The sequence below is a fragment of the Pinus tabuliformis genome, chromosome Q, assembly GCF_031772625.1.
Source record: "Pinus tabuliformis cultivar Carrire ecotype Pingquan chromosome Q, CPIR1, whole genome shotgun sequence".
NCBI classification, from domain to species: domain Eukaryota; kingdom Viridiplantae; phylum Streptophyta; class Pinopsida; order Pinales; family Pinaceae; genus Pinus; species Pinus tabuliformis.
The window spans coordinates 9,126,127-9,198,215 of record NC_142296.1 but is presented as its reverse complement, the minus strand read 5'-3'; the positions used below and the strand labels follow the sequence as shown (position 1 = coordinate 9,198,215).

The following is a 72,089-nucleotide window of genomic DNA, read 5'->3' as shown; positions in this document are numbered from 1 at the left end:
TAATTTGACGGTGTTAGAAAGGGGCCATGTTTATAGTTGTTTGACATGATTTTGCGCCACAAATTCAATGGTGTAGTCCATTTTTTCAACATAGCTTTTCATTTTCAGGCCATCCCCAGAAATGGAGGTATATGATGCAGTAATGCCATGGATTTATTTTGATTTGTTGAGATGATGATTTTGTTGTTCATGTCCTTATTACCATTATGTTGAAGGACACTTGTATGCCACATCATGTGATAATTTATTAGCTTGTCATGCTGAAGAAGGGTCCCTTTGAGTGAGATTTCATATAGGAGAATGTATCGTGGAGAGACATGCCACTCAAGTTGAGGGAATTTATCCTTGTAATGACAAATCATGTACTATGTACTAATCATCATCTTGCAGCATTTAATGAAGCGACCTCCCCACTCTTGACACCAGGCCCGGAGACGTAACCCATACTAGGTGAACTTCGTTATCAGTGTGTGTGTGTTCTTTGATTTGATGAATGTCATAATGTTTCCTCTTCCTTAAAACATGCACACCTTGTTTTTCATAATCTTTCACATGCAATTTTGCTAACGTCACAAAGTAAAAGATCTTGGTTAAATTTGGTAGCTGAAGAGATCTAGATCAGAAGTCTACACCCAAATTTCCTAGTTTCGCATGGAAAAGAGATGCTCAATACGTTCTAGGGAGGCTAGGTAAGTAGGGCCTATAAATTCCCCTATAGAAGCACCCAAATTCTTAGTACGTAGCCCGACACCCTCCCACAAAAATGTGGCAATTTTCCAACACCAAAGTAGAGGTAATTCAAAAAAACACATTTGCAGGGAAGCTACCATAATTTGCCTTATATCAAACACCATCAATGGACAATTAAGCCAACAATAAAAATTTTCTAAAGTCAATGTACTGGCTACTATCTTGTTGAATAAATCTCATGTCATTGTATTTAATGATCCTAATTTGTGTCATGTGGGGGAGGGTGGTCACCATGGCTCTGTCATTATTTTCTTAGGGTGATGATTACGTGACATCCTCTCCCATTTCTCTTCCATGTATCATCATCCCGAGTAGGGTGAATTTCTTATTGGTTGATTGAAGAGCAAAGATAACCTTGGTTTTGATGGATTATAGGGAAATCAAGGGAAGGTGAGCATATTTTAAAAGTGAGATATTTAAAAAAATAATAAAATCAACATAGATCCATCTTAACTATGGATCTACCAAGAATGAAGAGGGATCAAATCAATCAAAAATGCAAATCTCACTTTGAGTGCAAAATTTGAGGAAATGTTTGTACCTCGAGAAATTTCATTCCTCTTAGTGCTTGGTAGATCCGAAGTTAAGATGGATCTATGCTAGTTCTTAATAGTATTATTTATATTATATAAATTTCACATTTCTTCGTATATATATAACCTTGATGATACATATAGCTAGATTTTTATAATTTATTTTTTTAATGTGATGTGTGTGAGTGTGTTCTGAAATATGAATGATTATTACTAGTCCCTCCCAAGGAGGATTTCTAGCAAATGATTTGTGTGTTGACCACTCTTAGTTTAACTTTGACCAACGCAACTTATAATGTTTAACTTTGAAAAAAATATTATTTTTCAGTATTATTAAAAAAATTAATTTTCAAACATTTGATTAGAGGGAGCATTTACAACAATATAATTCCATGTGGATAATTGTATCATATATTTTATGCCATAATTTATGGATATGGTTGCAATATTCAAGCATGATTTTTAGATATTTGTGTAGTGATTTCTTATTCTTAAGAAAAAACCATCCAAAAGTAAAATCATTGAAAATAGCTCATACTTAGGTAAATAATATATTTATCATCGATTACATTCCACCATAATTTAAGCAAGTCTTTGCGTAAAAATGGAGGAATAAGATGTAAATAAATATACTTACCAGGAGTTACTTCCCACCTTTATTTATATTTTTCTTATGTAGGAGTAAAATTGTAAATGTGTAGACTTACAAGTGGTTAATACCCACCAAAATTTACGCAAGTCCTTGTGCCTGAATAAGCAATTAATTTATCCGCTTCAAATCCCAATTTATCAATTCCTACCAAAGCAATACTATAGGATTTGATTTTCTTATTGACCACTATTTATTTAGCATTGGCCAATGGAGGTTATAATTGTTTAAGCAATTTTTCCCAAAGCATAATTTCTAACTTTAGTGGCAGGGACTAAGCTGCCCTGCAACACTTGTTTCTCTGTTTAATTATATTTTATTGTGATATGTATATTATGATTTTTCTTTGTAAACATTTGTTTGTAATTTTTTATAGTCCCTAGTATTGCAACAATAAAGGGTCTCAAATTTAATTATCAAGCCGGGGTTCATACAAAATTAAGAAGGGCTGACACTATATGTGCAACATGCACTATCTCTTTCTCTCATTGATTTTTATTTAGGTGGAAACACTGAAATGAAAGCTAGATGTACATAGACCAAGTTAACTAATCTATGCTATAGGAAAAATGTAATTGTAGGAAATGACTTGCTGAAAGGAAAATGGCATGAAAACTTAAGCTACTTGCAATGGAAGAAAGCACACTTTTAGACTTTGATACTATCCACAATGAAATGAAAGCACACTTGCACACTTCTATGCTATCTACAAGGAAAGGAAAAGCGCACCACTGAAATGAAAGATTGTGAATTGAAAACCCTAATTTGTAGAAAAAAGCAATTTTCCAAAGTAAATAAATCAAAAGCATCTACAAGGTATATATACCTCCAAGTTACATTATCAAGGGTTATATGAGTGTTTTAATATACCAAAGAAGTCAAATCATGAATTTATTTTAAAGTCAAGTGAGATTGAAGGGTTAGTTATGGGCTGCTATAGGAGACAATCTAACGAGCATGTAGCCAAATAAAATGTGAGTACGAGAAGCAAGGAATTCATGGAAAAGTTTAAAAATGATAAAATAAACCTATTCAAAGCTTCAAGAAAACTTGTTACAAATTTAAGCTAACAAAACTAAGCTATGTGTGTTTCTTGCAGCTACAAAATTGGTTACACAACAAAAGAAAACAATGAATGGTAAATGTGTGGTAGCAAAAGAAATGAAGTAAATGAAGATTGGAAATGAAATTAACTAATGTAACTATTACAACCAAATGATTAGATAACGTGCACGAGAGAATTTTTCATAAAAATATTTTAATTAACCATGCATGAATGCTATAAAAAGGTACCTTTCAGAAACACTGAAAAAGTAAATAAATGCATAATAATAACAAAAAATAGTACAATAGGGATTTGGAGCTCATGGGATGGGCCCAACCCAAGGATGGTCAGAGTACCTTAGAGAAAATCCAAACTAGGAGCTGAAATAAAACATTGCTTTCATTAATTGAGAAACTATTTGTACATTAAAAAATTACAAAACTTGCTTGGAAATGCAAATATAGTCTTCCCTCCTATTCTTCATACTTTTCTCTAAATTTCCACCAAGGTACTTGAGCCTCTTATTTATACAATGAATGGGGAGAAACCTCCTTGAGGGTAGGACTACATTTTCCTCCAAAAGTCACTAGAAAAGTGGATATTTCTCCTAGTCGACGTCGCTGCAGTAGGAAGGGGCATTAAATGCCCTTGGCTAGTCTTGTTGAGACTCTCCTGTAGCAGGGAAGAAATACCGCAAATATTTTTAGTGCTGCATCTTCTTCAAATATGTGCAATATCTATTCAAATCCTGCACAATACATATGTTAATACACATAAAATATGAAAAACCTCATTGACTCTCCTAAGAACCCATTAAGCTAGGAAAGTGTGTCACTAAGTGCAAAAGGTGGGTTTAATATAGTTTTTATGTGATTAATAGTGGATTGATGGGCCTTATGATTTACCTATTTTAGAGGCCCATAATTTTTTTCTATATATAAAAAGTTACAATAGAACAATTTGAATTCAATCAATTTGTTATTTTTATTACTTTTTATTAAGTCGACATTATGATTTTTTATTATTATTTTTTGATCTAATTCTTTATTTTATGAACATTATAACATCTCTCCATATTAAGTCAACATTTAAATGTTTACACTCATTTACAACCTGTTAACGGTGTTGGAAGCCACCAATAGGGAAGGGGGTCTCCCTGTTGTGAAATGCCAATTAGACCCCACATTGTTTGAAGTAGGAGCACTAACCATAATATGGTCGATTTCCAAAGTGGTGGTTTCAAAGATGTGCATTGGCTTCGATAAAAACATAGAATGATATATACTTGAATTTGGTGACAACAAGTGTATGAGTTTTGTTGAGTATCAAATGTAATGCATGAAAGGTTCCATCGCATCATAGGGAAATAAGTGAGCCCCTTAGAAGAAAGTAAAAGTACTAACTTAGAAGAGATGCATGAGAAATATAAAAGAATCGTTAGTTAACTTACAAAATTATAGTTCTCAAGATAACAACGATCGTAATAACATAAACAACACGCATTCAACAAGATTCATATTAAAACAAACAAATTATTCCATAAGCATTAGCGTAAATGAAGAAACATACATAAAAATATATACAAAGAATAGTCTTACTACATACACAACATATGCATGAAGATCTGATAGCTATGATCTTCTTATTAGAAAGTGAAAGTTCTAAGAATACAATTACATTGATAAGACACTAGCCCCAATAGTGGAACATGAAGCCAACACTTGCTTCTCCAAAGAATGATATTCCTCCCATGCTAGACTAGAGAATCCAAGGCTACAAATCTAAGCTTCCAATCCTTTGGTTCCAATCCCTTTGCTTAAGTTATGAGGGTTTATTTGTAACAAACGAGATGACCCTTCATCTCCCTTTGTGACCTTTGAGCTTCCCTTATGACTCTTTGACTTCTTTTGTCTTTTCCTAACTAATGACTCTTCATATTCCACAACTAATTCTTGGACTTCCATTTACATTTTATTTCAAATATAATAATAACAAAAAACAATATAGGACAAAGATGGGTAGAGCCTAATAAGAAAAACTAAATACATTAAGCTTGAGTTTGAGGAAACTGTAGCTCAACAACTTTAATTTGTAATTCTTCATGTACATAGTGATGCTAGGATTTGTATTGTGCAATGATCTTCTCAAACTTTGAAAGAAGGTTAGGCTGATAGCAGACTTTGGCTTCCATATTGTCTGGGTAGATGGTTTTGAAACTAGTCGGTGTTTCCTTCTTAACAAGAACACCATAGTATTGATCTTAGCAGGGCCACCAATATACTTATGCATGGTGTGTCTATTAATCTCCAAGTTTTCCTTGGTAGAAATCTTCTTGTGATGTTCCAAGTATTTTGAAACTTCCTGCCTGACCCTTTTTCTTCCCTTTTCCTTTGTAAATGACCGAATTGAAGGGATCTATGATATTTCACCAGGGAGTCTACACCATTTTACAATTGTGCATAAGAAGATAGGATATTGGCTATGAAATTGTCGATTTGTTTGTAGCTTTGGATGAGCATTTTGAATTCAGATTTCTCCAAATTTACTTGTTGTTTTGTTTTCCTAACCAATTCTGGTGGTGAGCCTCTCTACTTCATTCCCCATTCATGAATCATGGTGATAGCTACATGAATAACTTTCAGAGCTTTTGCATTCTCTCGCGATTTATTTTGCATATCATGCGAGGGAACCACTACTTTATGCACGGTGACTAACTCCTCATAAAGATTCATAATAGTTTCTCCCAATGCTTGAACCTCACCATATATAGCTTCCCAAAGCTCCTTCAAGCGTGCATGTGTGGAATATAACTTTTGGTTCTCTGCTTGGAGTCGTTCTACTTGTTGTCTCACAACTTCTAAATCCTTTGCCATTTGTTTGTTCTCTGCCAATAGATAATTTGTATTTGCCTTCAAATCTCTCGCAAAGGATAAGTTATCTATGACAATGGTTTGAGGATTATTTCTGGTTTCCATGATAGTCAACCTTTCTATATTAATGAAAGAAATGTGTGTGAGGTATTTTGGGATGTTTCTTCCTTTCCTGCACAATTATTATCTGAAGCTCATTGAAACTCAGGCTAGAAATATTTGTGACCGGGTCATCATCCAAAGGGTAGATATCTTCTTCATCACCTATGGCTTTCCCATCAGTAGGAGGGGGCAAAGGCTAAGTGATAATGTGTTATGTTCTAGGCATAAGATCAACATCTTGATTTTTATTTCCTTGTTCCATCTCCATGTCTTGGACCACTATTATCAATTCAAACTCTTGGGAAATTTCTTGATCCTACTATTATATATTTTTCTCTTCCTGTAGAATCTTTGGTCATTCTTCTTCTACTTTCTTCAACATTTTCTTTCTTCTTCCTCCTTTTTCCTTAATTCTTCTTGCATTTTCATGTCTTCCTGTTGTCTCTTTTCCTATTCCTCCTTTTGCATTTGTTCCTCTTCATGCCTCTTTAGTTCTTCCTCTTCTTTACTCTTATTTTCTTCCCATTGTTGCTTTCTCTTTCTTTCTACTACCATAGTGTAGGTTTTAACCCCACACAGAAATTACCTTCATATGAATTCTAAAACACAGGAAATAAATAATGTGAGAGCATAACACATAAAACACATATACACAGAGATTTTCCCCTGGATCCCAAAACCGAGACTACCAACTTGATTTTTCATTATGTTCCTTTCAATGTTACAATACATATTTATACACACCAAAGCATCCAATACCATGGACCAAAAACCATTGCGTCCAAAACCATGTGTGAAAATCATGCAAAAAACCATAGGTAGGTCCGCCCAACCTAACATAGGGTCTAGAAAACAAAATTTTCTGGGGCGCTGGCCCGGACCCCATAGAGGGGGGTTACCTGCACCCCTCAAACCCCTTGTGACCCCCCTGCTACACAATAGGCACAACGAAGGGGGCACGCTGCCCCCCCTCTAACCCCCTCGTTAACTATGTGGGCTAGTCATGGAAAGAATATAACAGAACCCAACATTCTCCCACTTGTTGTTTTCTTTCCACAGGGGGCCACAAGAGAGCTTAGTCATTTATCCAGCCCTGCAACTCCCATTGTTTCTCTACACCAAGAGAACTTCTCAGGCTCACAGATTTTGTCAATGCATCTGTAGTATTCTTCAAAGTGTCCACCTTTACCAGCAACACCTTTTTGTCTTCTATCATATCCCTCACAAAGTGATACTGAACATCAATGTGCTTTGTCTTTGAATGATATGCAGGGTTCTTTGCCAAGAAAATTGCACTTTGGCTGTCACAGTCTATCCTTGTAGCTCCCTGTACTAAGCCCATACTTGAACACAATCTCTGCAACCAAACTGCTTCCTTGCTTGCATGAGTGGCTACCATGTATTTACCTCTGTAATTGATAGTGCCACTACAGATTGTTTCTTACTCATCCAATTGACTGCACCTCCAAATAGGTTAAACACATACCCACTTGTAGATCTTCTCTGATCCAGATCTCCAGCCCAGTCTGCATCAACAAAGCCACGAATATCCAACACTCTACCCAATCCCGGTCTTCCTTGATAGCACAAACCATAATCACTAGTGTGACGCAAATACCTGAAAACCCACTTAACTGTTGTCCAGTGCTCCTTCCCTGGTTTTGACATAAACTTGTTCAATACTCCCACTACATGTGCAATGTCTGGTTTAGTATAGACCATTGCATACATCAGGCTACTGACTGCACTTACATATGGAACACAGGACATGTCCTCTTCCTCTTCTTGTGTCTTGGGACACTGTTCAACAGATAACCTCACACCTATAGGAATAGGAACCTTCACCGGTTTACTATCCCACATATTAAACCTCTGCAGTATTGTCTCGACATACTTTGGTTTAACCAAAGCTTTGTCCTTTCCTGGTCTCTTTTAATTTCCATGCCTAGAATATAGTTTGCAGCACCAAGATCTTTCATGTCGAATTTGGAGGACAATTGGGTCTTCAAATCCTGGATAATTTCTTTGCCATTTCCAACCAGCAACATATCATCCACATACAAGACCAGATAAATAACACAGTCACCAATTAATTTAAAATACACACAATGATCTGCTTTGCTTCTGGTGAAGCCAAGTCCCTGTATAAATGTATCAAAATTTTGATACCTCTTCCTTGGTGACTGTTTTAACCCATACAAAGAATTCTTTAACTTGCATACCATTTCTTTCTTACCCTTATCTGCAAAAACTTCAAATTGCTTCACGTAGATCTCCTCTTCTAGATCCCCGTGAAGAAATGTTGTATTCACATCCATCTGTTCTACCTCAAAATCAAAAGTAAAAGCAACAGATAAAAGTAATCTAATAGAAGTTACCTTGGCAATAGGAGAAAAAATATCACCAAAATCAATTCCTGGCACCTGGGAATAACCTTTTTCTACCAACCGAGCTTTGTATTTCTCCACCTTTCCTTCTGCATTTGTCTTCTTCTTGAACACCCATTTGCTGCCAATGGGTTTCCTTCCAGCCGACAACTCCACCAAATCCCAAGCCTCATTTTTGTGCAAAGATGCCATTTCATCAACCATGGCCTCTTTCCAGAGTTTGCCATCCTCTGAATCTACTGCTTCCTTCACAGTTCTAGGATCATCATTAGTAACAGTAAAGAAAAATTTGAATAGAAAGCAGATGGACTATACCTTTCCCGCTGCCTTCTTTCTCGAACTGATCTTCTCACACCCGGAGTTTGTGGCTCTTCATCTTCTGATTCCTCCTTTGCTGTAGAGTTTGATTCTTCCTCCTTAAGCTCAAACTCTATCTTCTCAGGTTCCTTTGGTTGGACTTCATGTTTAATAACATCTTTTACCTCTCTAAACACCACATCTCGGCTGTACACAACCTTCCTTGTTACTGGGTTCCAAAACTTATAATCCTTTAAACCATCCTTATACCCAATAAAGATGCACTTTTTAGATTTACTATCCAACTTGGTTCGTTTCTCCTTTGGAACATGTACATATGCATCACATCCAAATACCCTCAGATGTGAAAGAGAGGGTTTCTTACAAGTCCATACCTCTTGTGGAGTCTTATCCTCCAACACTGATGAAGGTGATCTGTTGACCAGGTAACATGTTATCTCCACCACCTTTGCCCAGAATTCCTGTCCTAACCTGACACCATTGAGCATGCTTCTTAACCTTTCCATCAACGTCTTGTTCTTTCTTTATGCAACTCCATTTTTCTCAGGTGTGTATGGAGTAGTATTCTGCCGTGCTATACCACACTTATTACAGAATTCTTCAAATTCCTTGTTGAAAAACTCTCCACCGTTATCTGTCCTCAACAACTTTATCTTCTTCTCTGTCTGGTTTTCCGCCAGAGCCTTAAATTCTTTAAACTTGTCAAAGACTTCAGATTTCTTCTTAAGGAAATATATCCATGTATTCCTTGAGAAGTCATCTATAAATTATACATAGTACACAGACTTACCCGGTGATGGAACCTTCACAGGTCCAAACACATCATTGTGTACAAGTTCTAATATTTGTTTCACCCTCTTACCACCAGAGGGGAAACTCACCCGATTCTGCTTCCCATATACACAATTTTCACAGAGATCAAAATCCTTAGAGCTATTACTCATACCTTCTACCATACCTTTACCATGAAGTATTCAAAGGTCCTTCTCTCCAATATGTCCATGCCTTTGATGCCACAACATGGTCTTCTCTCGAGAGACCACTAGATTTTCTGCTCCACTTTCAGGAACCACAGAGCTGTTACACACATCAACAAACCTTGTCGCTTGTACAGAGTTCCAATCCAAACTCCTCGCATCAATACTAGTGCTCCCCAAACCATCTTGTAGGTATCCTTCTCGAACACTATTTTTACACCTGCATCATCCAGCTTGCTTACAGAAATCAGATTTCTGGCCAATGTAGGAATATGCAGAACACTTGGAAGTGTTCTAACCCTTACACCTTGCAACTTCAACTTTACTTTTCCATGACCAACGATTCTAACCTTCCTATCATCCCCTAAGAAGACATCACCACCATCGTATTTCTCATACTTGCAAAACCACTCTCTATGGGGAGTGAAGTGAAAGGATGCACCTGAGTCAATCAACCATGCCTTATGATCTACATGTGTACTTGAAGAAGCCAAGTACACATCCCCACCTTCATCTAAGGTGGTTTTCGTCTCTGCAGAAGTAGCATCATCAGATCCCTTTCCTTTATCAGGAGCTTTAGATTTACAGTCCCTTTTGTAGTGCCCTTCCTTTCTGCATTTCCAGCACACCACCTTTACAGGTTTTCCTGGAGATTTGGATCTCCCACTCGATGACTTATTTTTGTTTTTGTTCTGGGACCGTCCTCGTACAGACAAGGCATCACCATTTTGGATCTCCATATTTTTCCATCTCATCTACTCCGTCAGCAAGGATGAGACTATTTCATCAAACTACAAGGCATCTGTATTGCTACCTATTGCAATAACCAGAATATCCCACGAATCTGGTAGAGAACACAACAAACTGATGCACTTATCTTCATCTGAAATTTTAATATCAACAGATAATAACTGACTTACCATAGTATTAAATGTGTTCAGATGCTCTGTCATCAAGTCTCCATCTTTCATCCTCGGGTTATACAACTTTTTCTGCAGGAACAATTTATTCATTAGAGATGTAGATTGGTACAAAGTCCCTAACTTGTCCCACAAAGCCTTTGTCATAGCTTCCCCTGATACATTCATCAATACTAAATCTGAGACACACAATTTTATTGTGTTCTTTGCCTTCCGATCCACCTTCTTCCATTCTTCATCGGACACTCTCGTTGGTTTAGTACCTGGATCTACTGCGACCCACTGATCTTTATCCTCCAACAGATCCTCCATCTTGAGTTTCCACAACTCAAAACTCTGACCATTAAATTTCTTGATCTTTATCTTTCCACTGCTCGCCATCTTCTTTCACCACCAGAATTGATCTCGTAGATCTCCCACTGAACAGGGTCTACCACAGGCCCAACCAAAACCCTTCAGCAACAAAGACGTCCCCTTGAAGCCAAAACAGCTCTGATACCAAATGTGGGTTTTAACCCCGTACAAAAATTACCTGCATACGAATTCTAAAACACATAAAATAAACAATGCGAGAGCATAACACATAAAACACATACACACAAAGATTTTCCCCTGGATCCCAAAACCGGGACTACCAGCTTTATTTTTCATTATGTTCCTTTCAATGTTACAATACATATTTATACATGTCGAAGCGTCCAATACCATGGACCGAAAACCATTGCATCCAAAACCATGTGTGAAAATCATGCACAAAACCATAGGTAGGTCCGCCTAATCTAAGCTAGGGTCCATAAAACAAAATTTCTGGGGTGCTGCCTCGGACCCCATAGAGGGGGGTTACCTGCACCCCTCAAACCCCCTGTGACCCCCCCGCTATGTAATAGGCACAACGAAGGGGGGGCTCCACCCCACCTCTAACCCCCTGGTTAACTATGTGGGCTAGTCATGGAAAGAATATAACACAACCAAAACATAGACACTTTCAAAATATATGGATCCGCATTGAACTTGCGACTTTTCTACTCTGCTGGATTGTGAGAAACCTTCCTCTTATATTTGATACTCATTGGGTTGTGCTCTTCTAGTTGTCTTGATTCCAGAGTAGTGTCCTGTTCTGGAGCCACATGGGAAGGGCCTTCTTGGTTGCTTTGTGTGTGGGTACTAGTAGCATTGTAGCAGTTCTTGACCTTTTCCTCTAGCCTGGAGAAAGTCCCACATGACAAAGAAAAATGCAGCTTGGAACAATGTTTCTTGCAGATTCCTCTAGGATCATACTAATGATATTATATGATACCAAACTTGAAGATCTCCAGTTATTTTCCTCTAGCTTATGAAAAATTCAAGTTCTTAATCTCGTAGGATCCCACCTGCAAAGGAAAAATAGGTTAGGGTGCTTTCTACCTCCTTTGCAAAACTGTGGATAAACTTGTGGCAAGATGATATGCGTCCTCTTGCATGACTAGCTTATTTTTGGCATACCTTGGTAATAAATGGAATGGTTCCTAGAAGCCAAACACTCTGAGTCACATTCCATATATTCCTCGGGATTAGGCAATTTGTGCAGTAAGTGAATGTCATGGAATAAGTAAGAGGCAAGTTGTTACCCACTAACATTGTTGAGGGCCATGATTTTAGTATCCAAGTGCTGTAAAATCCATTTGATGAGTTCTGCACCAGGTAGGGCTGGGAACCTAGAAGCAACCTTGTGAAAACCTAATCATTGGGTGTTAATGTAAACATGCTTATCCTCCAGATATGCCTTGAATTTTGTAGTTGTGAATGCATATTTAACAATGTGCCATGTAATATCAGAGTCCTTCTCAATGAACAACTGAGTATCAGATAGAATAGGGATAGTGACTTAAGGAATTTCAACCACTTCATTGGTACTGCTCTTTGTAGTTTCTTTTGAGGTTGATCCCTTAAAAGACATGTTGTTGCCTGCTAATGAAAGAGAGATGGGCTCAAGACCTGTAATACCTATAACAAGAGATGCACTCATGGTGAAATAAGTTATCTTAAGTAGATCAGTTCAACAATCAAACATAAAGCAGCAACACACTGACTCAGTTGGGATATTGCACAATTTCTAGGTTATGGGAGGCAGGTTGGGACCTGGAATTGCGCATAATGTAGTAAGAGAAGGGGTTTTTTTAGTCTCAAATAATATAGGGTTGGATTGAGGCTTGATACTATGCAAGGCACAGTCCCAGCTAGGCACGAGAGAGAGAGAGATAGAGAGCACAATCTCAGAGACCAAGCTTGGGCACTGAGGTATGGACTTGCAAAATGCACAACTGGGAAATCCAATGATTGCACACTAAGCAGTCACAAGTGGCAAGGAATGCGATTGATTCTTGAGGTTGTGAAATGTAAGGTAAGGGAGACAACAACTGTTGAATGATTGCGTAGTTTTTCCCGAGAGAGAGACAAACTTCCAGATCTGAAGCTAGAGCAGGAGAAAGGGTAGAGAAGCCTTAGGATAATTTAGATCAATTAGAAACATGGGCTAAAAAATATCATGCAAAAGGAAAAACATGCATGCACAAAAGGACCTAGCAGTGACAACTCTTGATAGGCAAAAAATTAAGAAGGAGATGTGACACTTATAAAAACTAAATAACAGACTGAAACAACACTTGTAAAAGTTAATAATAATAGAAATTTTAGCTACTATGAAAAGAAAATGGAAAAATAACACTCATAGAGATAAAAGTGATAAAATCGACAAAAAAAGCAACAAAAAGTGACACGTGAGAAACTTACCCAAAAAAGCGTTGCAAACTAGATCTAAAGCTCCTTGATCTCGTGAGGATGGCTAGAGATCCAAAATTGAGTCTGAAAATGAGCTCCAAAAACCTACATTATATATATTTTTCCTCAAGGGGCTAGAGTTAGGGCTTCTGATGCACATGCCTAAAATCGAGGAGGTAGTGACACTTGTCTTAATATTGAGACTAGAAACTTTGTGCCACTTTTCCAAAGGTGATTATGCACTCCCTATTTTTTAGGGATGCACACTTGCTTACTCCAGAGAACTACACAGTCTCACTGGTATAAGGGATTGTGCAATTCCCAGTGACAAGGGATTGCACAGTCCACTGACTTAGTGAATTGCGCAGTATTGACTTAGTGGGATATTACATAGTTCACATGATCAATCACTATCTATATTTCATGTTTGCAGAATCATGTTCCTAGAGGGGTTGCGTAATTAAAATCCTCAAGGGCTTGCACACTCTCTAGTGGCAGAGGATTGTGCAATCCCTAGAGGGAAGACTGACAATCGGTGCTAGATTAGGATAGGAGTTGGCTTGTATTTAGAAGTTGAAGAGTTGTTGTCAACAAGACTTAGTCATTATCAAGGAAACCTAATTAAGTCATCACAAGAACTACATGGAAATTTAATTCATAATCTTGATAACCAAGAGGAACACTTGACCATAGTGAAAGATAGGTTCTTATGAATAGAAGGTAGGTTTGAAAATCAAAGCGTAGGCAAAATTTTGGAGGAGGGTTATAGCAACTACAACAGTTGGCAACACATTGATAGAACTCCAGCTCTTTGTATGGGTCTAACTCTATGAACCAAGTCTATCTATTCAAGAAGTATTATTCATCTCATTAATTACCATAGCCTTTTACTTAGCTTGAGTTAAAGATATAGTCCCTTTTTTCTCCTCATCGGAAACGCATTAACAAAATCACGTCAAAAATAAATTGTTTCGATTGGGGATAAGGAGTATGTAGATATGAAAGTGAGAAGGATGTCAAAGTCTTGGTTTTCATCTCTGGTGTTGCTCCACTGCCAATAGGTCTGGATAGTACCCTAATGGAGTCACTCAGAACACAAAAGTTACTTCACTGCTAGCAAGCCCTGATAGTACCTTGACAAATTTGCTTGCTTCACCTCCCTACGTAAGAAGCCTTTATCTTATTTCACCCTTTATTTATAGAATTGTGCTTAGACACTTATTATTTCATGGGATGGAAGAGGGATCCCGACTTATTGAGAGCAGAAGAGGTTGTTGCTTCAGATACGAATATATAAACGCCTTTGAAATACAGTCCACTTGTTTAAGTTTCCTCCTTTCCTTACTTTACTCAACCAAGTTTACAAGTTAAAACCGATCAAAGATAAGAGCCGACTAAAGAAGAGGGTACTAGTTATAGATTTGAACATCGCAGTTCCACTAAGGTTTTATCTGAGAAAGAAAACATTTTCCATACAAGCATCATAGAATAAAAGATACAGATTCCATGCAAAGAAAAGGAATTGATAGAAAGAAAAGAATTAATAGTTGTAAAATGTTCTCTTGAACTTAGCCATGCTTATTTAGAACCAACATGGCTTTCACACAAAGCTTATTGTGAAGAAAACAAGAGAAAAGTGTGAAAGAGAAAAAAATCAGAAAAGAGAAAAGAAAACAAACAAACTAAACTAAACCTACTCCTAAGATAACCAAAGATAGGCCAGGCTTACATAGAACAGAATTTCCAATGAAACATATGCAACATTTCCTAACCTATACTAACTAGGGGATAATAAACAAGACACTACAATGTTCATACACATTGTGACAAAAATATCATATCAAATTATGCATTTTGGCTTTCAATCTTGGAAAACATGAAGAAAGATAAAACTTATCCTTAGAAAAGGGGATTGCTAGGTAAGATTCCTCCAACCATTCGCCAATGGGATCATGATAAACGGGTGAATGATCTTGAATATGAAATATAGGTTCATTTTCCACATGTGTGATCACATCATGAGGATTCTCCTAAGAAGAAACATCAATTTGATCATGCTGGAAACACTCATCTATATTGCAAGATACTGACATAACCGTCAACATGGGCTAAAGTGTCTCGTCACCTTGACATGGTTCCAAGGTATCTAAAGGTAGATCATCGAAAATTGGTGGTTTAGAATAATCGATAGATAAAGGCATAAAATCATTACTAGATGAGTCAATGAACACATTAAGAAAGTTGTGATCAACATTTGATTTTTCATTCAAGAGAAGGGTATGCTCATGATTTGACGAATCATAAAGAGGGACTGCTTGAAAACAAGAAATTGCATCCTCTATTTTAGAAAATGAGGGATGCGATAGATTATGAGAACTAGATTCTTCTTCACCTCTTGTTGAACTAAAATTAATAGTCCACCACTCCTGACTGTAATCAGAATTATCATCGTTGAAAAGTGAAGCATCCATAGATGTGACAGGTGTGATGGGATCATTGAATATGTCAGGACAATGGGTAATAGATGAAGAAGAAATAAAAAATATCAGATGAAATATCATCTTTGATTGCAGACTCCTATTCAAAATCAGAATCCCACATGTAATCATTATGATGGATAGCACAAGTTACCTAGTCTCCCTTAACCCCATCTTGAACTTGACCCTCTTGCAAATTGGAAGAAACTTTATAATAGTTTGTAACAAATCAAGATTAGGAGGATGAAAGGAAACAACCGATGGAGGGTAAGAGATGTTTGGATCGAGAACAATGTCATTGATTGAATTAGATTCAAAAGTTGCATTCAAATATTGAATATTGAGTTGGTTTTCATGTTCTCCAACTTTATCTTGAGTACATGGAGCTACTTGATTTGATGAAGAATCAAACGAAGAAGAAAAGTCACATGGAATAATAGTTTCTTCTTTCAAAGTTTTTGGAGCTCCATAACCCAGAAATGTTGGGTGACTTGAAAGGGATTTACGTTCAGGAGGATTCAAAGAAATCTGAACAAGATACTCAAATTTCTCTTTCATAAAATTCCAATCTATGTCATACTCAGAAAACTCATAACAAGAGTGAATGAAACGATAGTGAAAATCTTCAATAGATTCATCAGGATCCTTTCTGAGATGAATAATATTCTTATAAACATTTTCATAATCATACCTATCAAAGGCGTGATGAATCTTCTTGACAAGATGTTCTTAAGAATGAATATAGGTGGTCGAAAATGTGTAACACCATTGTTTAACATGTGCTTCGAATGTGAGAAAGAGCAACCTACAAGAGCCATCCTCACAACAAATTTTACGAGAATCACAAAATGAAACAAAGCTGGAGGCATGCTCAAGAATGGTTTTTCCTCCCTCACCATAAATTTTAGATTCGATAAGTCATGAATTATCCCTAAGGGCACTTTTAGATTTGAAACTCTAGAAAAACATGTTGGGGTTAAGATATGGGAAGAAACCATTAAAAATGAGAAAGGTTCAAACAAACTTGATGGGCTCATCTTGTCATCTGGCCCTCCTTCTAGTGCCAAAAACATGTTGACGGCATTGGAAGCCACCAACATGGAAGGGGGTCTCCCTGATGTGAAGCCCCAATTAGAAACCACATCATTTGGAGTAGGAGCCCCAACCATAATATGACCAGTTTCCAAAATGGTGTTTTCAAATATGTGCCTTGGTTGCGATAAACACATAGAATGATATATACATGAATTTGGTGATAGCAAGTGTATGAACTTTGTGAAGTATCAAATGTAATGCATGAAAGGTTCCATCACATCAAAGGGAAATAAGTGAGCCCATTAGAAGAAATTAATAGTATTAACTTAGAAGAGACACACGATAAATATAAAAGAATCATTAGTTAACATGCAAAATATTTCACAAGATAACAATGATCGTAATAACATAAACAACACACATTCAACAAGATTCATACTAAAGCAAACAAATTAGTTCATAAGAATTACCGTAAATGAAACAACATATATCACATATATATTGATCTAAAAATGGGGCACTAAGGCTTCTTGTCTAGCTTACAAGAACCTCTCCCACTTCCAATACTTAAATGTTCCCAATACCTAGTGATTAACCAATTGCGGAATTAATAATGCTTGAAATAGGTGTATGCTTGTGTTCATTTTTAAACTGTTTATGTGCCTTATGTTTATTTGCTTGAACTGATATAAAACATATAATAGTAAATAAAGCAACAAATACAATGCAACAACAAGCAATCACACATAACAAAAATATAATATGGAGTTCACCCAAAACTCTTGGGCTACATCTCCTTGAGCTCTAGTCAACTCGACTAGGCTCTCTGGGATTATGGAAAAGTCCTTTTACAAGCTCCACGCTCAACTCCATTGGTTTACATTGAACATAATGGGCTTAGAACACCATCTCATCCCTGGATCTGAAGCTCTCCGGCTTTCTGGCTCTCGCTCTAACTCTGGCTCTCGGCTCTGGATTTGGCTCTTAGCTCTGGCTCTTGGCTCTAGCTCTGGCTTTAGCTCTTGGCTCTTGGCTCTGGCTCTGGCTCTCGGCTCTTGGCTCTGGCTCTGTGAGCTATCAGTAGTTTGTTCGACCTCCAAGCGACTATCTCAGCAACTTTCAGCTCTCTGGTTTTTCTCGCTCGACCTCCAAGAAACTCCAAGAACTCCCTCAGCTGCCTGCGATGCCTTCTCTTCCCCTCAATCATGCTCTCTTACTTCTTTGAGGCATTCTCCTGGCTCTGCAGCTTCTTGTCTGTTTCTCTGCGTATAATCTTTCCTCTGTCTCTTCATCTGGCCCTCTAACTTCTGGCTCTAGGGCTCTACACGTTACAAACACATCATTATCTATAAAACACCTACTTGTAGCGTGTCACAATGATTAGGGGCTGTTACAAAGGAATCGGGCCCTTTCTTCAGGCGAAAACCCGAAAATGGAACAAAATTCCAATACACAGAGTTTTACCAAAAATACACTATCGGGCACGAAATCCAGACTTCAAACATTATGAAATCGCCCCTATAAACCCTTTCAAGTCTGCCTTTTATGGTTGTCGTAACCCCACTGTTGATCTGCATGATCTCCGATACAATGGCTGAAAGTCCATTTTGGGTGGCTTATGTGCATGGAGATTACCCACCCGAAAAGGCAGTTTTCTCTCTCTTGCGCCATGCCATGTGTCAGCTAGTGTATGGGTTCGAGCGGAGCCCATCCAATACCACTTACCACTTGAGGCCTGCCCGAAATCCCGCTTACCACAGAACTCCTTTGTATTTCAGTTTTATAACGGAAATGCGCTAATACACAGAAAATTTGAAAAACCCAGATTTCAAATTTTATGAAATCAGGCTTATAATTCCCATTAGGTCTGGCCCTTATTGGCTTATCGGAAGTTGTGTGCCCAATGGCCCTTTGTATCGGGGATCACCAATCACCGATCGCCGATATCGGCCCCAATCGCAAATCACAATCGGCATATCGCAGTGCCCGGGGTCCTTCCCTTTTGGGTGTGCTAATCGTTGATCAGCCGATCGCAATCGTAATCACATATCGCATATTGCCTAGTCGCATGTCACTATGCCTGGGGTCCCGATATTAGGTGAAGGCATACCTCTGATGCGATACATTGGAGGTCGCAATTGGGGGTTCCTTTCACCCTTGCCTTAAGTCCTCTGCTTAACCCTTTCGATGCGATTTTCCTTTATAAGGCCTTTTATGCCATTTTTAGAAGAAATGCCTCCTTTTTAAAAGGACAAAGGCAACCTTCTTTATGTGATAACTTCTCCATCTGAAGTCCATTTTAGCCCATTCAAGTTGCAGTAGATTTAGAATGAAAAGATCTATGCAATGGGACTATTTCCAAGAGCATCCTTGGAATTTAATTTTCCTCTGTGAGGAACACTTCAGACTTAGAAGTCTATCCAAGATCCATTTTGGATCATATATAAAGAATCATCTTACTACATCCATGACATATGCATGAAGATGTGCTAACTTTGAGCTTCTTCTTATAAAGTGAAAGTTCCAAGCATAAAATTACATTGATATGACACTATCCCCAATAGTGGAACATGAAGCCAACACTTTCTTCTCCAAAGAAAGATATGCGCCCTATGGTAGACTAGGAAATCCAAGGCTCCAAATCTAAGCTTCCAAGCCTTCGGTTCCAAGCCCTTTTCTTGAGTGATGAGGGTTATTTGAAACAAATGAGATGACCCTTCATCTCCCTTTGTGGCCTTTGAGCTTCCCTCATCACTCTTTGACTTCTTTTGTATTTTCCTAACTAATGACTCTCCATATTCCACATCTAATTCTTGGACTTCCATTTACAATTTATGTCAAATATAATAATACCAAAAATCCGTATAGGACAAAAATGGGTAGAGCCTAATAAGACAAATTAAATACATTAATATTGAGTTTGAGGAAACTCTAGCTCAACAACTTCAATTTGAAAGTCTTAATTTACATAGTGATGACAAGCTTTGTACTGTGTGATGATCTCCTCAAACTTTGCAATAAGGTTAGGCTAATAGCAGGCTCTAACTTCCATAGTGTCTGGGTAGATCATTTTGGAACCGATCTGTTTTTCGTTCTTTAGCAAAAACAACATAGTATTGATCTTAGCAAGGCCACCAGTATACTTCTACATGATGTGTCTATTAATCTCCAAGTCTTCTTTGGTAGAGATTTTCTTTAGTTGGTCCAATTATTTTGAAACTTCCTACCTGACCTTGTTTCTTCCCTTTGCCTCTATAAATGACCTGAATGAAGGGATCTTATGAGATTTCACCAAGGAGTCTACACCATTGTACACCATGCATAAGAAGATAATATATTGGATATGAAAGTGTTGATTTGTTTTTTTCTTTGGATGAGCATTCTGACTTTGACTTTCTCCAACTTTGCTGCTTGTCTTTTTTCCTAACCAACTCTAGTGGTGAGCCTCTATAATTCACTCCCCACTCATGAATCGTGGTGATAGTTGCATGAATAAATTTTAGAGCTTTTTCATTCTCTCATGATTTCTTTTGCATATCATGCAAGGGAACCACTGCTTTATGCAAAATGACCAATTCCTCATAAATATTCATCATATTGTCTCCCAATACTTGAACCTTGCCATATGTGGTTGCCTGAAGCTCCTTCAAGCATGCATGTGCAGAGGACAACTTTTGGTTCTTTGCTTGGAAATTTTTTCTACCCTTTGTCTCACAACTTCTAAATCATTTTCCATTTATTTGTTCTCTGCCATTAGATAATTTGTATTTTTCTTTGAAGCTTCTGCACAGGCTAAGTTAGTTGCGGAAATAGTTTGAGGATTATTTCTGGTATCCATGAAAATCACCCCTTTTGTATTAATGAAAGTAGGATGTGTGAGGTTATTGGGGAAATGTTTCTTCCTTTCCTGCACAATTATTCTCTAAATCTCACTAAAATTTAGGTTAGAAATATCCATGACTGGGTCATCATCTAGAGGATATATATCTTCTTCATCACCTATGGCTTGCTCATCAATAGGAGGGGGCGAAGGATGAGTGTTAACCTATTTTGCGTTAGGCAAAATATCAACATATTTATTTTTATCTCCTTGTTCCACCTCCATGTCTTGGACCAATATTATCTCTTCAACCTGTTGGGAAAGTTCTTGATCTCGCTATTGTATATTTTCTTCTGTCTGTAGCTGCTTTTGTCTTTCTTCTTTTGCTTTCTTTATCATTGCCTCTTATTCCTCCTTTCTTCTAAATTCTTCCTGCATTCGCCTTTATTCTTCTCTGTTTTCCTGTTCCACCTTTTGCATCCATTCCTCTTCCAGCCTCTTTAGTTCTTCCTCTTGTCCGCTTCATCTTGTTTCTTCCTCTTTCCTTCTGCTACCATGGCTTCTTTCAAAATAGATGGATCCACTTTGAACTTGTGGCTTTGCTTCTCTATTGGACTATGATAAACCTTCCTCTTATATTTGATACTCATTAGGTTGTGCTCTTCTAATTGCCTTGCTTCTAGAGTAGTGTCCTTCTCTGGAGCCACATGGGAAGGGGTTGCCTAGTTGCATGGTGTGTGGGGCCTGGAAGCATTGTATAAGTTCTTGATATTTTCCACCACTGGCCTGGAGAAAGTCCCACATGGGCAAGCAAAATGTAACTTGGCATAATGTTGCTTTCAAATTTCTCTAGGATCATACTGATGAAAATATAACATACCAAACCTGAAGTTTTCCAATTCTTTGCCTTTAGCTTCTGCAACGTTTAGGTTCTTAATCTCGTAGGGTCCCACCTACAAAGGAAAAATAGTCTAGGGTGCTTTCTTCTTCCTTTACAAAATTGCGGATAAACCTATGGCAAGATGATATGCAACCTTGATCCAAATGGATCATAGAACACTCTCTAAGTTTTCATGAACTCTTTAAAAATCATGCCAAAGATTCAAAGTCTTATAAAGATCAAGCTATCGGAGGGAATCCCCAGACAGTTTCAATGGCGATTAGCGCAGATCAACGAGGGCTATCGATCTAGTGCGTAGAGCGGCGGACCATGGTAACGTGCGCTGACACCAACCAGCAAATGAAGGGTCAAATTTAAGCAATGGAGGTAGTTTCTGATATGCAAACCCCTCAGTGAAGAGAAGCCCCAAGCACCCGGACCCGAAATAATTATAAAAAGTAGAAAATATTGTTTCGGTTCCGTCAGGAGCGGGATTCCACAAAACTGGCAGGATATCGAATGGGCTTCAAGCGGTAAGCGGTTTCAACTGAGTTCCGCCCGATGCCATACAGTGATTGCCACATGTCCCGGGGAAGAGAGAGAGAACCGCTCACATCGGATGAGTAAACATCATGCTACTTAGTTGCTCGATATGAACGATGACTGTAGGATCCGGGGCCTCCAAATCAACGACGGAGACGTGTTCCAATGGATGATCAGATTTGACAAGATTACAAAGCAAGATCACATAGGATTTGAAGTCTGATATGGACAATGCGTTGGCAGAAGGTCATGTTTCACAGGCATTCTTGGAGTTACCGAAAAAAACGACCGTTTCAAATATGTACAAGAGAACTGACACTCATCCGTTATGAAATAGGTGGCCACCTCCCTGTGAGGCATTATACAGTGACTGATTATGTAGGACAGAGGGATTCAAATGAACAGAGGTAGGGGAACCAGAAAGCCGGGAAGCGGAAACGAATAGTCAGGAAGCAAATTGGCTTTAAAGCCACAAACTGACAGAGAGAGAAGAGGGAAGAGTAGTAAGCCGAAAGCAGAGAGAAGAAGCCGAGCTGACCTGCAAAAGCAAAGGCAACATCGAGCCAGAGTTAGGACAAAGACAGAGAGAGTCAGAGAGTCTGTGTACTGCAAAGAAGGCTTGATAGGTTCAATCGCACCCCCTTGTACTGTCATGTATTGAGTCTCAGATTGGGCTCATACTATTGTGACCAATAGAGGTCAAGAGTCACTAAGGAGAGTCTGTGTACTCCAAAGACTTGGGGTATCCAAGTACATTCCTACTGATTTATACCTATGGAGTGAGACTCAAATTGAGCTCACTGTTGTAAAAACTCTGCTTTGAAACCATAATAGAGAGGCCACCACTGAAGGCTGGACCAGGAGACGTAGCCCAGGAGTATTGGGTGAACCCTTTATTAAACTTGTTGTGTTTATATGTTTTCCCTAACTGCTTCATTGCCTGTGTATTTCAAAATCTTATCGATCCGTTGCATAAAATAACATAGGCACATCCATGCACATGAGTTTGTAATACCTTATTGTTTGTCTTAGATCAATTTCAGATCAAGTGGTATCAGAGCTTTAGGTTGCTAAGGTTAGACAAACTTGTGCTGGACTGTTTGTGAATGATAACTAGATCAAAGCTTAAATTAGGAGAAGGAGAATTGGTTGAATTTAACCCAGAAATTGGTAGAGTCTATACTAGGAGGAAAATGTTAGAAGAGATTCCCTTGGAATCAGACCCTCATTTCATGGACAATTTCTTGACTATGAGAGCCATGGTAGAGGAAATGTATAGAGAATTTAAGAAAGGTCGAAGTGAAGATTCTTCAACTTCCAAGCATAACAAAGGAGCAGAAGAATCTCTCCTCGATGACCATTCTAAAGGCAAAGGGAAAGAAGAAAAGCTTCCCACACCTCCTAATAGCCCTAGAAATAAAACGAAAACATCTTTGATTAAATTATATTTGCCAATATATGATGGAGAGTTGAATGCAGAGAAGTTGGATAATTGGATTAGACAGATTGATGTGTATTGCAGGGTGCAGAGCATTGATTCAGACAGAAGTAAGATTCAGCTGGCCAACCTACGCCTTGGAGGAACTGCCTTGGTATGGTGGGAAGGCAGAACACAAGCTGACATGAAGAAGCATGGTAAAATCCTTTCTGTCTGGAGTGAATTTGTTTCTGCAATTAAAAAGAAATTCTATCCACTAGCTTATATGTAGCAAGCTATGATGAGTTGGCAAACTCTTCGCCAATTGAAAGGGAAAAGTGTACAAAGTTACACCCAAGAATTTAGAAAAAGAGCTTTAATTCTAGGCATTTCTTTAGACTCACCTAAAACTTTACTGAAGTATATAGGTGGTCTACATAGTTATTTAAGACATACCATTCTCATGTTTAATCCCACTAGCATAGATGAGGTATCTGTTCAGGCTACACATCTAAAGGCTAGAGGCAAGAATGTGAACCTAGAGATTGGGGGATCATCAAAACCCACTGCAAGCAAGAACAAGGAAAAGAGAAAGCAAAAATGGAAAGAGAGGAAGACAAATGCTGTACAAAAGACCAAACCTTCATGCACTCACTGCAAGAAGGATGGGCATGATGATGAACACTACTGGATTCTGCATCCGAAGTTGAGGCCCAAGAAGTTCAATGGAAAAAAGAAGAAGATTGTTGCAGCTATTTAGAAGGATTTGGGGTCAGACTCAGGGGATGAAACAATAATCACAGCCACATGTATAAAAGGTAGAAATTCTGAAGCATTTACTAGTAATTTTGCACAAACTATTGATAGTGAAGAAAATGAGAGAAGAAGACATGAGCTTTTTCATATTAGAGTTATTTCCAAGCATCAAAAGATTGATACTTTGTTTGATAGTGGCTCACAAGTAAACTTAATTTCTGAAGCAATTGTCAAGAAGATGGGATTACTAACCAAACCTCACAAGAAGCCATATCCAATGGGTTGGGTATGTGATAAAGCAAAGCTACAAGTAACTAGACAATGTAAACTTAGGTTTTCTTTTGGGTTAGCATTTGTAGATGAGGTTGAGTTAGATATTGTTCCCTTGGATATATGTGGAATTGTTTTAGGAAGTACTTACTTGTATGATAGAAAAGACATTTTCTATAGAGCTGAAAATAAGTATCAACTCGTTAAAGATGGAATTGAATATATTGTAAGAGCTCATAAACTCAAGAATAATTATACTCTCATAAACTCAGGGCAGATGAAAAGAATTGTAAATTCATGCAAACAATTTTTACTGATGGTTGTAAAGGAAAAGAAACCTGATAAAACCAATGTATTTGAAGGTTGTAATGCTAAATAGCAAGCTGATTAAGAAAAATTTGTTTCAGAATATGATATGCTATTTCAAAAACCTAAAGGTCTGCCACCCAAAAAGGAAATAGTACATGATATTAGTTTGTAGCAAGATGCTCCATTGCCTAACATCGGAATGTACAGGTTGTCCACTTTAGAGAATGCAAAAATCAAGAAGCAGGTATAGGAGCTGCTCAAGAAAGGGTTCATAAGATCTAGCACATCACCATGTGGGTCTCCAATTGTCTTGGTGAGAAAAAGACATGGCTCGTGGATAATATGCATTGATTACCGAGCACTGAATAAGATAACGATAAAAAATCGTTATCCCCTTCCTTGCATAGATGATCTATTAGATCAGTTGAATGAAGCTGTTTACTTTTCCAAGTTGGACTTGCATAGTGGCTACCATCAAGTCAGAGTTACAGAGAAAATGCATGGAAGATTGCTTTCAAAACAAAGCAGGGATTGTATGAGTGGTTGGTTATACCTTTTGGCTTAACTAATGATCCTGCTACTTTCATGAGAGTAATGAATGATGTACTCAGGCCTTTTATTGATAATTTTGTCATTGTATATCTAGATTACATTCTTGTATTTAGTAAAACATGGGAAGAACATTTGAAGCATGTAAAGTAGACTCTAGATGTTTTGAAAAGGGAAACTATTTATGTTAAGCTATCAAAATGTGAATTTGGCAAAACATCTTTGAATTATTTGGGCCATATTGTAGGGGGTGGTGAATTGAAGATAGATCCCTCTAAGGTTGCAGTCATTGTAAACTGGCCTAAACCCAAATCTGCTACAGAAGTTAGAAGCTTCCTAGGAGCAGCACAGTATTGGAGAAAGTTTATTGCTAACTTTTCCTTGATTGCAGCTCCCTTACATGATTTAACAAGATTGAACAAGGTGTTTTAGTGGGGAGGCAAACAACAGAAATCCTTCGACACCTTAAAAGAAGAGACTAGTGCAGCACCGGTGCTAGCACTGCCCGATCTTCAAAGACACTTTGCGATTGAAACGGATGCCAGTGACTATGCCATGGGAGCAATGTTGATGCAGCATGGTAAACCCATATGTTATCATTTTGAGACATTTAATTATGCAGTAGTTAATGATCCCACATATGATAAATAATTGTATGCATTAGTACAAAGTGTGAAAAAGTGGAAACATTATCTAATGGGCAAAGAGACAGTTATACATACTGATCATCAACCACTTCAATATTTACACTCACAAACTAAGTTGCAGCAATCAAGACACTATAGGTGGATGGGTTTTCTACAACAGTTTCATCTTGTCATCAGATATAAAAAGGGCATACACAATAAAGTTGCAGATATGTTGTCCAGACCAATCATAAATGCATCTACTATACTTAAGCATAACTCAGTATTGCATGAAAGCTACATTGAACAATATACTCAATATATAGATTTTAAAGATGTATATGCAACTTTAAGTCATGGAAAACAAGTAGAAGACTTGGATTATCATGTTAAGGACCAAATCTTGTATCATTTTGGAAAGTTATGTATTCCTCAAACCGAAAGAGTAAAGATAATTTGAGAAGCACACACTTCTCTAATATCAGGTCACTTTGGTGTAAGTAAAACAGTTGCACAACTGCAAAGATTTTGTTATTGGCCAAAAATTAATGAAACAGTTTCTAGATATGTAAGAGGGTGTACCATGTGTGCTAAAAGCAAGCCCAACAATAGAAAAATAGGGTTGTACACTCCACTACCAGTTCCTTCTCATCCTTGGGAAAGTGTTTCCATGGACTTTGTTGGGGGATTGCCTAAATATAGAAAAAGAAATGCCTATTTATATGTTATTGTGGATAGGTTCAGCAAAATGTGTATTTTGATACCCTGTAACAAATAGATTACAACTAGACAAACAACAAAGTTGTTCTTTTAGCATGTATGGGTTCATTTTGGATTACCCACTTCCATTGTATCTGATCGAGGTTCCTAATTTGTTGGGAAGTTTTGGTACACCAGATTAAAGAAGAGCACAACCTTTCATCCACAAATAAATGGCCAAACAGAGATGGTCAACCAGACAGTGATCCAGTTGCTCAGAGGCTATTGCAACAAGCATCCCAAGCTTTGGGATGAACATTTGTGTTATGTGCAACATGCTTACAACCATGCTAAACATTCTTCTACACATAGATCTCCTTTTGAGAATTGTTTTGGTTTCACACCAAGGTCTCCCTTGGATTTTGTCTTTGGTAAATACATAGCGGTTGATGGACACAGTGATGTGGACAAGGCAACCAAGTTCATTGAACAAATCCAAGATTCACCAGGCAGTACAGGAACAGCTGGAAAAGAGCCAAGCCAAGTACAAGGCAAGGCATGATAAGCATTGGAATGAGCATAGTTTCCAAGTTGGTGATCAAGTTTGGTTGTATATCAGCAAAGACAGAATGCAAGGTGAAGGTAAGAAGCTGAAGCCAATAAGGTATGGACCTTTCAGGATACTTGAGAAAATCGGTGAGAATTCTTTTCGCCTTGATTTGCCAGCTTACATGCACATCTATTCAGTAGTTAATGCAGAAAGCTTGAGACTGTTTGAACCTTCGTTGATTGAAGATCCCGAAGAGCATAGTCAGTTGCCTTCTATTGATGATTTGTTACCTGAATATCTCAATGAATTGCAAGAAGATATAGTTCTGGACAAGAAGGTGAGAACTACATGCAGAGGGGATGTTGGGTACCTTAGGATTGGACTCAAGGGTTCAAAACCAAGCAATGCAAGATGGATAGAAATTGGGCAAGCGAGGAATCTATATCCTCACTTAATTGATGCTTAAAAACCAACTTTTAGTGGTCCAAAAGCTTTTTCAGTGGGAAGGCATGATCGAAACGCATCCTCAAACACTCTCTAAGTTTTCATGAACTCTTTAAAAATCATGCCAAAGATTCAAAGTATTATAAAGATCAAGCTATCGGAGGGAATCCCCAAACAGTTGCAATGGCAATTAGCGCGGATCAACAAGGACCATCGATCTAGCGCGTAGAGCGGCGGACCATGGTAACGTGCGCTAACACCAACCAGCAAATGCAGGGTCAAATTTAAGGGCAAACCCCTCAGTGAAGAGAAGCCCCGAGCACTCGGACCCGAAATAATGATAAAATGCAAAAAATATTGTTTCGATTTCGTCAGGAGAAGGATTGCACAAAACCGGTGGAATATCATATGGGATTTGAGTGGTAAGCAGTTTCAACCAAGTTCCGCCCGATGCCATACAGTGATTGCCACGCGTCCCGGGGAAGAGAGAGAATCGCTCACACTAGATGGGTAAACATCATGCTACTTAGCCACCTGATATGAACGATGACCATAGGATCTGGGGCCTCCAGATCAACAACGAAGACATGTTCTGATGGATGATCAGATTTGACAAGATTACAAAGCAAGATCACATAGGATTTGAAGTCGGATATGGACGATGCATTGGCAGAAGGTCATGTTTCATAGGCATTCTTGGAATTGACAAAAAAAACGGCCATTTCGAATATGTCCAAGAGAACTGACACTCATATGTTATGAAATAGGTGGCCACCTCCCTGTGAGGCATTATATAGTGACTGATTACACAGGATAGAGGGATTCAAATGAACAAAGGCAGCAGAACTGGAAAGCTGGGAAGCAGAAACGAATAGTTAGGAAGCAGATTGGCTTTAAAGCCACAAACTAACAGAGAGAGAAGAGGGGAGAGTAGTAAGCAGTAGGCGGTAAGCCGAAAGCAGAGAGAAGCTGAGCTGACCTGCATAAGCAGAGGTAGCATCGAGCCAAAGTTATGACAGACACAGAGAGAGTCAGAGAGTCTGTGTACTCCAGAGAAGGCTTGAGAGGTTCAAGCGCACACCTCTGTAATTCCTGTCATGTATTGAGTCTCAAATTGGGCTCATACTACCGTGACCAATAGAGGTTGAGAGTTAGTAAGGAGAGTTTGTGTACTCCAAAGACTTGGGGGATCCAAGTACAGTCTTATTGATTTATACCTGTTTAGTGAGACTCAAATTGAGCTCACTGTTGTAAAAAATATGCTTTGAAACCATAATAGAGAGGCCACCATTGAAGTCTAGACCAGGAGACATAGCCCAGGAGTATTGGGTGAACTCCTTATTAAACTTGTTGTGTTTATATGTGTTGCCTATTATGTTTTCCCTAACTGCTTCATTGCCTGTGTATTTCGCAATCTTATCGATCTGTTGCATAAAATAACATAGGCACATCCATGCACATGAGTCTGTAATACCTTATTGTTTGTCTTAGATCAATTTCAGATCAGACCTCTTGCATGAACAGATTATCTGTGGCATAACTTGGGAATAAATGGGATGTTTTCTGGCAGCCAAACACTTTGAGGTACTTGCCATCTGGTGAGGAAAAGTAATCAACAACTTTTGATATTGAATTCATGGCCTTGCGGGACATGTGAGCGGCTTCATCTTCAAATATCATCTGGTACAAGACCTTGAAGAAGTGATTAACCAACTTCTCAGTGGCTCCTCTAAAACTGCACTTTGCTATAAGTTTGCAATAAATGTGAACATGAGGTTCCTTGGCTTTCCATTTCCATTCCATACCAAGAAAAACATTATAGGCACATATACCATCCAACATGTACCCCAACATGTAGAATTTAGCATGATTTCCATTAGGTGGATTCTCCACCTTATTTACATTGATATTGAGTTGTTGAGATAAAAGATTAGACCAATTAAATATCTTCCCCTCCATGATAATCTAATGCAACATGTACACCCATACTTTAGGAAGGATTCAATATTATTCTGTCCATATAATTCACAACATAACATTGTTAGGTACTGAAGCACCTTTATGAGGGATCTGGTCTTGTAAGTATTATTGGGTGTCCGGAGAAACTTAGCTGGCTCTTTTACCCATGTTTTGATAACGTCCTTGGTGTTTAAATAGCATATGACTACATAGAAGTGTGAATCCATATATTCCTCAGGCTTGGGAAAGTTGTACATCAAGTGAATGTCATGGGCTAAGTAAGAGGAAAGCTGCTACCCAGTAACACCATTGAGGGTCATGCTTTTAGTATCCAAGTGCTGTAAAATCCATTTGACGACATCTGCACAAGGTTGGACTGGGAACCTGCAAGCAGCCCTGTGAAAACCTGATCGTTGGATGTTAATGTACACTTGTTTATCCACTAGGTCTACCTTGAATTATGTACATGTGAATTCATCTTTAACAATGTTCCATTTAATATCAGAGTCCTTCTCAATGAACAACTAAGTATCAGATAGAATGGGGACAATGATTGGAGGACTTTCAACCACTTCATTGGTACTGCTCTTTATAGTTTATTTTGAGGCTGATCTCGTAGGAGGCATGATGTTGTATGCTAATGAAAGAGAGATAAGCTCAAGACCTAAAATACGTGTAAAAGAGATGCACTCATGGAAAATCAAGTTAGCTTAAGCAGATAAGTTCAACAATCAATCTTAAAGTAGAAACATACAGACTCAGGGGGAAGATTGCGTAATTGATGGGCTCTGGGAGGTAGGTTGGGCTCTCGAATTGCGTACTAAACATTGAGAGAAGGGGTTTGTGCAATCTTAGCTAACAAAGGGTTGGATTGAGGCTTGATACTATGCAATGCGCAGAAGAGAGAGAGAATTTCACAATGCATAGTCTCAGTGGCCGAGACTAGGCAATAAGGTATGGACTTGCACAATGTGTACATAGGAAAGCGAGTGATTGCGCACCACACATTCACAAGTGACAAGGAATGAAATTGATGCTTAAGATTGCGAAATGCGAAGAAAGGGAGACAAAAACTATTGAAGGGTTGCACAATTTTTCCCAGGAGAGAGACAAACTTCCAAATATAAATCTAGAGCAGGAGAAAGTGTAGAGTGGCCTTAGGATAAGTTAGATCAATCAGCAACATGGGCCAAAAAAAATCATTCAAAAGGAAAAACATGCATGCACAAAAGCACCCAGGAGTGACAACTGCTAGTAGGAAAAAAAGAAAGAAGGCAATGTGACACTTATAAAAATTGAATGACAGATTGAAACAACACTTGTAAAATCTAATAATAATAGAAATTCAAGCTACAATGAAAAGAAAAGGGGAAAAGCGACAAAAAAAGTGCCGCATGAGAAACTTACCAAGAAAAGCGTAGCAAACTAAGTCCAAAGCTCCTTGATCTCGTGAGGATGGCTAGAGCTCCAAATTCGAGTTTAAAAATAAGCTCCACAAAACTATATTATATCTATTTTTCCTCACGGAACTAGAGCTAGGGTTTCTAACGTGCATGCCCAAAATCAAGGAGGAAGCGACACTTATCTTAATATTGAAATAAAAACTTTGTGCTACTTGTCCAAAGGTGATTGCAAACTCCCTATTTTTTAGGGACGTGCACTTGCTTACTCTAGGGAACTGCACAGTCTTACTGAGAGAAGGGATTGCATAGTTCCCAGTGAAAAGGGATTGTGCAGTCCACTAACTCAGTGAATTGTGTAGTCTTTACTCTTAGAGGGAGATTGCATAGTTTACATGCTCAGTGACTTTCTATCTCTCAAGGTCGCACAATTTTGTTCCTCAAGTTCTTTCGCAGTTGAAATCCTCAAGGGCTTGCGTAGTCTCCAGTGGTAGAGGATTGTGCAATCTTTAGAGGGAAGAAAAACAATCAATGATAGATCATGATAGGATTTGGCTTGATCTGAATGGAAAATGGAATCAACCCATGGTATTCATCCACCCATGGAATTTACCCATGGTATTGTAAGTGGCATCCACTCATGGAATTTACCGATGGTATTGTAAATGGCATCCACCCATGGTATTGTAAGTGGTATCTACCCATGGTATTGTGACATCCACCCATGGTATTCATTCACCCATGGAATTTACCTGTGGTATTGTAACCAAAAAATGCTATAAGTAACAAGTCACATTTTGTAAAAGGATAGATGGTCCACCACAATGTAGTCTTTATAGTTATTATCGGTTTTAATAAAAAAGTTTCTTTGTGGTTTTGTTTATTGGGCATTCTCCTCTTTTTATTCTGGCATTTCAATTTTTTAGATCTTGGGGGTTTTCCCCCAAGATTTGGAGTACTGGTCCATATCTTGGAGGGAGACCCCCAAGATCTAAAAAATTAAAATGCCAGAAGAAAAAGAGGAGAATTCCCAATAAACAAAACCACAAAGAAACTATAAAGACTACATTGTGGTGGACCATCTGTCCTTTTACAAAATGTGACTTGTTACTTATAGCCTTTTTGGGTTACAATACCACGGGTAAATTCCATGGGTGAATGAATACCATGGGTGGATGCCACTTACAACACCATGGGTGGATGCCACTTACAATACCATGGGTGGATGAATAACATGGGTGGATGAATACCATGGGTTGATGCCATTTTCCATTCGGATCATTAACCCATGGTATTCATCCACCCATGGTATTGTAAGTGGCATCCACCATGGTATTTTCCCATGGTATTGTGACATCCACCCATGGTATTCATTCACCCATGGAATTTACCCGTGGTATTGTAACAAAAAAATGCTATAAGTAACAAGTCACATTTTGTAAAAGGAAAAATGGTCCACCACAATGTAGTCTTTACAATTATTATCGATTTCAATAAAAAAATTTCTTTGTTATTTTGTTTATTGGACATTCTCCTCTTTTTCTTTTGGCATTTCAATTTTTTAGATCTTGGGCGTCTTCCCCCAAGATTCGGATTAGTGGTATCAAAGCAAGTTATGAGTGCATGGGAATGAGGGTTTGATGCATATTTTAGTTTCAAATTTTGTAGCAATATTCAACAAACTTTAGGCATGTTCTATGTCTTCCACATAGCATTTTCTTGGGCCAAGCGAGAAGATTTGTTTTTTCATTTTTTTTGCAGGAATGTTTTGGAGTGATGAGTTTGCAGATTGAATTTTTTGGTGAAAATTTTACAAAAAAAATAATAGATCTGGATTCCTTGTGAAAAAATACCCAAATTCAAAAAAAAATCGGCCGAATCAGAGTCTGGATGAGGAATATTATCGCTGATTTAAAATCAGCTATATTGCAAAAATGTTTCTGACGGAAATTCGTGGATGGCGAATCTCTTATCTGTTTTTGAAATTTTGGTGTATAATTTTAGAAAATTGATTTTAGATCTGATATCCTCTTGAAAATCACTCAATTTCAAAAACAAAATGGGTCGAATTGGAGTTCGGATGTGGGAGATATCGCTGATTTAAAATCAACTATTTATTTATTTATTTTATTTTTATTTTTATTTTTATGTTATTTTATTTTTTATTTTTTATTTTATTTATTTATTTATTATTGTTATTATTATTATTATTATTTATTTATTTTTTTTGCAGAATTTTTGTGAGGATGGAAAAGTTGCAGCGGGAATTTGAGATTCTAGAGCATCCAGATAAGGCTTTCCAACACATGAGAAGATGCAAAATGGTCCTTCTGTTTCCAAAAACAGGTTATAATAAATTTTTCAAGTTATATTTACCGAGTTATGGCCATTTTAATTCTGGAGCAACATTCGAAGCAGATTCCCTTTGGAGATGTGCCCTCCCACCCCGCTTTAGTAGGAACCTTCTTCACATTCATTAGTTTTAGCATATCACCATTCGGTTTGGGTCCTTTGGAGACGTGTCCTCCCACCCCAAGCTACGTAGGCACCTGCTACTTCATCAACAACCAACATCACGGTTATGGGTCATCCAGGCAAAATCCTTGTCATCGAAGTCCATTTGCTAGGCCGCATATTGTTAGTATCACAGTTGGTCATAAGTATTAGAGGTTATATATATCCTTGGATCTTCGTTTTTCATGGTTATGAGTCATCCACAAACCCACACTTCATCGAATTCTGTTTGCTAGGCCGCACACTATCAGTATCACAGTTGGTCACAAGCATTATAGGGTATCTCTATCCTCGGATATTCGTTCATCATGGTTATGGGTCATCCACAAACCCACACTTCATCAAAGTCCATTTGCTAGGCCGCGCACTATCAGTATCACAGTTGGTCACAAGAATTACAGGGTATCTCTATCCTCGGATCTTCGTTCATCATGGTTATGGGTTAACTGCATAAAACCCTTCTCTTCCGTGGCTCTTCATATTCAACAAAGGCTTCGTAGGAGGAAACTTCACGCAATGGGGACCACTGCTTCTTAAGTAATGCACCTGCAACTGAGCTCAATCCACTCTGTTTCTCTTAACATCAAACTGGATTTTTCCTTGTTCCATACTGGCGCAGCCCACCGCATTCTTTTTCCAACACATAAAATGTTATGAAACCAGCTCAAGAAAAGATAGAAAAGATAAATCCACGCCTTAGAATTCAGCCTCTTCGAGGGGGCAACCTCCTTTACATTACATAAATGAACAATTCTTGGATGATACAAATGAAAAAACCTCCTTTCTATATATAGGAGTCTAAGGAGTCACAATATAATCCAGCCGACCTAACAATAATAATATAAAGCCACAAAAATAACAATAGAGGGATTCTATGGGGCACAGAAATAACAATATGGGGGTAATAGGGGCACAACAATATAAATAGGGGGTATAACTACAATAGTAATGGGGTAATCACTAGTATTATAGGGACCCAACATGCCCCTCTCCTTCAAAAAAGTGTTGTCCTCAACGCTTGAGCAGTTCTGGATACTTCTGCATAAAATTCTCATCCTCCCATGTGGAATCTTCAGCGGATAAGTTCTTCCACTTGATAAGATACTCTGAAATTGATCGATTTCGTAGCTGTCGAGTTCTTGTTTCTGTGATTGCTTCCGGTTCCAATATAATTTTTCCTTCCTCGTCAAGTTCTGGCAATATTGTTTGAATTGGGAGCTTGTCACCTATAACCTTCTTTAAACATGAAACATGGAAAACTGGGTGCAATCGAGAAGCTGCAGGAAGCTCCAATTTGTATGCCATAGTACCAATCTTTTCCAACACCTTGTACGGACCATAATACTTTGGTGATAATTTATTATCCTTCTTAGCTTGCTTTAGGGACATTTGCTTATATGGTTGTAGCCGTAGGAATACCCAATCACCTACATCAAAACTTCTTTCACTGCGATGTTGATCTGCCTGTTGTTTCATTCTATTTTGTGCCAACACGAGGTTATCCTTTAAGAGTTGGAGGACTTGTTGTTGATGTTCGATGTGATGTTCCACTGCCTGAACCTTAGAATTTTCTCTTAAATATGATGTGATGGATGGTGGTTGATACCCATAAAGTGCCATAAATGGGGTCATTTTTGTTGCTGTATGGAAGGAAGTGTTATACCACCATTCAGCCAGAGGCAACCATTTGACCCATTGTGTCTGTTTATCAGATACAAAGCAACGAAGATATCCTTCCAAACATTTGTTTACTATCTCAGTTTGCCCATCAGATTGAGGATGATAAGATGAGCTATGAGCTAACTGAGTACCAAGACAAGAAAATAATTCTGTCCAAAAATTTCCAGTGAAAATGGGATCTCTGTCACTTACAATAATCTTTGGGTTTCCATGTAGCTTTTGAACTGTTTCCATAAATGCAGTAGAAACTGTACTGGCTTTAAATGGATGTGATAATGCACAAAAGTGTGCATACTTGGTAAGTCTGTCAACTACCACCATGATGACACTCTTTCCCTCAGACTTGGGTAAACCTGTGATAAAATCCATTGAAACCTCCTCCCAACGTTGGCTTGGAATGGATAAAGGTTGTAATAGACCTGGTGTCTTAATTGTTTCAACTTTATTTTGTTGGCAAACCAAACATTCCGCCACAAACTTTTGAATATCTGATTTAAGGCCATCCCAAAAAAATTCCTTCTTAACCCTGTGGTAAGTTTTTAAAAATCCTGAGTGCCCTCCTAAGGGAGAAGTGTGCAATTCCATAAGAATCTTTTGTTTTAGCTGGGAATTCTTACAGAGGTATAAGCGATCTTTGTACCATAACGAATCATTTTGCCAGCTAAATGTATCAGAAGTACTGGAATCTTGTTGTAGCTTTCGAATAAGTGCCCACACTTCTTCGTCATTCTTCCATTCCTCCCTTGCTTCGTTTATCCAATCTGGTTGGATAATAGAAATGGCACACAACAATGCTTCCACATCCTCATCCTTTCTTGAGAGTGCATCTGCCACCACATTTTGCTTCCCTTTTTTGTAGATGATTTCAAAGTCATAACCCAACATCTTTGTGACCCACTTTTGTTGCTCTTCAGAGGATAATCTTTGTTCTAAAAAGTATTTAAGGCTATCATGATCCGTTTTTACCTTGAAGTGTCTTCCCATTAGGTAGGGTCGCCATTTCTTAAGTGCATGGAGTATTGCCAACATTTCCTTCTCATAAATAGCTTTGCTTAAAAACTTTCCCTTGATTGGACGACTTTCAAAAGCAATGGGTCTTTCATCTTGCATTAGAACAGCACCAATTCCATTTCCTGAAGCATCACATTCCACAATAAAGGTTTTTGTGAAGTCCGGTGTAGCTAAGACCGGTGCTTGGCACATTGCCTCTTTAAGATGTTCAAAGGCCTTTGTTGCTTCCGAAGTCCATGAAAATGAATCTTTCTTCAATAATGTTGTTAGAGGTGCTGCTATTCTCCCATAATTCTTAACAAACTTGCGATAATACCCTGTCAACCCAAGAAATCCTCGCAGATGCTTTATGGATGTGGGGATTTTCCATTCCTTAATGGCTTTAATTTTGCTAGGGTCTACCTTAACTCCTTCATGAGATACAATATGACCCAAATATTCCACCTCCTGGACTCCAAAGAAACATTTGGATCTTTTTGCATATAATTGTTTCTCCTCCAATAGTTGTAGCACCCTGTCAACATGTTCAACATGATCCTTCCAAGACTTGCTGTAGATTAGTATATCATCAAAAAATACTAACACAAATTTTCTAAGGAATGGTTTGAAAATTGAATTCATCAAACCTTGAAATGTTGAAGGTGCATTGGTAAGGCCAAAAGGCATGACCAAAAATTCATAATGACCCTCATGAGTTCTAAATGCTGTTTTCGGAATGTCTTCAATCTTCATTCTGATTTGATGATATCCCGAACGAAGATCCAACTTGGTGAAGTAAATTGATCCATGCAATTCATCCAGTAATTCATCAATAACAGGAATGGGGAACTTATCTTTAATAGTGAGCTTGTTGAGCTCCCTATAATCTGGACACATGCGCCATGATCCATCCTTCTTGTGCACCAATACTACTGGAGCTGAGAAAGAACTTTGACTCGGTTGAATTATACCAGCCTCTAGCATTTCTGCAACCATACGTTCAATTTCACTTTTTTGGACATATGGATATCTGTACGGCCTGATGTTTGGAGGAACACTTCCTGGAATCAGATGAATAGCATGATCATGATCACGCATAGGTGGGAGACCTTTGGGAGTCTCAAATACCTTGGAATGATTGTCCAGGACTTTTTGGAGATCTGGAGAAATAGATGATTCCAATGTGGAAACATCTAGCGAACATAATTGTGCAATTACACCTCTTTGCTCCTTTTTTAGAAGCTTTGTCATGCCATTAGAGCTGATTATCTTTCCTGGTTTCCCTGCAATACCCCTTAATTCAACTTCCTTTCCTTCCATAGAAAATTTCATGAAAAGTTCTTGAAAATTAAAAGCTATTGTACCCAAGGATTGTAGCCATTGGACTCCTAGTACAACATCAGCACCTCCCATTGGAATGGAAAGCATTGGGCTAGTCAATACATATTCTCCCATGGATAGCTTGATATTATGGCACTTTCCAGAACAATTTATTGTTCCTCCATTTGCAATCATCACTTGACACTCTGGTGCTGGATATAGGAAGCAATTCAATTCTTTTGCTACCCTACAATGAATAAAATTGTGGGTGCTTCCTGAATCAATCAACACTATTACCTTTTTCTTCTTGATTTGTCCTTCTATCTTGATGGTTTGAGGAGTGGTAATTCCCGCCAATGCATTACAAGATATGGTCGGATTTATTTGTTCTTCATCTAGGCTTTGTTCCTGGAATATATCCTCTTCTTTTGACCTTTCTTGCTCCTTTTCTTCTTCCTCTTCACAATCTATGTAGAATAATTTCTTCTCAGCACACTTATGACCTTTTGTGTATTTGCTATCACAATTGTAACAAAGCCCTTTTGCTCTTTTTTCTTCCAATTGTTGTGGTGTCAACCTTGTAGGTTGTGGAAGACTATGGGCAACAACACTTCCGTCTTTATAGTTGTGAGTGGTATGCTTCCTAGTTGCCATAATTTTGCTTTCCATTTTTCTTGCTAACCTGAATGCCTTCTCTAATGAATCAGGTTCCCAAAGGCGCACATCATGTTGGATATTATCCTTTAAAGACCCTATGAACACATCAATCCTATGCTCCTCTGGAATATCTTTTACCCTTATGTTCAATTTTTGGAACTCCTCAATGTGCTCCATTATTGAACCCTTTTGTTTGAGACTTATCAATTGGCTAAAAAAAGTGTTGCTTTTTGTATCCTCATAATGTGCTATCAATTCTTCCGTAAAAATTGCCCAAGTGATAAATTGTTTACGAGAACAAAGCCATTGATACCATACAAACTGATTTGGTTCCAAATATAAAGTTGCCATACGTACCTTTTGTGTGTTTTGCACATTATTGAGATCGAAGAATTGCTCCATCTGTAATATCCATGTGGCGGGATCCTTGCCATCAAACTTCCTCATATCGATTTTTGGAACATGGTGAGTCTTCGATCCAACATTAGAGTCTATGGAATCATGATTAACATTTCTTTTGTTCTCATCATGAGTTTCCTTTACTACCTTTTCACCATTAGTGACCCTTTCTTGTAGCAACTTCTTCAATTCATCCATCTTATCATCCATGCCATCAATTTTAGCGTCCATGCCATCCATCTTAGCTTCCATGCCCTTTATCTTAGATTCCACGCCATTTATCTTAGCTTCTGTTAGCTTTTGTGAGCGTGACATTTGTTGCACTTGTTCTTGTAATTTTGATATATCATGTAGCATTTCTTCCTCTTCTTCATGAGTCATGCTAGAGCTTTCAGGTTCCTTACTAGGTGTTTGCATTTTCTTTCCTCGGGGCATCAGTTACCGATAATAATGCTTTACTATGCCCTTTGAATTCCGTTAAACCAAGCTTACACAAAAATTAAAAAAAAACTACACACCTTTTTTCACTTTATAGAAGCCTGATATTGAATCTGATGTATCTCTGTAATTTCGAATCATCCAATTCTGAAATTGCTACCTGTAGTAGCCTTCTGCGTCCTCTTTCCAATGCCACAAGTCTGAGCCAAATTGGATTCTCCAAGGAAGAGTTATGTGAAATCTCCCACAGTGACTTGCTTTTAGACTGGTTCAGTAGAGCGAACTTGTACGACGTGCCACGAGTCACTGTTTCAACCTTTGAATCTGAAACACACATACAAGAAACTAAAGTCCGTCCTCTTTCTGTACCTTTTTACGAAATTTCAATCCGATCCTCAGAGAGAGAGTTATGACGATTTTCCCCAGGTCACCTGTTTTGAATGTAATTCAGGAGTCTGCAAAAAGGCCAACTTCCTCAGATCATATCTCCGAAAATATCGCGCGAAAAGCTCTGAAATTTGGACCCAAGGTTCATCGCCAATTCTTCTCAAATGGGTTTTTTTTGCGACTTCTGAAACATCACAGAACAAAAGTTATAGCGAAAATGCCACGATGACCTGTTTGGAGCAGCGAAACCCTAGAATCCAAAGCTCTGATACCAAATGTTATGAAACCAGCTCAAGAAAAGATAGAAAAGATAGATCCACGCCTTAGAATTCAGCCTCTTCGAGGGGGCAACCTCCTTTACATTACATAAATGAACAATTCTTGGATGATACAAATGACAAAACCTCCTTTCTATATATAGGAGTCTAAGGAGTCACAATATAATCCAGCCGACCTAACAATAATAATATAAAGCCACAAAAATAACAATAGAGGGATTCTATGGGGCACAGAAATAACAATATGGGGGTAATAGGGGCACAACAATATAAATAGGGGGTATAACTACAATAGTAATGGGGTAATCACTAGTATTATAGGGACCCAACATAAAAGATAACACCCATTGGTTTCAACGAAGCAGAAAACATTTACGCTCCAATTGCGTTAGTGTTTTTGCAATTAACAAATAAACACAACCATTGTCGATTGAATCAACCAATACAATCTATTTACATCTGTCATAACATAAATAATATCAATCCGTTTGCATCAGCGTTAAAACGCTCTAATACTACACGTCTAGAAAACGCTTTCCACACATGTAATTTAACACCACTTGTAAAACATCTGTAGTTTTACGTTTTTTTTATCTTTGCTGGCCTGGAACACGTGGTACCAAACTTCGGCGTTCAATTAACTTGGAACCCTCCGCGCTTCCTCAATCTGCAATTAAAAACGTATTAGCACTACAGACATAAACAAGCAGGATCGATCAGATCTCCTGCCCATCGAAATTAACTGTGTGTCTTTTTATCTGGCCAAAGTAAATTGGCGTTTTATTTCCGTTCTCCATTATGTTAGCGCTTGAAATTTCACCTCAGGCTGAGAAAGGTAAACCTCAAGGCAACATCAAACCATTTAGCCTCGTAGCTAGCCCTACGGGGCAGGAGAAGGCTCTCTCCGGTCTATCTCGGTAAAATCTTCAATATATGAGATGACCAATAAGGTAACACTGATATTAGGCTAGTAAACTGATCAAAAGGGTTGATTTGGGGTTTTTTGGGTTTTTGGTGGCAGATTGAGGGGATGGCAATTTTGGGTGCGGGGATTGGACACAGTTTCTGCAGGGGGTTCTTTGGGGTGAGGTAGGAGACAGTGTTGATGCCTTTAACTGAGGTGGATGGTCAGGAAAGAAAGATGAAGAGCTAAAGAGAGCAAACAATAACTTTGAATTCTCTTTAGACAATAGAAAACATTGAAATTAAACAAACTTAAAAGCAGAGCATGGCAGGCATGAATTCTTACTTTAACACTTCATTTGTTTAATGTGCAGAAGTAAAATAAAGGAAATGAATCACATAACAAGCTTACAAGTACATTGAGAAACACACCATCAACACATGAGTCCACAAGAATCCCAAAGAGGATTGCAAAACCCTGGTCTTCCTTAGCCAAAAATTGCAGAGATACAGTGAATAATACAATGATAGCTTCTCCCTCAAGAGTCCAACCATGAAAATGAGCAAGAAAGTACATAATATAGATCATCCAACCTCTTTCCCTGCCTCCATGGGTCGAGCTCACTATCCTAGGAGCTGTTTCAACCACTTCTAAACTAAGCACTACAAACTAGGCAGTCAAAACAACTTGCCTCTATAAGTTAGGAAACCAATTCATTCATTTAATTTTCACCTTTTTCATGAATGAATCTTCTAGAAGTGTTACATAAGTGTAAAAGTATCTAAAAAGTACAATAATTACATCAAATAGAATCACATTTCATCCCAAAAAGTCAAACTGGGTCAAACTGTGCTTTTTCGAGCTGTACAGTGCATTTCTAGACAAAACTACCTGACAGGTCGCGCGCCCCTGCCTGACGGGTCGCGCGCCTTTGGAGCCATGTTTGGGGCACTTGCAGGTGGCCAAATTGAGAAAAAGTGGGCTTGTTGGAAAGGTCTGTGAGTCTACTTTCCAACCCAACTGGAGTTTGTGAATTTGGAGTTCATTTTCCCTGTCAAAAATCAAATCTCCTAAGACTGCTTTCTGCAGTTCAAAAAAGTGGTAGAAAGTCATTTTTTGCTAGTTTTTTGACTTTTTGAAGGCCCAAAACTTCACCAAATCTCAAGTCCATCCATGAGCATATGTAACTTTGCATGAAAAATCTGGAAATGCTGAGTTTTTGTCAAAAGGAGTTGCCATGATGAAGGGTCGCGCCGGAGGTGAGACCCGTTAATGGGAAAAACCTGCAAATTGCCTGAAAATGCCAAAATTCACCCAAAATTCTCAAAATTTCTTGGGATTTGTGCTGTGGCTAGGCTATTTAGTGCCTTGATCCTTGAGTGAAGCCTCAGCCAAGATACAGAGGGGATTTGGCCTCTTTCTCCATTTTAGTGCCTCGGTCAACCGCCTTTGAAACATTTTCATTTTTGCCTTGCACACATGCATTCCTGCCCAATAATGGTTCTTCATGTTCCTCAACAATTTCTTCTCTTGGTTGGCCTTAGCCAACAGCCTCTCCAAGTGTGCATTTACCTAGATGAGCATGGACTCTCGCTCAGCGGGCAATAGATCACCGGATCTTCTCCGGTTCAAAGTGCGGTCACTATGAATCCTCCACAGCTCATCAAGTGCTTGCTCATCATCCAACTGTTTGTTGCGCTGCTCGAGGTATGCGATGGTCCATTGTGCCCCCTCTAATCTCCTCTGCAAGGCATCATTTTCAGCTCTGAGGTGCTGAATGATCTCCTTTTCCTCTCGGCTAGGAGAACTGACATCAAGATCAATAAGCTCTATATCCGGAACACCTGATGGTCCCTCATCAATCTTGGGCTGTTTGCCCATCCCTGGTACCTGTGCTGCTGAAGAAAGCGAGGCCCCTTCCACCTGATGTGGAGATAACACTTGCTGAGCCGATGAAGAAGGCGAGACCCCTTCCACCTGGTGTGGAGATAATACTCGCCTGGCTGCTGCAAATAAGGCCCTCTGGCCTCTCTGATAAGTAACCAAAGGTGAGGAGCTGATATGTCTAGTGACGGGGATGTCATGCTGCTGTGATGGTCCTCCCTCCTCATGAATAACCTCAGGATGTGGTGGTGGTGGTGCTGTGAAAAGCTCACGAGAGATGAACTCCTCCCATGAGATGCCCTGCTGAGTCAACTGATGCAATACTACAAGCTGAATAAAACCATAATGGTACAGGCTCCTATACTACTGTGCCGGGCTCTTCCTCTGTAATATGGGCACCATCCTCTGAATGTTCTGATAGAAAAAAATAGGGATGTTCATCATCCTCACTCGGGTGAAGTGCATCAAGAGGCGAATATGATATGAATATACCTGTGAAAATCTGCCCTCACAGGTAAAATAGTGCATGATGAGCCTCATCATGGGAGCATACTCGCTCCTGAGAAACCTGAATGGAAACACACCTGCTAAATGTCTCATGAATGGTGGCCGGACAAAAGGCTCAAAGTGAACATTATCCAACACCTTGCGCTTATTCCACACCTCCCCAACATTAGGTATCCCTGTGGCATGTGAGATCACCTCGGGTGTCAATGTAAAGTCCACCCCTGCAAGGTTGACATGTCCATCATGCAAGTGCAAAACAAATAGGCGAGCCAACTCTCTGTGGTGCTGAATCCGAGAGATCCTCTCACAGAACTCATAACAAGACATATACTGAAAACATGTGACTGCCATAGGACAAGCCTGTAACTCTGCTAAAGAGGTGGGCTCCTCTCGCTTATGATGTCCACCCTTTCCACCCTTATGAGGCCTCCTCTGTACCTCAATCTCTGAAGCTGATGACTGGTCATCACTTTGCTCATAGGTTTCGGTTTCTGACATGTTTAAAAGAGCAAAGTGGACAAAATGTACTGCTGCTTCTGCTTTATAAAATGCTGATTTGTATGCTGTTTCAAGGGGACAAGGAACATGAGGGAAATGTTAGGGGAGGGGCATTTTTACAAGGAAAATGGGAATACATGTATATAACAGGGAATTTAGGGAAATACACTGCAAACATCACTGCACATGCATCATCAAATTCATGTGTTTACATAGGTATTATGAGGGGTAGGGTTTAGGGCTTGATTTTTATTTTTTAGGGAAAAGGGGTAGGTTTTATTTTCTTTACAAATTTAAAAGGGAAATTGACATGGAAATATAGGGAAAATGAAATGGGAATGAGGAAAATAATTACAAGGGGAAAAACCATGAAACAGCAATAAACCCTAGCACACTTTTACAATGTAACATACAGCCATATGGAGGTCTTGCTCTTGTACATTTCGATCATTAAAAACACATTCATAATATCCATCAACCATTACCAGCAGTCATAACCAAGATTAGGGAACCTACCTCAAGCAATTTGATGGCTTGGAGGGCGTTTGAGCAAATTTGAAATAGGTTTGAAGGGAGGTTGGCTTGACGGGTCGCGCACCTCGCCCAACGGGTCGCGTGGGCCTGACGGGTCGCGCCCGTTGAAAATTTGCACTGCAGGAAACCCTCTGACGGGTCGCGCGCACTTGACGGGTCGCGCACCTAGCCTGACGGGTCGCGCGCCTGTCACTTGCTCTACTTTCGCTCCTTTCACTCTATCACTCACTCAAACTTCTCTTGCAAGTGTCTTGGATGCACAATGAGAGTGAAAGGAGGGAGATTGGGTTTTTATAAGTTTCATTTGAAAAATTTCATGCTCAAACCCACTTTCTAATGTTTCTCTTTGACACTTTATAAAATTGACTTTTTGGTTTCCTTTGTCCTGAAATTGACTCATTTAGTGCTTTGACTTGATTCTTTTTGCAGATATATCATCTGAGGGATCTAGGCAAGGGGACCAGGGTTGCATATTGTCCGCTGAAAACTTTTGAAATTTCATCACTTTTTACAAAAATTTCAAAAATGACCTTGGCTTTAAAAACAGAGTTTTTAAATCCAAGGTGAGAATTAACTATACAAGATAAAAACTTCGAAGAAACATCTTTACAAACATCCCCCTGGCTTACTGAACACTCATTGGCTTTCAGACACGTGACCTTGTAGACATTTTTGACCAAAACCCTAGACCTAGGAAATTGACCTCAAGACAAGACAAGACAAGCTTTGAAAGAGCTTAATGACTAAAATGACCTGATCCAGCGATGCCAAGAGGGGTAAAAACACACCAGCTCCTCCATCAGGTTTTTGGCATGCCTAATGGGATGCAAAAATTGACACTGATGAGACACCTACATATGCAAATGCAAAGAGTTTTGATCACTGATGGAGGGCTCAAGACCGACTCTAACACATTAAACAATTGCTGGAATTGTTGGCCGCCACTAATGAGTATTCCGTCTATTCTATCGCCACCGATCACTCCTCGCTGCACAGCAGTTCGAATCAATTAATTAAGATCTCAACTGACATTCAACAGCTTCCAGGATTTGATGCGAGATTTTAGGGGTCATGAAACCACAGTTCGAGCTGATTTAGAGAACTGTCAACGGATAAGTTTGCATGTCATTAACACGAGTCATGTACATTCCATTCAGAACGCAGAGCAATCATAACACGTTGGCGCAAACACTATTTGTTTTATTCATAACCAGTGATGAAACAAAGTTTAGCTTTGGCGTCCTTTCACAAAGGACGATCTCCAGTTTTATTCAACAACACAGTCTACTTATTTAATTGGAGCTTTTCGCCCACACAAACGGCCACACCACACCTACGCTACCCTTTTCCCCAAAATCTCTTTGCTTATTACAATTTTTTTTTATATCTCCTCCACTAATTGCTCTAACAAACAGCTAACATAATCTCCTACTATTAGAGAAAAATCTCAATAAAACAGTTGCAGTTATCAATAAAATAACAAACTATATGAAGAATCGACCTCTACAGTAAAACTGAGATTGAACAAACAGTAATAAAATTCACCCTGTCAGACCACAACATGTGGACAATTTTCCACATTGCTGGTCAGTTCCGATGCTCCTGCATCAGACTTCCGGAGAAGAAAAGATTTATTCTTAAAACTTTCAGGATTTATGTCGTATTTCTGCAATTCAGTTGTTGTCAACCAACTGGAATCTTCCATTGGCTGCTCTTTCCACTTGACAAGATACTGAAAATATGTCTGTCCTCGAGTTTTCTTGGATATCCTTTGATCTAAAATAGCTTCAACTTCCTTCTTGGATGTTTTTGGTACCTGTTCTTCCCAATCCACAGTTTGAACTTCATCACCTATAGTTTCAGTCGGCAACTCTATTTCTGCCTCTTTAAATGGATACAAGTCTGCAATATTAAAAATGGGAGATATTCCGATCCCTTCCGGCAACTCAATCTCATATGCATTGGCTGAAAATTTCCTTTTGATTTTACAGGGTCCTATCTTCTTCAGTTTCAACTTATTGTAAGTTTTTGTAGGAAATCTCTCTTTCCTCAAATATGCCATGACCAAATCTCCTACCTGAAACTCTTTTTCTCTCCTTCTCAAATCTGCTCTCTGCTTGTATCTCTTGCTGCTTTCCTGTAGTTTACCTTTAACCGTTTCTTGTAGCTTCTGCATTTGTTCAGAAAAATCTTCAGCACTTGCACTTCTGGCTTCTTGTTTCCCCAAGTCTCTTATCTCATATAATCCTCTCAGATGCATTCCAAAGACAATTTGAAATGGACTCATTCCAATGCTTCGGTTTGGTGTGTCATTGTAAGCAAATTCAGCTTGAGCTAATGCCAAATCCCACTGTTTGGGATTCTGATGTACTAAACTTCTTAATATATTCCCCAAGCTTCTGTTTACAACTTTAGTTTGTCCATCCGTCTGAGGATGGTAAGCTGAACTAAAACTGAGTTTAGTTCCCAGTTTCTTCCAAAGTGTCCTCCAGAAATGCCCTACAAATTTAGTGTCTCGATCTGATACAATACTTACAGGCAAACCATGCAATCTTACAATCTCTGAAAAGAACAAATTTGCTATGCGTGTGGCATCATTAGTCTTTTTACAAGCAATAAAATGAGCCATTTTAGAAAATCTGTCTACAACAACATAAATAGAATCGTTTCCTCTCTGAGTTTTTGGTAAACCAAAAACAAAGTCCATACTCACTGCATCCCATGGTCGATCTGGTATGGGAAATGGCTGATATAGTCCAGTATTTTGACTCCTTCCTTTGGCATACTGACATACCCTGCATTTCTCAACAAACCTTTTAACATCAGTTTGCATTTTAGGCCAATAATAAAAAGCATCCACCTGAGCGAAAGTTTTGTCTTGTCCAAAATGACCAGACAATCCTCCACTATGCTTCTCTTTAATGATGTTCTCTCTCATTGAACATTTAGGAATGCATAGTTTGTTGCTTTTAAATAACAGGCCTCCTTGAATAAGGTAATCCATCCATTGACTTCTATTATGGCTCACTGGATTCTGCACTGTTGTGTAGATGTCTTTAAAATCCTCATCATCCTTGTACATTTCTATCATTTCATCAAAACCTACAACACCCACTTTAAATTCTTGCAAAAGAAAACTTACTCTGCTTAATGCATCCGCCACTTTATTAGACTTACCACTTTTATGCTTTATTACAAAAGTGAAACTTTGCAGAAATTCCACCCACTTGGCGTGCTTCTGATTTAGCTTTGGCTGATTATTAATAAACTGCAAAGCATGGTTGTCTGAATATAAGATGAACTCCTTCGGTAGCAAGTAATGCCTCCACTTTTTTAATGCCTGCATAATAGCGTAAGAATTCTTTATCATAAGAAGAATATTTTTTCTTTGCGTCATTTAACTTCTCACTGAAATATGTTATCGGCCTTTTCTCTTGGCTTAGCACCGCACCAACTGCTTCTCCACTTGCATCGGTTTCCACTTGGAAGACTTTCTCGAAATTTGGTAAGGCTAGAATAGGCTTTTCTGTTATCTTTCTTTTCAACAAATTAAAATTCCTATCAGCTGCTTCTGTCCATCGAAATGGCTGATTGACCTCCTTGATTGTCTCAAGGATTGGTGCACAAACTTGACTAAATCCCTTTATAAATTTTCGGTAGAAACTAGTAAGGCCATGGAAACTTCTTACCTCAAAGACACTACTGGGAGTAGGCCAGTTTTTGATTGCTTGTACCTTTTCCGGATCCATTTTCAAACCGTCTCTGGAAATCACAAATCCCAAATATACCAGCTCCTCTTTCATGAAACTACATTTCTTCAGATTGATTAGTAGTTTCTCTTTCTGCAGAGTTTTCAAAACTAACTTCAAGTGTTCCAAATGCTCCTCTTTACTTTTGCTGAAAACTAGAATATCATCAAGGTAAACAACAACAAATTTACCTGTATATTCTTTCAGAACCTCATTCATTAGTCTCATGAATGTGCTAGGCGCATTAGTGAGCCCAAAAGGCATCACTAACCACTCATACAATCCACTGTTGGTTTTGAAAGTTGTTTTCCACTCATCGCCTTCCCGAATTCTGATCTGATGATACCCGCTTTTCAGATCTATCTTAGTAAAGTACCTGGATCCACTTAAACAATCCATTAAATCATCCATCCTGGGCAAAGGAAATCTATACCTGACTGTTATCTTGTTGATAGCTCTGGAATCGGTGCACATGCGCCATTCTCCTCCCTTTTTCGGACTAAGCACCGTTGGCACAGCACACGGACTCAGACTTTCTCGAATCAGCCCCTTGTCCATCAGTTCTTGAACCTGTCGATATGGTGACTTATACTTCTAATCGGTGGTAATTCATTCGGCAATTCATCCACATTGATATCCATGTATCTATTTAACACAGATTGAATTGGTAGACTTGCTCCTGGTATTAAGTCGATATGGTGACTTATACTTCTAATCGGTGGTAATTCATTCGGCAATTCATCCACAATGATATCCATGTAACTATTTAACACAGATTGAATTTCTTCAGGCAAATCATTTAAATTTGTGGAGGTTAAAATTACCTTTGGCCTTCCTACGATAGCGAAATGCATCTCTTCACTTTTATCCACCTCTTGTAGCAATTCTTTGCCACTTATCAGCATAATATTGTTTTCAGGCAGTTCTTTATCAGCATCATTCTTTACTGGCAGCAACGTATGTTTAACTCCATCCTTTTCTATGGTGTATGTATTTCTTCTTCCATCATGAATTGCCTTTCGGTCGAATTGCCATGGTCTCCCCAATAACACGTGACATACATCCATGGGCATTATGTCACATAAAATCACATCTCAATATGTACCAATCTGCATTTCCACATTACACTGTTCTGTCACGATGACTTGGTGACCCTTCTGAAGCCAAGATACTTTGTAAGGTGCAGGATGTGCTCTCCTTGTTAACCCAAGATTTTCCACCATTTCTGTAGACACAAGATTGTCAGTACTCCCACTATCAATTATAACCTTACAACACTTACCCTTTGATTTGCATGTAGTTCTGAACAAGTTCTTCCTTTGCGCAGGTTCTCCAATCCCTTTTTCCGATCTCAGCAAAGTTCTTCTGAGCAGCAATGATTCACCTTCATCCGGTGGTTCTTCCTTCTCTACAAGTCGAGGTGGTTCCGGCTTTGCCTCAGCCACATTTGCACCCCTCTGGCTTGCTGATTTGTTATGAGGACAGTCCCGCGACATATGTCCCCATTCTCCACAGGTATAACACCTAACATCTCATCCTCGCCCTCTTCCTCTGGGCGCGAATCTCCCTCTACTAGATTCACCCATCTGTGGTGATCTACTGCTTCAACTTCCTGCTTCAAACTGATGCTGTGTTCCTCTGGATCTGGCTGATCCTCTACCTCTTGCTGAGCTCTTTCCTCTGTTTCTTTGACTCTTTTTCCACATTATTTTCTCCTCTGCTTTCAAACTTGCTTGATAGGCATCTTCAACAGTTTTCAAACTTAACAGGCTAATCTCGTCTTGGATCTCATACCTTAGCCCATTAACATATCTGGCTACTTTCTCCAGATCATCTTCTGCATGCCCTGTTCTGATGCTTAACCTGTAAAATTCTTCAGTATATTCTTTAACAGACATTCCTTTTTGCTTCAGATTTTGCATCTGCTTAAAGAGATTCAAATGATAGTCTTTAGGTAAAAACTTGGCTTTCAGTTTGCTTACCATTTTATCCCACTGCTTGATCTTAGATTTCCCCTTTCTCATTCTTGATGTCTGTAACTCGTCCCACCAGATGACTGCATGGCCCTTCAGTCTAGTGACTGCAAACTTCACCCTCTTATTCTCCTCAACCTCTTCATAATCGAAATACTGATCTATGGATCTGATCCAATCCATGAGCTCTTCTGCATTCAAGCTCCCTTCATACATAGGAATTTCTATCTTGGGTTTGCTTCCAACTTTTGCTAGCATCTTGAGGACTTTGGCAGTTTCGTTTTCTTCTCCTGCTTCCACTTCTTCATCAGATTCTTCGGAAGAACTCTCAGCTCCCTCATCAGGTGCTCTTCTCTGGGCTATTTCCATTGTCTCCATTCATTCACGCAGTCTTCGCACTTCTTCTATCAGGACTGCATTTGGTTCTGGTCTTCCTCGACCAATTCCTCGCCTTGGCGGCATCTTGGCTGCAAACACCTGTATCTTTTGGCTCTGATACCAAAATAATGCACCTGCAACTGAGCTCAATCCACTCTATTTCTCTTAACATCAAACTGGATTTTTCCTTGTTCCATACTGGCGCAGCCCACCGCATTCTTTTTCCAACGCATAAAAGATAACACCCATTGGTTTCAACGAAGCAGAAAACATTTACGCTCCAACTGCGTTAGTGTTGTTGCAATTAACAAATAAACACAACCATTGTCGATTGAATCAACTGATACAATCTATTTACATCTGTCACAACATAAATAATATCAATCTGTTTGCATCAGCGTTAAAACGCTCTAATACTACACGTCTAGAAAACGCTTTCCACACATGTAATTTAACACCACTTGTAAAACATCTGTAGTTTTATGTTTTTTTTTTATCTTTGCTGGCCTGGAACACGTGGTACCAAACTTCGGCGTCAATTAACTTGGAACCCTCCACGCTTCCTCAATCTGCAATTAAAAACGTATTAGCACTACAGACATAAACAAGTAGGATCGATCAGATCTCCTGCCCATCAAAATTAACTGTGTTTTTTTATCTGGCCAAAGTAAATTGGCATTTTATTTCCGTTCTCCATTACACAATTGCTGGAATTGTTGGCCGCCACTAATGAGTATTCCGTCTATTCTATCGCCACCGATCACTCCTCGTTGCACAGCAGTTCGAATCAATTAATTAAGATCTCAACTGACATTCAACAGCTTCCAGGATTTGATGCGAGATTTTAGGGGTCATGAAACCACAGTTCGAGCTGATTTAGAGAACTGTCAATGGATAAGTCTGCATGTCATTAACACGAGTCATGTACATTCCATTCAGAACGCAGAGCAATCATAACACGTTGGCGCAAACACTATTTGTTTTATTCATAACCAGTGATGAAACAGAGTTTAGCTTTGGCGTCCTTTCACAAAGGACGATCTCCAGTTTTATTCAACAACACAGTCTACTTATTTAATTGGAGCTTTTTTCCCACACAAACGGCCACACCACACCTACGCTACCCTTTTCCCCAAAATCTCTTTGCTTATTACATTTTTTTTTATATATCTCCTCCACTAATTGCTCTAACAAACAGCTAACATAATCTCCTACTATTAGAGAAAAATCTCAATAAAACAGTGGCAGTTATCAATAAAATAACAAACTATATGAAGAATCGACCTCTACAGTAAAACTGAGATTGAACAAACAGTAATAAAATTCACCCTGTCAGACCACAACATGTGGACAATTTTCCACATTGCTGGTCAGTTCCGATGCTCCTGCATCATTAAGGAGGGAGGAATGATCCGAATGGAAAATGGCATCAACCCATGGTATTCATCTACCCATGTTATTCATCCACCCATGGAATTTACCCACGGTATTGTAAGTGGCATCCACCCATGGTATTTTCCCATGGTATTGTGACATCAACCCATGGTATTCATTCACCCAAGGCATTTACCCGTGGTATTGTAACAAAAAAAGGCTATAAGTAACAAGTAACATTTTGTAAAAGGAAAGATGGTTCACCACAATGTTGTCTTTACAGTTATTATTGGTTTTAATAAAAAAAATTCTTTGTGGTTTTGTTTATTGGACATTCTCCTCTTTTTCTTCCGGCATTTCAATTTTTTAGATCTTGGGGGTCTCCTCGCAAGACCCGGATCATGGCTTGTGTTTATAAGTTGAAAATTTGTTGTTGACAAGACTTAGTCATTATCAAAGCAACTTAATTAATTCATCACAAGCATTGCATGCAAATTTAAGTCATCAAAAGCCTGATAACTAAGAGGAACACTTCATGACAGTGAAAGATAGGTTCTTATGAACAAAAGTTAGGCTCCAAAATCAAAGCATAGGCATAATTATGGACGGGTGTTGTAGAAGCTACACCGCAACCACTACAACATCTCCTTCATATTGAGCCAACATTTAGATGGTTACAATAATTTATGAACACTACAACATCTCCCCCATACTAGATTGTAGAGTGCCTCTTGGCGCAATCAAATTGATTTCATTTTATTTATTAAAAATAATTTATATTAAAAAATTAAGAATTATAATTTTATGATGCTAAGGCCTATACATTATGAGAATTTTTTTTTTTTCAATTAATTAGAATATTTTATGTCTTATGTCTAATTTTATTTGGGAAATTAATTAGATTTTTTTTTTTTTTTTTGTGACTAGGGGAAGTGACAACTGGGTCATGGTTTCGTACTCGCATGACATGGGGTCGATTCGGACTGCCACCACTATAACCCTAGGCACCTACATATGCCCCTTTTTTATACATGGGTAAGTCGGGGGGATTTAAATCTTGAATCTCTTGGTACATAACACTTCGTTTTCACGATATTTTCCAATTGAGTTTCCCCCTAGGGGATAATTAATTAGAATTTTTTATTATAAAATTAATTAACATAATTATCATGAAAACCAAATGCTACCAGAATAAAAGGGTTGGATTAAGAATGTGTGAGACAATAAAAGGAATCAGATATACTAAGGCTTATTGTTGGTTTTCCGTGCTCACTATTTGTAGATATCAATACAAGAAAGAGACGTATCAACAAACTAGGAAAGGATAATATCAACAGAGAATTCAAATGATTTATTAAAGAAAATAGTTCAAATGAGAGTTGCAAACATACAAACGTACCCACTACAATCCTACATTGCAATATATTTGACTTTATTATAATGTTACAAGGAATTGTGGAGGAAGGAGAATTGATGAAGTTTGAAGACCTTCAACTTGATTTTCGAAACTAGAATGTTGCTTAAGTTGCTATTTTCTATATGAAGAAGAATCACCAAGCCATAAATCCACATTCATAGCAAATTAACTCACAAAAAAATAAATTGGCGGAAAAGGCAGAGAGCCATCATGTGGTCTCTCATGCTCATGTAATTCTCTCTTATTCAAATAATTTAATAATACATTTAAATACATGAGTAAGTGGTCTTAAGATAGTGCTTCTATCTTAGACTCACTTGGTCGAGACAATTTCTCAACTTACACACTAATTTAGGAGAGCTAGTTGGAGAGAATCTCTCATCCAAACTAGAATCCTTGGTTTGAGGAATTCTCATGATTTTATTTATTTAATTTAACAATTGGATTTATTATTGATTTTTAAGAGAGTGAGGCTAACATTCCCCCCCCCCAATGATAAATCCAAAAACGAACAAGGAACCATCTTCCAAGTTCAAGTTGATCCTCAAAAAACATTTGCCTGAAAAACCGCCAAAGCTAGATGCTGAAGAAACTGCAATATGAAGAGACCATGAGTCAGCTACATGTTTGATTTATCTCTGAATGTCGCTTGACAACTCCATCACGTGCTAAGCTTCAAAAGGATCCAACTGCCCTTTGCTTAAAAACAACATCTGGTGTCCACTGACACAATTTAATGAATGCCCATTGGCGTATTTGCTGATGATGATCACTCACTGGCTGATGAAGATGCCCACTGGCTGCTTCATTGATGTTGTTGATACTTTCATTCTGACAACCACTTTTCAATTTCATTGACATTTCCCCCCCTTTGTCAGCTAAAAGGAGAGGCAATCTTCTCCAAATTATATCTGAATTCCCCCCCTGTAGGTGTAGGAGTATTTCACTGGTGTACTCCCCGTTCAACTGTATGAGCATACCATCTTCACTTAATTGTTGGTTGCATTATGTGTGAGTGAATGCGATTGTAAAACTTATACAATCTTTTGACGGTGGATGACCATTCCCAGGGATCAATCCATGAATAATCGATCTTCAATCTGCTTGATTGTTGTTGTTTGCTGCATTTCTCTGATGAATGATTTGACTTGCCACAATGGTGACAAGGATGGAGGTCAAAACAAAGATCTTCCAGATGACCGGTTCTTTGACAATGAAGTCATTTTGCTTTGACTGCAACTTCAGTTTGCACACATGTTTGTTTGTCTGCAACTTTCTCATGGCTTGTTGATTGTAGTTGATAAAGAAATCCTGCACTGATGAACTTGATCGGCTTAGAATAATCGGGGATATACAAGTTGTGTTCATCTTTGTCATCTCCTAATCCTCGTCAATTTCGATTACTTTGAATTTCTTCCCATGGCTTGATGATGGGTTTGGAAGAAAGTTGAACTGGAACAACTTCAACACTTGAAGCTGGTTGGATGAATGAAGTTGAATGATCAGCTGCATTTGGATTGGTCAAAGACTTGGAAGCAACATGCTTCTCTTGCAACTCATTTCTTTGCAGTTGCAACTCTAGTTGAAGGAACTCAATCATTTCATGTGCATGTTGAATATGCACTTGAATATCAACAAGAGTTGTTTTTCTGATGTGCACCATGTCACCAACTGATGATAACATTAAATTGTTAATAATTTGGGACAACTGAATGTGTGTCGCCATGTTGGCTTGCTCACTGTGAATTCAAGCTCGCTTGTACTGTTGCTTATTGCTGATGCTTGAAACACTTGATAGAGTTTTATAACTTGGCTGCTTGAACTCTTTATCTCACACTCGCTTGATGATGATCACTTTGCTTGAATTCTTTACTGACACTTTGTGAATTCTTGAATGTCCTCACTGAATGTGTTGATTTTAAAAAAGGAAGGGTGTCGAACACTATTGAAAATGCACTCAAGAGACAAATGACAAGTTCAATCTTGATGACTCAGTTGAATACTTACTTGACTTAATGTATTTACCTGGTTTAATTGATTCCCTATCAATTCAAAGCGTGGGTGTCGGTTTCAACTGAGAATGCACCCTTACAATTCAGTTTAAAACTGGTTTATGTGCAAGTGAAAAAAAAAATGTTGTTGATGTTGTTTAGGCTTGAAATGCTTGATTTTGTAGTGTCCTTAAATTGATGCCATGAATTAGCTATTGTGAAATGTTGTTGCAGAATATTGCTTTTATCAAGTCGATGATGTGACGCTTTGTGCTTGTGTACTTAAGCTTGATTACAGGAGCTTGATTAATCATTCTTAGACTTAAGCTTGCTTATGTGCATGTAGTTGTTTCAGCATAATACAAAGAGATAATTTGAACACAAGTCATGCACATGCGTTCATTACACACGGTGTACCTAAGATCCCCTTATTCAATTTTGGGCGGATCTAGGACACAAGCACCACAAAAATTATGATTTTATTAATTACTGGAGTACATCATTCTTCACCTTCACAACATTATCATTGAAACTTCTCAAACAATGATAATTCCAAGCTCGCACACCCTTGAAGAAACTTCGCAATTACAACTTTAACTTTGACTTGACTTTGAAATGGACTTGATTGAGTCACTCCAAAAATTACAAACTAAAATCACTTCAAAACTAGAAATAAAAACCATACCTTATTTCTTCACATCTTATCTCTCCATTAAAAAACTTCAAATAAAATCTCCTTATTACTCCAAAAATTTACAAACAATAAATATACCTTATCTCTCCAGCAAAGGCTTCTTCACTTCTTAGATTCAACTTTAAATTTCCTAAAAAAACTTTAAGAAGCTGGAATTTTTTTTATTTTTTTCTGATTGTCCTCCACGCTGGTTGTTGGTTGGCTTAAGCTAGCTTGCGCTGGCTGACTGCTTGCTGAATTACGTTGGTTGGCTTCTTGTTGGCTCATGCTCGCTGAAAGCGTCCAAAGGAAACTTTAAAACTTCTTAAATTGCTCTCGATTTCACCAACAGTTTCAATGTCAAATCCCTTTTCCATACTGGAATAGGAATATCACCATAGTTTTCATTGGTTTCTTAATCCATGCACCAATATGCACAACCCCTTCTACTATGTGATAGTCCCAATCAAGAAATCATGGGTACGAATTTAAAGACTTCCAACTATTCAATACAAAGGCAGAATCTTTATTACGGTCCATTAAAGAAAAGAAAAAGTTGAAGCCGAGAAATGGGAAAATACAAAGAAATCATTTTTGCTCTAGAAGCTATTTAAACAAGGATCACTCCACAATATTATAGTCTGTGCCTCTGCAACTCTGCGGGATTTTCTTTGAGGAGTCACCTGATATGTTTGAGGGCAGTATTTGCTTTCAACAGTTTTGTGAGCCGTGCATGATGCGGTACATCCACTTGATGCTAGAACAGTGGAGGCATCAGATATATTTCTTGTGTCAATCTTGCAAAGAGGCATTGACGCTGGATGAGTGCAGGTATTTTCTGCCTGCGGAGATCTTTGAGCAATGGTCGGCTGTAGTGGTGGAGGCAAAAATTCCCAAAGCCCTGAAAGTGTACTGCCCCTCTTCCGACTACTCTGGACTTCTTGTCAAGGAAAGTGTTGGAACCTTGGATGTGGAGGAGGTGGAAATGGCAGAATGCCCCTTCTACAACAGGTTGTTTTGCGAGCACTGCAAGGCTCCGTGGCATGAAAATCTACAGTGCTACCTGCCACCGACAAAACTGAAGAGGATTTTTTGCTTCTCAAGCTTGCTAAGGATAGTAAGTGGCTCCGCTGTGGAAAGTGCAAATCGATGGTTGAATTGATCTATGGATGTAATCACATTATGTTATGAAACCAGCTCACAAAAAGATAGAAAAGAGATATCCATGCCTTAGAATTCAGCCTCTTCGAGGGGGCGACCTCCTTTACATTACATAAATGAACAATTCTTGGATGATACAAATGAAAATACCTCCTTTCTATATATAGGAGTCTAAGGGGTCATAACATAATCAGAGCCGACATAACAATAATAATGTAAGGTCACAATAATAACAATAGTGGGCTTCTATGGGGCACAAGAGTAACAATATGGGCACTACATGGGTACATCAATATAATAAGTGGGTTGTACTAATAACAATAAGGGGTTACACTAGTAGTATAGGGGCCTAACATGCCCCTCTCCTTCAAAAAGCGTTGTCCTCAACGCTTGAGTAGTTCTTGATGCTTCTGTATAAAGTTCTTGTCCTCCCATGTGGAATCTTCAGCAGGTAAGTTCTTCCACTTTATGAGATACTCTGAAATTGATCGATTTCGTAGCTGTCGAGTTCTTGTTTTTGTGACTACTCCAGGTTCCAATATGATTTTTCCTTCCTCTTCAATTTCTGGTAATGTTGTTTGAATTGGGATCTTTTGAAACTTTTGAATAAGTGGCCATACTTCTTTGTCCTTCTTCCATTCATCCCTTGCTTCATTTATCCAATCTGGTTGGATAATAGAAATAGCACAAAAAAATGCTTCCACATCCTCATCCTTGAAGAGTCTTCCCATTCGGTAAGGTCGCCATTTTTTAAGTGCATGTAGTATTGCCAACATTTCCTTCTCATAAATAGCTTGCTTTAGATGTAGCAGTAAAAATACCCAATCACCTACATCAAAACATTTTTCACTATGATGTTGATCTACCTGTTGTTTCATTTGATTTTGCACCGAAGTGGCATTATCCTTTAAAAGTTGTAGAACTTGTTGTTGATGCTCGATGTGATCTTTCACTGCTTGAACCTTTTTCTTCTTGATATGTCCTTCTATCTTTATAGTTTGAGGAGTGGTAATTTCTTCCAATCCTTTACAAGATATGGTCGGATTCATTTCTTGACGCTCGATGTGATCTTTCACTTCTTGAACATTTTTCTTCTTGATATGTCCTTCTATCTTGATAGTTTGAGGAGTGGTAATTCCGACCAATGAATTACAAGATATGGTTGGATTCATTTCTTCTTTCTTGATGTGATCTTTCACTTCTTGCACCCTTTTCTTCTTGATATGTCCTTCTATCTTGAGAGTTTGAGGAGTGGTCATTCTTGCCAATAGTTTACAAGATATGGTCTGATTCATTTCTTCTTTCTTTGGGGTTGGGTCCTGGCATATATCCTCTTCCTTTGATGTTTCTTGATCCTTTTCTTCCTCCTCTTCATACTCTATGTAAAATAATTTCTTCTCAGCACACTTATGACCTTTAGTGCATTTGCTATCACAATTGGAACAAAGCCCTTTTTCTCTTTTTTCTTCCAATTGTTGTGGTGTAACCCTTGTAGGTTGTGGAAGGCTAGGAGAAACAACACTTCCATCTTTATAGTTGTGAGGGGTAGACTTCCTTGTTGCCATAATTTTACTTTCCAATATGTGACAAAACCCTTTTACTCTTTCCAATTGTTGTGGTGTTGCTCTAAAGAAGGTGTTCTCTTTGTATCCTCATAATGTGCTATCATTTCCTTCGTCAGAATTGACCACGTAACAAGTTGTTTACGAGAACAAAGCCCTTTATACCATAAAAATTGATCCGGTTCTAAATATGAAGATGCAATACATACCTTTTGTAACAGTGGTACACCATGTAGATCAAAATATTGCTCCATTTGAAGTATCCAATTTACTGGATCCTTGCCATCAAACTTCCTCATCTTGCTTTTTCTTAATTTTAGGACCTCGATCTTGAAACGACTGTAACTTTGTCATTTCGGATATTTAAGTTCTGAAATTGCTACTTATAGTAGCCCTCTGTGTCCTCTTTCCAATGCCACCAGTTTGATCCAAATTGGATTCTCCAAGAAAGAGTTATGCACAACCTCCCAAGATGACCTGATTATAGACCTTTCCAGAAGAGCGAACTTGTATGAAGTGCCACGTGTCAATTTTTTCGACCTATGGCTCTAAAAAAGATATAAAAGAAACCACAGTCTGTCCTCTTTCTGTACCTTCTTACGAAATTTCAATCCGATGCTCAGAGAGAAAGTTATGACGATTTTCCTCAAGTCACCTGTTTGGAATGTAATTCAGGAGTCTGCAAAAAGACCAACTTCCTCAGATCATATCTCCGCAAATATAGCGCAAAAATATCTGAAATTTGGACCCGAGATTCAACGCGATTTCTTCTCAAATGGGTTTTTTTTTTAGCTTCTGAAACATCGCAGAAAACAAATTATATCGAAAATGCCACGATGACCTGTTTGGAGCAGCGAAACCCTAGAATCCAAAGCTCTGATACCAAATTTTATGAAACCAGCTCACAAAAAGATAGAAAAGAGAGATCCACGCTTTAGATTCAGCCTCTTCAAGGGGGAAACCTCGTTTACGTTACATAAATGAACAATTCTTGGATGATACAAATGAAAATACCTCCTTTCTATATATAGGAGTCTAAGGGGTCATAACATAATCAGAGCCGACATAACAATAATAATGTAAGGTCACAATAATAACAATAGTGGGCTTCTATGGGGCACAAGTGTAACAATATGGGCACTACATGGGTACATCAATATAATAAGTGGGTTGTACTAATAACAATAAGGAGTTACACTAGTAGTATAGGGGCCTAACACATTACTTGCAGGTGCCGACATGAATTCTGTTACATTTGTGGCACCTCATGGAGAAATGGAAGCCTGACTGCAACTGTCCTCGAACCACTGTTGACCGATTAATACATTGACTAGTTCATAATCTCAGCTCTATGGAAAATTACCATTCTGTTCTTCGATCCACAATCCAAAGTATCATAGGCATCACTTATTTCTAAAGGAAGATTTATTTCCAGTGCATAGATTCCCCATTGATGTTCATTAACGACAACGCAACTCTCTATTTAATTCCAAACATAAAATATTTGACTCTCAGACCTTAAGTTCATGCTGGGCTCTCACAAATCTCACCATGGCTCTGATACCACATGAAGAAGAATCACCAAGCCATAAAACCATATTCACATCAAATTAACTCACAAAAAATTAAATTGGCAGAAAATGCAGCGAGCCATCATGTGGTCTCTCATGCTCATGTAATTCTCTCTTATTCAAATAATTTTTAATACATTCAAATACATGAGTAAGTGGTCTTAAGATAGTGCATCTATCTTAGACTCACTTGGTTGAGACAATTTCTCAACTTACACACTAATTTAGGAGAGCTAGTTGGAGAGAATCTCTCATCCAAACTAGAATCCTTGGTTTGAGGAATTCTCATGATTTTATTTATTTAATTTAATAATTGGATTTATTATTGATTTTTAAGAGAGTGAGGCTAACACTATAAATACCCACTAGTTAAAGAGTAAGAGTATTTTTTTAGTAGGCAAGCAATTCTAGTTTCTATATGCTATAAGATATCTCAAATTGGATGAGTCTAAGTTACTTGAGCATCATGAATCACATTTCAATGTTATCCACACCATAATGATTGTTTGTATATATTAGTGTATCCTTCTCCAATAATGGCTCTAGAATAACTATCTTATTCTCAATAAAGCCTTCATATGGAGGAAGTCTCCAAGGCATCTATAATATCAAGTGAATGAGTAATAAATACCTTCATTTTCTTATAAAAAGAGAGGTACCATAATGTTTTATCTAGCGATGAGTTTCAAACCATGGAATTGGGATAACTGGGTTTCAAACATTGAATCACTGAGGGAAAACAAATGGTATTTTGAGATATTGGCACATCTAAAACAATAATTCTCACAATTTAAGGTCCCTTTACATTGCTAGCTAATGACTTCATTCATGCATCATCCTTGTTTTTGTTTTTCAATAGTGCTCAAAGAATTGTTCTCACAATCCAAGATCCTTGGACAATGTTAGCAATCAAATTCAATCAATAATTCTTAAATGCAAGATGATCTCTAAGAAATTGAAATTTAATACATCAAGATGAAAATTACAACAATGGTGAATGTCCATAGATTTTCTTATTCAAAAAACACTTACATGAGAATCATATATGGTCAATGACCCTATTTTAATATTTGCATATGTACTAATTCTCTAACCTGCAAATATGTAAATTGTTACAATGAAAATATGTGTAGATGCACCTAGATGCATGGAGACCTATTATTTTATGGAAGTTTTGTTGATTACAAGTAATCCAAATTTTATAATCTCTCACACTACCTAATATGCTTGACATGAGCCAATTGTTAGTAAGTTTTCCTATGCCCTCTATAGTTGTAAGGGTTTGAGGGAAATATTGATCGTGATTATATCATTTGGAAACATGCCCCAAAGAATTAAAAGTTTCCATTCATCATTGACTTTCACTCCATGGTTGATGTATGATAACTAAGTGTTGTCTCCCTTAAAGCTTGGCATCAAATGAGAATTTATGTTGCTTTAGAACTATGCATACTCTCTCTACCTAATCGTAACCCAACTAAGAATGAGACAGAACGAGAATGCAAGTGTATGGTTCTGACCATGCCTCTATGGAATGAAATAAATGGTATTAAATTATTATGGAATATGAAACTACGAGACCCAATCTTGGATTACTACTTCTGAGGGAGCTTAATTTGATATCGTTATCACCCACATGTTTTATATTGAAACGTTTGCATGGTTGAAGAAGGACGATCTATGTGTTCTTTATGCATTCATATAATGATACAAATGACAATAAAAGTTTTACGTATCTCTTTAATGGGCTTGCCAATTTTCATACCCTATAGTGATCTATAGAGCCTAATATATTGTACCTAATTAATAGTAACTAACCAAATGGACATCACTATTATTATTCTAATTGGCCCTTGATTGCACCCCCACACCGCCCTTCTACATTACATTCACATGAGAACTGACTATTATGCTCCTTTTGAAAAGTGTTTCCCTCAATGCTTATAGTTAATATGTACAACCATATGTACAACCATAAGCTAAGGTTCCATGTATGGGTGAAAAACATAATGTTGAAGAAGTTTGGAGAAGCAGGGTCCCATGCTCAAATGCTAACCGCAACACTAAAGTAGTAAGGAGAAATATGGTTTCATTTATAAGGGTTGGACAAAATGATGAATTAATCCAAGAAACTCCTCCATAAGCATGGATCCCATGTATAAGTGCTAGGTTCAATGTTGTAGTCCAAGAAACTCCTCCATAAACCCAATTTCCATGTATAGTGGTTGGTGTTGACTCCATACTAATTACCCTTGAGTGTTATGAATGACTGAGTGTGGTGCTCCAAATTCTCACCATAGTCATATGGATCCAAATAAATGGAACCCACCATATTGAAAATATTGTCCACATAGTTGCAAAAGGTTAATTATTGATTTGGAAGGATTGCTATCACTAGAGAATGCAATCAAAAACCTAGTAGTCATAACCTACTTCTAAGTTCCACTCATGATGTTGTTTACGTAAGATGAAGTAGAGTCATCCAAAAGGAAGTTGGAAGTAGTTTTCTTCACAAAATGACAACTAGTTATGTACTTTCCATCACAAGAATCCTCTAAATCATGTTAGGCATGTATGTGTTTTATATATTACACTTTCATATTTCTGAAAGTTCTCAACTTTATATTGTTTCATAGGCTTTATATAGATTTTGTAGTTAGCAATCCATATAGAGTCAGAATATACAAACTATTTTAAGGAGTGAAATTCCTTATACTTTGAGTAACCACTATTTGATATGCTCTTCTTAATCCATTGCACGTTTAATTAAATAAAAAATATAAGCTTATTCTATTTAATTTTTATCTTCCACATACTCTACATACATCACTAAATATTCCTCAATGATGGAAACTAATATGTCCATGTAAAATACCATATGTTTCGTTAAAAAAGGTATTCCATTGCAAGTTCATGAAAATTAACAAGAGAAGCTTCTTCCACATAGTATACATTTATCATCTGATATTTCTTAGTTGGGGGGAGGAGGGTGATAATATATCAATGAAAAATTCTATAATCTTTTATAAGTTTGAAAGCTCTCGTTTTGAAGGAATAAATTTGCAAGGGATGCAGTGAATTGAATATTGAGTGGAAATGTATCATATAATATGCCAAATTGAAGCCTAAAAATTATACTACTCAATGGCATTAATTTGATTACAATTTAGGTACTCTATCAACAAATATCCACTTTGAAATATTAATGATTGTCGCTACAAAATTACATAGAAAGGTTGATTTTAAACCAATGATTCTTTCACTTCTTGAAATGTGATTTAAATGATCCTTTTTTTTGAAATTCGGTGTTTTTTCAAGGAGAGCTCATATTTGCAACTAGTATATTTAAAGCCAACATGGAAATCTGCAAGAATATGTTTGAGAGTCATGACCCTATTTTCCTTTTTGAAAACCAATAATTAGAAAGAAAAACAAATATCTTCCTTTTGTCCCAACAAAAAACTATGATTCCATTTGTATTCATCTTCAACCCTTAAATTGAATCACAAACAATATATATGAAATGGTTAACACTTTATTCAATATCTAAACCGTCTAAACCGTTAAGATAAGGAAACACCATATAATAATCATTATATATAATAATCAAATCATGTTCACTCACATCAACCATGTTCACTCACATCAACCTCTTAAGGAGCTAAGCTCCATTACAATATACTCCAATACATGCTTCATATGAAGAACTTCATCTTCATTTATAACTAACTACCAAACCCTAATACTATCTAACTAACAAACTTTGTTTAATGAAACCACATTACATTTTATTCAATACTAACTATCCAGTGATTTTTTTGCTTTCTTCCTTTCTTAGGTCAGTTAAACCCACAAAATTTTGAACTAGTAACCTATACATAAAAAGTACCTTATTTTTTACACTCAATTATCAATTATTCTACGCTTCGTAAACATTTTTTAGTGAACTTTATTTAATAATAATAAATATATTAAGTCTAACCCACATTAAATAACCACCACTATTATTACTATAATAAACTTTCAATCTCCATTATTTAATTTCTAATTTCATTATATATTAACTTTATTTCCTATAAATTTATCAAACCCAATGAAAACAAATTTACAAGGTCCCTTTAAAATAATATGGTTCCATAGTCTATAACCATACTATGAAGGAAATTCAAGTCATCTTAGTTAGTTCTTGTTTTTTTGTGTGTATGTTATGGAGGTTTTGGACTTAAAGGATGTAAGTCTTAATGTCACACCTCATTTGTTTAAGATAGTACATATGAGAGCAGTGGTTATATATTATAGGCTCTCACTTTGACATACCAGGTAGTATTTAGGTTGACAACTAGCGAAGGTTGAGGCTAGATATACACAATAATGGTTGATGTTAGGTGTAAGTTTTGGATAACTTTGGAAAAATAGATACCCCTCACTTATAACTACTAAAATCAAGAGAAACATAAGTGAGTGGCGCTAATGGATACCCTGTAATACTAAATTAAAGTGTAATAGTTTAATCATGTAAAGAAGAAGTTTAGTTCCTGTTAGGGTCCTATAATAATAGGATTCATAATTTTGAATTGGCTATGGTTAATCTTGTAATATTGTACATATTTTCTCTTTTTGCAAAATGTTTTCCATATTAAAAATTAAAAAATGTAAAGAGGGTATGTCCTAAAAGAATAATCAAAGGACAAAAAGAAAGGAAAAGATAAAAAAAGTGAAAAATATGAACCCCAAAAAGAAATAAAACAAATCATGAAAGTGTGCAAATTCAAATGCCACTACTCAATAAAATTTCCCACTAGCTATCGTGAACCCAATTTGGACACTGGGAAGGCCTCCAAAACTTGATCTGAAAACGATGCTACGCACAGAATCAGTGGCGCTACACATGGAAATTTTTAACACAGGCTTTTCCAACAAGTGCGTAGCGCCACTGGCACTACGATTTTGATGGAGGAATCTTCTTGAAAAATGGATCACATATTTGGAATCATCATGAAAAAATATGCATGCTTAGAAATGGTTGAGAATTTTGGACAAGTTTTAGGTCTCCAAAAGGGCAAAAAACACCCAAAAAGTGCCCTCTCTGCCACTTTTTTGCCACACAGGAAGCAGTCTTGGGAGATTCCATTTTTGGAGGGGCAAATGGACTCCAAATAAAAAAATTCAAGTTGTCCCAGAAATTAGACTCACCAAGATTTCCAATGAGCTATTCTGCACCTGATTTGGACTTCAGAAATCCTTCCAAAAGTGGCCTGGAAAAAGCGCTATGCATAGGATCAGTGGCGCTACACATAGGAGAAATTTTGCTAGTTTTGCCTGTTTGTTCAGAATTTCACCCAGTTTAGCTATCAGTTGACTTTTTCTTCTCTCTTTGGTAAATTAATGATGTAATATGATGTGATATGATTTAAGTATGATGAAAAATGACTTGAGGGGGTAGATACATCAGTTAGAATTGGTTGGAGGATGAATGAATCAGTTTCCATAGTTTTAGAAGCAAGTTGTTCCACTGCCTATTTTTTAGTTCCTAGTTTAGATCTTGTTGAAATAGCTGCTTGACTCATGGATTCGACCCCTAATGGCTAGCATAGGTGGTTTGATGCCTATATCTTGTACTTTCTTAGTCATTTGTCAAGGTTGGACTCGTGTGGATGCTTTAAGCACTATTGTACATCACTTCTGCAGTTTGGCAAGGAAATAGACCAGGGTTTTGCAGCATTTTGTGGGATTCTTGTGGCAAGGTGAATTAGTATTGTTTTCTCCTCTGTGATTCAATTTATCATATGTTTATGTGTGCCATTATCTCTCTTTTTCTCTGCATAACTAAATGGATCAAGTGTAAAGGTAGAATTCATTGATGTTTCAGTGCTCTGCCTTGGGGTTTATTTAGTTTTACATGTTTTCTATTGTTTGAAGAGGACTCATGACACTTGCATGCCCTCTCCAACTCCTCACTAGTCTTTAGACTCATCATTACACCTAATTTGAAGTACTAAAACACTTTCCTACCTCACCCCACAGAAACATCTGCAAATCTGAGTTCATTCCCCGGACCCAAAACTACCTTCCTCATCTGATCCAACAAACCAACTTTAAACTCAATCAAACTCTTATGAGCATATACCTAGCCTAAAATTAGTCTTTATATTAGTCATCTCTTACATTATTTGCCATAGTTCCTGATATTGACAAGTAGAGAGCCCTCTCCCGACTTGGTAGGGCTAGCTACCAGGTTAAGTGTGGTTTGATGTTACCCTAGACCTACCTTTCTCAGCCTGAGGTAGATTTATGCCATAACATTATTCATGCTTTAAATTTTATGTTGATAGATAGAGAATAAAGATCTAGCCAAATTGTTTAACCTTGGCAGATCAGTAGTTATGTAGAGAAATGAGTTGATCAGCTTAATCTGAGCCATTGGAAGTTATAAGGTTAGAATTAGATAGTTTGATTGTCAAAGAAAAGAAAATAAAGGGTAAGCAAGCTCAAATGCACCCAATAAAGTGAAGAAAAAATGCTAGGATAAATAAAGGGTAGGTAGAAGAAAGGTTGCAAATGTACAAGGTTACTGAGTCAAAAGCACATTTATCATGCTTAATCCTATGTTTCAGGTGTAGGAGCATTTATGAGAAAGAAAAGATGTTCACAAGTTGGTTCAGCTAATTTCCCCTCATTTCACTATGCCCCCACATGCTTATTTGCTAATTTCCCCATTATCCCTTTATCAGTTATAAAACCCCTTTTCCTTTCATTTTGACCCTTACCTCTTGGTTTCACACATTTCCCTAGTAATTACCCTTCAAAAATCATCCCCCTACCCAAAACCCCTTTTCCCTAGTGTGAAACCCATTTCCCATTGCAAATATTACCCTCCCCCCTTATTAATTTCCCTATTTCCCTTCAAAAACCCATAGAAACCCCTTATCCTAAGATTTTACACCCCCCTCCCCCCCACTCCCCCACATTATCTAATTAATTTCCCCGCTTTATATTTCCCCAACAAACCCTTTTTTAACCCACCAACCCTTGGTACGTTAAAAAACCCCACCACATAACCCCTAGTCTCACTTTAATAACCCAGTGCTTATATTTAATCCCGACCTTATACAGTAATTAATTACAATTTGTTGTAATTAAAACCCTAGGCCCCGCAAATCCCTTCCCTGATTCCCTTCGTGCAACTTATCTATGCGACATCCGTCCGATCTCCTACACCCAAATCCGATGGTGCGCATCCATATCACGTGGGTTCACTGTCTGAACTATAGCAACCCGAGAGCACGCGAGATTTGCATTTTTCCTGGGCTCTTTTCTGCTATATGGCAGCCCCAGGCTAGATCGTGTGCTCGTGAAAAATACCACCTCCCTACCCAAGCCAAAAAACTACCCACTGTTCATTTAAATTTTCCGCACCAAAATGTGACTGTTACCCGTTAAAAAGCCAGAAAAGCCCCAATTCACTCCTTTTGCTCATTTTTTACTACAACTACTGCTCAAGCCATTTTGCGACACCCTGAACCTCTGCAACCAAATTGACTACCATCTGCCACCTAAAGAATCTCTGGACACCTAATTCAAGCAACCAATTCACAATTGAAGCCACCGTACCCTCTGCATTCACCATTGAACCCAGTTTGCAAGTCAGACTGCCAAATTCCAGGTATTCTTGAGAAAAACCAGAATGGACCTCTCAATTTGAAAATTCACAGTTTAATTGAACCGTTAATTAATTAAAATTAATTAAGAAATGTGCCTAAATTGAAGACAAGCTTATTTGTATATCCCAAACCCTCCTTTTTTAAACTATAATTACCCTCTCACTATACCAGAACTCCTAAACCTCATTTCTAGAATCTCTACAAGCCTAATTCATATCCATAAACTCAGTTATGGCTTCCCAAACCTCTCTGGACATGAGACCTCTGTCAACCCCTCACCTGGACATCGACCACCTTGCATTAGCAGACAGAGATTTCCAAATAAAGGACACAACCTCCCCTGCCTACCTTCTAAAGCTCCACTGCTGGAGTAAGGACAAGTTCCTAAACCAGAACGATGACATTCACCTTTGGGAGTCTAATTTTCCCAAGTATTTTTTCCCAGAAGTACACCCATTCCCTGACATCATCCACTTCTGTCATGCCTGTTACATTCCTAGCCAAAGGGCTATTATCACCCCTAACTAGTAGTTGTTATTTACCATCACTGTAGAGTCTATTAACCAAATGTTGCAGGTCCAACCAAGCCCTAATGAGACCCCACTATCTATTGGAGACTTGTTGGACCTATATGTCAAGTTAGACTTGGCCAAAATAGCACAAATTTTCCAGACTTTCATCATAGAGGACCGCCATACTCCCACAGATAGTCCCCCTTATGTTGCCACCATTTTTTCAGAGAGAGGTAGACAAATTATTACTATGCTCTCTTGCATCTTAGGATATACCTCAGATGAGCATGTGGATGAGGTTGTCCTGGCCTTTCTTTCCATTTTTAGCCCAGGCAAGCCTCTTGTTGTGATTTACAACTATGCTTAGTTCATTGCAGATAGGATGCATGAATAGTTCACCAGATTACCTACTGAAAGAGTCTTCAAGTACTCTTTTGTATTATTTCACATGTTTTTATATTATCAATCAGACAAATTCCCTGTCAGCATCCAGAAGTTGGATACCAAGGGAAATCAAAGATCAGTTATTTATTGGACACCCTTGATCCAAAGGTACTCCAGTACATTCACCTATAAGGAATTCATTGATTCATTTGTCCATCCAGTCATGAACATGCTAACTAGTAGCCCTCAGCCCAGAATTAGCCAAGAGATCAAGAGGGTGTTACAGTTGGCCAAGAATAGCAAGGTGGGAGACTGGTATTTGTACCAGAACCACACAGAGATTAGAATTTATGGATGCCAACTTGCCCCTTACAAACTGCCCAAATACCTCCCTATGAGGATATTTGCACTAGAATATTTTAGGCAGATCATCAATTATGATGAAGTCAACTTCCTAGCAACTAGGAAGAAAACCCAATTCAAAATGAAAAATCAATTGGGCCCCTTCATTTGCAATACCAGAGAAGCTAGACCTGAGGCAGACAAGATGTTACAACAAATGAAGTTCAAAAACAGTTTTATGTGGCAGTATGACCCTCATGGGGTCATAAATAAGTTGAGAATCAAGGTCAAATTGGGACCTTTCATCCACCATCCTAGACTGGATATTGAGAGGTTTGCCAACCAATCAGAATGGTTGGAAAACACATTAATTGACATGGATAGCACAGTAGTGGATGTAGAAAATACATTGATTGATGTAGAGAAACAAATTGATGAAAGTTATTTCTTGCAGGTTCTAGAACTAGAGGAACCCATGAATATTCCTCCTATTTTACAGACCCCAACAAATGAGGAGAGAAACCCGAAGAGAAACAGGGAGGAGGGTTCTATTTCTGCTATGGAAACCATAGATGACCATTTTGAGCTCAGGAAAAGGCCTAAGCTAAATCCTGTAACTGAACAGGAAGAAACCATTGAATCAGTGGAAATCACTAACACTGATACAATGGTTGAAAGAAGCAAAGGCATAGCTTCTTTAGGAGAAACATTATAGCCATCAACATCTAACACTCAACTGATTGAGAGACAGCTCAGTGTTGAGGTTTCTTCTTTTACCAGGCTAGCAGATAAGGAAAAAGATATCAAGGACAAGTACAAGGAGATCAAGTTGAGAAATGAAAAGTTGAAGGCTGAAACATATGCCCAATACTTCAAGCACACACCAGCTAATCAGAGCAGGTTGATGTCAGCTTTTGACATCAAAGCAGGAAAAATGCAGGTGTCTTTCATGCAACCTACTGTTCAACAGCCAAAAAATCAGTTGACTACAGAAAAACCAACTTTGAGGTGTTGGCCAGGGATGTTAATCCCATTGACCAGATTGAATTACACAAGCAGGCTGGAGAGATGACCTACTCCACCTTGATAGGGAAGGCCATGGCTGCACATAAGCTGCAGAATTCATCAGATAACATTATAGCCCAATATCAATTGGAAAAGGCCTCCTCATAGGCCAAGGACAACAGGACCAATTCATTGGAGGACTTGGTAATTGAGTTGGGACATGATCCCAATGACATCAAAGCTACTCAGAAGTTGATCAAGAAGAAGAATTAGGACATTGCATCTCTTAAAAAACAATTAAAACTTCCTCATTCAGAGCACCCACAGACAAAAGAGGTCTTGGAGAGCCAAATACATGAGGAAGAGATGATGGACTTGGTTTTACAATTAAATGATCAATTGAAGGAAATGGAAAAGGAGTTACATAGCTTGATACAGGTAAAACAAGCTAGTTTGGAGACTACCCTTGCCATTGTTATCCCAATAGTTACTACTGGAGTACCTTCCACTTTGGCAGCATCATTAGCTCCTACTGCTGCAATTGCTACAACACTGCCATCTTCTACAACGTCTACATTAGCAATAGGGTCAACAACAATAGGGTCAAGATGTGATGAGGCTAGAAAATTGGTCAAGGAAATGGAAGACATGTCCATTCAGACCACAGAAATGAACAAGTCCAAGGAAAAGGTGACTATTCTAGAGACTGACTATAAGCTTGCACAGATTATGCACAAAGAAGAAGTGCAGAAATCAACTAGGATGAATGAAAGAATAAAAAACTTGGAGAAGGAATTGACTTTAAAGGAACCCCTTGGACATGCTAAGGAACAATTATGGGCCAATATCATTGACTCTGTCAATGATATTTGGCCATCCATTCAAGTAATTTTTGAACATATTGACTTAGTGAAGCAAGCTATAGAAGCCATACAGAGAGTGAAAACAGAATTGGGAGATATGCTAGAGGAAGCAACAAGGATCATTCACTTCCTTAACTCCAAAAATAAGTATGAATTGCAAGAATTAGAGATACCTGACAGGACAAGTACAATACTAGAAGTAAAAAGGGTCCTCACCAAGATGAATTTAATGCTAAACCTTGAAGATAAGTGCCAAACCATGCAACTGGCTATAGACAGGTTCATGGTTAAATTTGAAGTTTTGAGGCAAAAGGGTCTGCCCAATCCCTTGGTAATAAATGATAAGTTAATGCCACAGGAGGACTACAACAGGAAAATTAGAGAAGTGGCCAAAGATCAAGTGAACACTTCATCTATGAAGGGGATCCCCACTGGTAGGGTCATATACCAAACTTTTGAGAACTTGTTTTACCTCCAGCATGAGTAAAACACCTTTTTGTGAATAAGCCCACTTTTGCCAAGTACACAGAGGCAAATGAGATTTATTGGAAAATCATAAATATCCAATTACTAGATGCAAAAACATGGGAGAAATTGAATGACTTATTGTAGAAATACACGGTCAAAATGTAAAAATGTACAGTAAGGGTAAAAGGCACAGTAAAAGGATAATGACATGCCAGCCAGATGAAAGAGTATCAGGTAAAAGTGTATCAGTTGAAAGATCAGAGTAAGAAGAGCATTCAGCGTGAAGACCAAAAAACAAAGCAAAGATTAAAAGGAAAAATATCAGAACTTAAAGACAGCACAACCTAATAAACAGGGACAATAAACAACAATTCAATAGTTGTCTCTATCTTCTTGCATGAAGATATTTCTTTCTCCTAGATTAATTCCCAAGACAGTTTGGGATATTTTGTAAATTATTTTTGTATAAATACTTCATAGTTCGAAGTATTGGGGGGATTGCTATACATTTGCAGATTTATTTTGAACATAAACCTAAGGGTTATTGTACCACTTTTCAAGTCAGCAGACTGGAGCAAGTAATAAAGAGATTGCATTATAGGATTCATGTGTTGAGCTATTGTAGTGAAGTATTTTCTTTGTCAGATTTTGTTATTTTCTCATGTATTTCACAAACTTAAATGTTGTCTAAAGATGAATGAATTAATTGGAAATTTATCTCGGAATTTGTTTTACATTTTGTTTTGAACAATTGATCATTTCTATGCTTTCCTCTGATATCCGAATTTGAGAATTCTTAATTTCTCTCCCATCCTGGTTGACCTCTTTCACTCTCTTCATAATCCGACCTAAGGAAAGATTAATTTCTCCTTGGATCCGATTAAAAACCACTTCACCATCCATACTTTGAGATCTGTAGTAACTCAGCTATCTTGCCCTGTAGACACTATTTTTAGAACTTGATACAGTGCTA

At 38.0% G+C, this 72,089-nt stretch overlaps 1 pseudogene; it reads left to right on the top strand.

Moving 5' to 3' along the window:
• The first annotated feature begins 12,748 nt into the window (after positions 1-12,748).
• Positions 12,749-59,640, top strand: LOC149218009 (E3 ubiquitin-protein ligase RSL1-like; annotated as a pseudogene).
• The last annotated feature ends 12,449 nt before the right edge of the window (positions 59,641-72,089 follow it).